Raw genomic sequence first — 72,089 nt, 5'->3', positions numbered from 1 at the left:
ATAACCGAGAGTATTAATCCCGGTTTGTTCTCCCTAGAAACTACAATGAAGTGTTTTGTTATTGGCTACGAAGGAATGTTTTAGGGTTTTTGTATTAAGAGACAAGAAATGTAAATAACAAAAAGAAATAAGCTAACAACTAAGAAAGCTCTTGGCAAGGGATGAGAACTAGAAGTCCTATCTTCATTATCATCATCAATTGTGACAAGAATTGTCCATTGCTCCCACTTAGTTAACCTCTAACTATGAAGGAAAGTCAAGTGGATGGAATTAGCTCTTGTCCACAAGTCCTAGTCAAATCATAGTGAAAGACTAGCTTTAGTGGCATTCAAGTCAACTAGCAACTTCCAATTATCAATCAACAAAAGAGTTTGATAACTCAAGAGTCTCCAATTACTCAACTCAAGCCAAGAGGAGAAAAATCTACACTAAAACCCAACCAAGAATTTTATCAAACACTTGGAAGGCATATAAGGAAAGCAAGATAAAATTGCAAGAAATGTAAATCTACAACTACTCAAGCAAGGAAATAACAACAAATCAATAAGAAGAAACATAAAACATAAATTGCATTAAATAAAAATTAAAGGAAACAAAAGTGCATGAACATAAAATGACTAGAATAAGAAATTAACAAAAGAAACTAAAAGAGTAAAGATGTAGTAACAAGAAATTGAAAGGAAAAGTAGATGAAAACAAGAATTAAAATCTAGATCTAAGAAGAGATTTGAATCTGATCTAACCTAATTCTAGAGAGAAGATAGAGCTTCTCTCTCTAGATTTCTAACCTAAAACATGATGAAAACTCAACTATGATTACTTGGTTCATTCTCTCTTCAATCCTTGGGTTCAATAGCATCAGAAATGAGTTGAATTGGGCCCAAAATGAGCTAGAAATTGCTGGCCACGTTTTCCCCTAAAATGGCCCACGCTGATCCTACGACGCGCATGCATAGACGATGCGTGCGCGTTGCCTAACTGTAAGGCAACTGATGAGCGGATATTTTATACGCTTTTTGGGGTTAATTTCATATAGTTTTTAGTATGTTTTAGTTAGTTTTTAGTTTATTTTCATTAGTTTTTAGGAAAAATTCATATTTCTGGACTTTACTATGAGTTGTGTGTCTTTCTGTAATTTTAGGTATTTTTCTGGTTGAAATTGAGGGAGCTGAGCAAAAATCTGATTCAGGCTGAAAAAGGACTGCTGATGCTGTTGGATTCTGACCTCCCTGCACTCAAAGTAGATTTTCTAGAGCTACAGAACTCGAAATGGCGTGCTTCTAATTGCGTTGGAAAGTAGACATCCAGGACTTTCCAGAAATATATAATAGTCCATACTTTGCTCAAGGATAAATGACGTAAACTGGCGTTCAACGCCAGTTCTCTGCCCAATTCTGGCGTCCAACGCCAGAAAAGGATTAAAAGTTGGAGTTCAACGCCAGAAATGGATCCAAACCTGGCGTTGAATGCCCAAAATGGCCTTATGCACGTGAATTGCTTAAGTCTCAGCCCCAGCACACACCAAGTGGGCCCCAGAAGTGGATCTCTATACCATCTGTTATAGTTTACTCAATTTCTGTAAACCTAGGCTACTAGTTGAGTATTTAAACAACTTTTAGAGACTTATTTTGTATCTCATGACATTTTAGATATGAACTTTGTACTCTTTGATGGCATGAGTCTCTAAACTCCATTGTTGGGGGTGAGGAGCTCTGCTGTGTCACGATGAATTAATGCAAGTATTTCTGTTTTCCATTCAAACACGCTTGTTCCTATCTAAGATATTCATTCGCGCTTAACTGTGATGAAGGTGATGATCCGTGACATTCATCACCTTCCTCAAACCATGAACGTGTGCCTGACAACCACCTCCGTTCTATATCTGATTGAATGAGTATCTCTTAGATTCCTTAATCAGAATCTTCGTGGTATAAGCTAGAACTGATGGCGGCATTCATGTGAATCCGGAAAGTCTAAACCTTGTCTGTGGTATTCCGAGTAGGATTCAATGATCGAAAGACTGTGACGAGCTTCAAACTCGCGAGTGCTGGGCGTTAGTGACAGACGCAAAAGGATGAAGAATCCTATTCCAGTATGATCGAGAACCGACAGATGATTAGCCGTGCTGTGACAGAGCATGTGAGCATATTCTTCACTGAGAGGATGGGATGTAGCCATTGACGACGGTGATCCCCTACATACAGCTTGCTATAGGAGGACGTGCGTGCGTGAATTAGAAGACAGAGGAAAGCAGAGATTCAGAAGACAAAGCATCTCCAAAACTCCAACATATTCTCCATTACTGCATAACAAGTAACCTTTAATTTATGCTCTCTTGGTTATTCGCAATTCAACTGATAAACATAATTGACTTCCTGACTAAGATTTACAAGATAACCATAGATTGCTTCAAACCAACAATCTCCGTGGGATTCGACCCTTACTTACGTGAGGTATTACTTGGACGACCCAGTGCACTTGCTGGTTAGTGGTACGAGTTGTGAAAAGTGTGATTCACAATTTGTGCACCAAGTTTTTGGCGCCGTTGCCGGGGATTGTTCGTGTTTGAACAACTGACGGTTCATTTTGTTGCTTAGATTAGGAAAAATTTTTCTTTTTGGTTTAGAGTCTCTTATTATTGTTCTAAACTTAAAATTTTAGAATCCTTATTTTCTTTTTCAAAAAAAAAAATTTTTTTTCGAAAATTATATTTTTTATTTATTGACTTTTCTTGTTTGATCTCTGGTTTTTCTTGTTTTGTGATTCTTCTTGTTTTCTTGTGCCTTTTCAAAACATTAGTTTTAAAAAAAAAATAAAATAAAATACTTCTTCAAAACAAGTGTTACATTCATAACTCATTTGGCTAGAGCGTTAGTCTGTGTTCTTAGTAATTGGGTTAGAATCTTTTATATTCTTTTCAAAATCTTCTTTTTCATAAATAATAATTTCTCTATTAAATTTTGTGCCAAACTTTAAGTTTGGTGTTTTCTTGTTGATTTCCCTTTGGTTTTCGAAAATTTTGGTTTGGTTTTCTAAAAATTTTAAGTTTGGTGCTCTTTCTTCATGTTCTTGTGTTCTTGTGAGTCTTCAAAGTGTTCTTGAGTTTTCCTTGTGTCTTGATCTTAAAATTTTTAAGTTTGGTGTTCCTTGGTGTTTTCCCTCCAAAATTTTCGAAAACAAGGAGTATTAGATCTAAAAATTTTAAGTCTTGTGCTATTTTATTGTTTTCTCTTTCCTCACTAAATTCAAAAATATCTTTTCTCTCTAATTTTAAAACAAATTGTCGAAAATTATTTTTAAAAATTCAGAATTTTTTAAAAAAAAAAATTTTAAAATCTTTTCCAAATCATATCTTTTTCAAAACTTCCTTACCACTTTCTCTCCCTTCATTTTTTTCGAAAATCTTCACCTATTTTTATTTATTTTATTTTAATTTATTTTATTTTCGAAATAAATAAATAAATAAATAAATAAATAAAAATAAAAATATTTTTTTTACATCATCTCCCTTTCTCCATCATGGATCTAAGTGGAAATGAACAGTCCAGGAGGACTCTGGGGTCATATGCTAACCCCTCTACTGCTTCATATGGGAGTAGTATCTGCATACCCTCCATTGGAGTCAGTAGCTTTGAGTTGAATCCTCAGCTCATTATCATGGTGCAGCAAAATTGCCAGTATTCCGGTCTTCCACAAGAAGAACCTACAGAGTTTCTGGCACAGTTTTTACAAATTGCTGACACAATACATGATAAGGAAATAGATCAGGATGTCTACAGACTATTACTATTTCCATTTGCTGTGAAAGATCAAGTTAAGAGGTGGTTAAATAACCAACCTAAGGCCAGCATAAGGACATGAAAACAGCTGACAGAAAAATTCCTGAATCAATACTTTCCTCCAAAACGGATGACACAGCTAAGGCTGGACATCCAAGGCTTTAAACAAGGAGATAATGAATCTCTTTATGATGCCTGGGAGAGATACAGAGAGATGCTACGAAAATGCCCCTCTGAAATGTTTTCAGAGTGGGTTCAGTTAGACATCTTCTATTATGGGCTTGTAGAAGGAGCTCAGATGTCTCTAGATTACTCAGCTGGTGGATCTATCCACATGAGAAAGACAATTGAAGAGGCTCAAGAGCTCATTGATACAGTTGCCAGGAATCAACATCTGTACCTAAGCAGTGACCCTTCCATGAAAGAAGAGGTTAAAACAGTAACTGCTGAACTCAGCCCTGTAGAACAAGCTGCTGAATTCAATCAGCAATTGGACTTTCTAACAAAGCAGTTAGCCGAATTCAAAGATAGATTACAAGAGACAAGGATGGCTAATATACATATGGAAGAACAGTTTAAGCAAACAAAGCAGCAGCTGTCAAGGCAAATAACAGAAGAATGCCAAGCAGTTCAATTAAGAAGTGGGAAAACATTAAATACCCCACCTCAAGGCAGAAAAAAGCTAAGAAATGAGCAAACCACCCAAAATTCACCTGAAGACAGTAAGAGCCCAGGGAAAAGTAATTCTGGAACTAAAACGCCAGAAATTTGGTGGAAGGCTGGCGCTGAACGCCCAGACCATGCTCAGGACTGGCGTTCAACGCCAGAAACAAGGCAGGACTGGCGTTCAACGCCAGAAATAGGCAAAGATCTGGCGTTGAATGCCCAAAATGGGCAAGAGCTGGCGCTGAACGCCCAAAATGGGCACAGTTCTGGCGTTCAGACGCCAGGAACAGACAATGAGCTGGCGTCTCACGTCACTCCAGCTTCTAACTCTGGCACTCAATTGCCAGTGAGGGATCAGACACACACAAGTGCTGATGACAACCCCTCTAAAAAGGCTTCTTCAACCACTTATGTAGGCAATAAACCTACAGCAACTAAGGTTGAGGAATACAAAGCCAAGATACCTTATCCTCAAAAACTCCGGAAAGAGGAGCAGGATAAGCAATTTGCTCGCTTTGCAGACTATCTCAGGACTCTTGAAATAAAGATTCCATTTGCAGAGGCACTTGAGCAAATACTTTCTTATGCTAAGTTCATGAAAGAGATCTTGAGTCATAAAAAAGGAATGGAGAGAAACAGAAAGAGTTCTCCTCACTGAAAAATGCAGTGCAGTCATTCTGAAGAGCTTTCCTGAAAAGCTTAAAGACCCTGGGAGTTTTCTGATACCATGCATATTAGAAGGTAATTGCACCAAGACAGCTTTATGCGATCTTGGGGCAAGCATCAACCTAATACCTGCATCCACTATCAGAAAGCTTGGCTTAACTGAAGAAGTTAAACCAACCCGGATATGTCTCCAACTTGCTGATGGCTCCACTAAATACCCATCAGGCGTGATTGAAGACATGATTGTCAGAGTTGGGCCATTCGCCTTTCCCACTGACTTTGTTGTGCTGGAAATGGAGGAGCACAAGAGTGCCACTCTCATTCTAGGAAGACCCTTCCTAGCAACTGGACGAACCCTCATTGACGTCCAACAGGGGAAAATAACCCTGAGAGTCAATGATGATGAGTTTAAGTTGAATGCTGTCAAAGCCATGCAGCATCCAGACACATCAAAAGACTGCATGAAAGTTGATCTCATTGACTCCTTGGTAGAAGAGATCAACATGGCTGAGAGTCTCGAATCAGAGTTTGAAGACATCTTTAAAGATGTTCAGCCTGATTTGGAGGATTCAGAGGACATGAAAGAACCTCTAAACTTTCTTCTGAAAGAGGAAAAACCTTCTAAACCCGAGCTCAAGCCATTACCACCATCCTTGAAATATGTATTTCTGGGAGAAGGTGACACTTTTCTAGTGATCATAGCTCTGCTTTAAACTCACAGGAAGAGGAAGCACTTATTCAAGTGCTAAGGACACACAAGACAGCTCTTGGGTGGTCCATAGGTGACCTTAAGGGCATAAGCCCAGCTAGATGCATGCACAAAATCTTATTGGAGGATAATGCTAAACCAGTGGTTCAACCACAGAGGCGGCTAAATCCAGCCATGAAAGAAGTGGTGCAGAAAGAGGTCACCAAATTACTAGAGGCTGGGATTATTTATCCTATTTCTGATAGCCCCTGGGTGAGCCCTGTCCAAGTCGTCCCAAAAAAGGGAGGCATGACAGTGATTCATAATGAAAAAAATGAACTGGTTCCTACAAGAACAGTTACAGGGTGGCGCATGTGTATTGACTACAGAAGGCTCAATACAGCCACCAGAAAGGATCATTTTCCTTTACCATTCATAGACCAGATGCTAGAAAGACTAGCAGGTCATGATTATTACTACTTTTTGGATGGTTACTCAGGCTATAACCAGATTGCAGTAGATCCCCAGGATCAAGAGAAAACAGCATTCACATGTCCCTCTGGAGTGTTTGCTTATAGAAGGATGCCATTTGGGCTGTGTAATGCGCCTGCAACCTTCCAGAGATGCATGCTCTCTATTTTCTCTGATATGGTGGAAAAATTTCTGGAAGTCTTCATGGATGACTTCTCAGTATATGGAGACTCATTCAGCTCCTGTCTTGATCACCTGAAACTTGTTCTGAAGAGATGCCAAGAGACCAACCTAGTTTTAATCTGGGAAAAATGTCACTTTATGGTGACTGAAGGGATTGTCCTTGGGCATAAAATCTCAAACAAGGGAATAGAGGTGGATCAAGCAAAAATAGAGGTAATTAAAAAATTACCACCACCTGCTAATGTTAAGGCAATCAGAAGCTTTCTGGGGCATGCAGGATTCTATAGGAGGTTTATAAAGGATTTTTCAAAAATCGCAAAACCTCTAAGCAATCTACTAGCTGCTGACACGCCATTTGTGTTTGGCACAGAGTGTCTGCAGGCGTTTGAAACGCTGAAAGCTAAGCTGGTCACAGCACCAGTTATTTCTGCACCAGACTGGACATTACCATTTGAGCTAATGTGTGATGCCAGTGATCACACCATTGGTGGAGTATTGGGACAGAGGCATGACAAGCTCCTGCACGTCATTTATTATGCTAGTCGCGTTTTAAATGATGCCCAGAAAAATTACACAACCACAGAAAAAGAATTACTTGCAGTTGTTTATGCCATTGACAAGTTCAGATCATACTTAGTAGGATCAAAAGTGATTGTGTATACTGACCATGCTGCTCTTAAATATCTACTCACAAAGCAGGATTCAAAACCCAGGCTCATCAGATGGGTGTTGCTTCTGCAAGAGTTTGATATAGAAATAAGAGACAGAAAAGGGACAGAGAACCAAGTGGCTGATCATCTTTCCCGGATAGAGCCAGTAGAAGGGACGCCCCTCCCCTCTCTTGAGATCTCTGAGACTTTTCCGGATGAGCATTTATTTGCCATTCAGAAAACGCCATGGTTTGCCGATATTGCAAACTATAAAGCTGCAAGGTTCATACCCAAAGAGTACAACAGGCAACAAAAGAAAAAATTAATCACTGATGCAAAGTACTACTTGTGGGATGAACCCTATCTCTTTAAGAGATGTGCAGACGGAATAATCCGTAGGTGTGTTCCTAGAGAGGAAGCACAGAGGATCCTATGGCATTGCCATGGATCTCAATATGGAGGCCATTTCGGAGGTGAGCGAACAGCCACCAAGGTCCTCCAATGTGGCTTCTATTGGCCCACAATCTTCAGAGATTCCCGAGAGTTTGTACGTAACTGTGACAGTTGCCAAAGAGCTGGTAATCTGCCTCATGGTTACGCCATGCCTCAACAAGGAATCTTGGAGATTGAGTTGTTTGACGTATGGGGAATTGACTTCATGGGACCTTTCCCACCATCATTCTCAAACACTTATATTCTGGTGGCAGTTGACTATGTATCAAAATGGGTTGAGGCCATTGCCACACCCACCAATGATACTAAAACAGTGCTGAAGTTCCTCCAGAAATATATCTTTAGCAGGTTTGGTGTCCCTAGAGTACTGATCAGTGATGGGGGCACTCACTTCTGCAACAAACAGCTTAACTCTGCCATGGTTCGGTATGGGATTTGCCACAGGATGGCTACTCCATATCATCCACAAACTAATGGGCAAGCTGAAGTCTCTAACAGAGAATTAAAGAGAATCCTAGAACGGACAGTAAATACCCGTAGAAAGGATTGGGCACGGAGCTTGGATGATGCTCTGTGGGCTTACAGAACAGCATTCAAGACCCCTATAGGGACCTCTCCATACTAACTTGTGTACGGTAAGGCATGTCACCTGCCCGTGGAACTGGAACATAAAGCCTACTAGGCAACCAGATTCCTAAACTTTGATGCCAAATTAGCAGGAGAAAAAAGATTGCTCCAGCTAAATGAGCTAGAAGAATTTAGATTTACTGCTTTCAAAAATGCCAAGCTTTATAAAGAGAAATAAAAAAAGTGGCATGATAAAAAGCTGTCATCTAGAATCTTTGAACCAGGACAGAAGGTTCTGCTGTTTAACTCTAGACTCAGGCTATTCCCCGGGAAACTAAAATCCCGGTGGAGGGGACCATATGTGATTACAAGTGTATCACCATATGGTTATGTGGAGCTTCAAGATATTGATTCTGATAAGAAGTTCATTGTCAATGGACAGAGAATCAAGCACTATCTTGAAGGCAACGTTGAGCAAGAGTGCTCAAGGCTGAAGCTAGATTAAAAGCTCAGCAAGGTCCAGCTAAAGACAATAAAGAAGCGCTTGCTGGGAGGCAACCCAGCCATGGGGCATCAATCCTCTAAGCATTCTGCCCTATTTTTATTTTTATTTGTTTATATAAAGTTCATTGATACTAAGGTAATGAATCAATTGCATAAGTTCACAGGGTTACAGAAGGAATCTGCACACAAAACAGAGAAAAAGAGCTCACTGGCAAGAAAACGCCAGTAAGAGCCTATTTTGGGCGTTCAGCGCCCAAAAGGGGCAACCAGTGGGCGCTGAACGCCAGTAAGGATAGCAATCTGGCGTTCAACGCCAGAAAAGGGCAACAACTGGGCGTTGAACGCCCAGGAGAGCAGCATTTGGGCATTAAACGCCCAAAACAGGCAGCGTTTGGGCGTTCAAACGCCAGGATAGTGGGGAGGAGCTCTCCTTCTACCCATCTCCTTTCCTTTCTTTTGCTTGAGGACAAGCAAACCTCTAAGTTTGGTGTGCTTATCCGTGATCACTATGATCATGGCCCCTAAAGAAAAACAACCCACTCCAAGAGGCAAGAAAGAGAGTATTCCAAAACCACTTTGGAATCAAGGGAAGTTCTTAACCAAGGAACATTCAGACCATTACTACAAAATAATGGGTCTAAGATCAGTGATCCTGGAAGTTAAGTTCGATCTGGAAGAAGATGAATATCCAGAGATCCAAGAGCAAAATCAAAACATCATGCTCTGTAAACTGCTCAGGGAACAAGAGGAGCAAAGGCGTGACTTAAAGGAACTGAAGCGTCAGGAGTTATCTCTTGAAGGACCAAGCACCTCACAGACTAGAGGAACATCCACTTCCAAACCTCAAGGTTGTTGAGTTCTAATCTTAGCCTTAACTCTGTGATAATTGTTCTTATTTTAGTTTTACCTTAGGAGCCATATAGTAGTAATTAGTATCTATTTTGATTTTACCTCCAATTAAATTATAGTATATTTTTCTCATCATCAGCAAACATGAATAAAATAGTAGATCTTTTGAATAAGAGGCAATAAAATTCGAGTTTTTTTTAAGAAAAAATTCTAATTAGTAACATGTGGTGGCAATGCTTTCTGTCTTCTGAATGAATGCTTGAACAGTGCATATGTCTTTTGAATTTGTTGTTTAAGACTGTTAAATATGTTGGCTCTTGAAAGAATGATGAACATGAGACATGTTATTGATAATCTGAAAAATCATAAAAATGATTCTTGAAGCAAGAAAAAGCAGCAAAGAACAAAGCATTCAAAAAAAAAAAAAGAGAAAAAAGAAAAGAGAAAGTAAGCAGAAAAAGCCAATAGCCCTTAAAACCAAAAGGCAAGGGTAATAAAAAGGATCCCAAGGCTTTGAGCATCAGTGGATAGGAGGGTCTAAAGGAATAAAATCCTGGCCTAAGCGGCTAAACCAAGCTGTCCCTAGCCATGTGCTTGTGGCGTGAAGGTGTCAAGTGAAAACTTGAGACTGAGCGGTTAAAGTCAAGGTCCAAAGCAAAAAAATACGAGTGTGCTTAAGAACTCTGGACACCTCTAATTGGGGACTTTAGCAAAGCTGAGTCACAATCCAAAGGGTTCACCCAATTATGTGTCTGTGGCATTTATGTATCCGGTGGTAATACTGGAAAACAAAGTGCTTAGGGCCACGGCCAAGACTCATGAAATAGCTGTGTTCAAGAATCATCGTACTAAAATAGGAGAATCAATAACACTATCTGAATTTTAAGTTCTTATAGATGCCAATCACTCTGAGCTTCAATGGATAAAGTGAGATGCCAAAACTGTTCAGAAGCAAAAAGCTACTAGTCCCGCTCATCTTATTAGAATCTGAGCTTCACTCAAAAACTCTGAGATATTATTGCTTCTCAACCCATTAGTCTTCTATTTTATTTGTCTAGTTGCTTGAGGACAAGCAACAGTTTAAGTTTGGTGTTGTGATGAGCGGATATTTTATACACTTTTTGGGGTTAATTTCATATAGTTTTTAGTATGTTTTAGTAAGTTTTTAGTTTATTTTCATTAGTTTTTAGGAAAAATTCATATTTCTGGACTTTACTATGAGTTGTGTGTCTTTCTGTAATTTCAGGTATTTTTCTGGCTGAAATTGAGGGAGCTGAGCAAAAATCTGATTCAGGCTGAAAAAGGACTGCTGATGCTGTTGGATTCTGACCTCCCTGCACTCAAAGTAGATTTTCTGGAGCTACAGAACTCGAAATGGCGTGCTTCCAATTGCGTTGGAAAGTAGACATCCAGGGCTTTCCATCAATATATAATAGTCTATACTTTGCTCAAGGATAAATGACGTAAACTGGCGTTCAACGCCAGTTCTCTGCCCAATTCTGGCGTCCAGCGCCAGAAAAGGATTAAAAGTTGGAGTTCAACGCCAGAAATGGATCCAAACCTGGCATTGAACGCCCAAAATGGCCTTATGCACGTGAATTGCTTAAGTCTCAGCCCCAACACACACCAAGTGGGCCCCAGAAGTGGATCTCTATACCATCTGTTATAGTTTACTCAATTTCTGTAAACCTAGGCTACTAGTTGAGTATTTAAACAACTTTTAGAGACTTATTTTGTATCTCATGACATTTTAGATCTGAACTTTGTACTCTTTGATGGCATGAGTCTCTAAACTCCATTGTTGGGGGTGAGGAGCTCTGCTGTGTCACGATGAATTAATGCAAGTATTTCTGTTTTCCATTCAAACACGCTTGTTCCTATCTAAGATATTCATTCGCGCTTAACTGTGATGAAGGTGATGATCCGTGACATTCATCACCTTCCTCAAACCATGAACGTGTGCCTGACAACCACCTCCGTTCTATATCTGATTGAATGAGTATCTCTTAGATTCCTTAATCAGAATCTCCGTGGTATAAGCTAGAACTGATGGCGGCATTCATGTGAATCCGGAAAGTCTAAACCTTGTCTGTGGTATTCCGAGTAGGATTCAATGATCGAAAGACTGTGACGAGCTTCAAACTCGCGAGTGCTGGGCGTTAGTGATAGACGCAAAAGGATGAAGAATCCTATTCCAGTATGATCGAGAACCGACAGATGATTAGCCGTGCTGTGACAGAGCATGTGAGCATATTCTTCACTGAGAGGATGGGATGTAGCCATTGACGACGGTGATCCCCTACATACAGCTTGCTATAGGAGGACGTGCGTGCGTGAATTAGAAGACAGAGGAAAGCAGAGATTCAGAAGACAAAGCATCTCCAAAACTCCAACATATTCTCCATTACTGCATAACAAGTAACCTTTAATTTATGCTCTCTTGGTTATTCGCAATTCAACTGATAAACATAATTGACTTCCTGACTAAGATTTACAAGATAACCATAGATTGCTTCAAACCAACAATCTCCGTGGGATTCGACCCTTACTTACGTGAGGTATTACTTGGACGACCCAGTGCACTTGCTGGTTAGTGGTACGAGTTGTGAAAAGTGTGATTCACAATTTGTGCACCAGCAACTATGGCAAATTTTATATCATTTTGAAACCCCGGATTTTAGCTTTCCAACACAACTAGAACCATTTCATTTTAATCTCTGTAGCTCAAGTTATGATTGATTTAGTACGAAGAGGTCAGGATTGACAGCTTAGCAATTCCTTCATTTCTTTATGAGTTCTCCATTTTTACGTGCTTTTCTCTTCACTTCTTCCATCCAATACTTGCCTTATGAACCTGAAATCACTCAACAAATATATCAAGGCATCGAAGGGAATTTGAGTGAATTAAAATTGGCAAATTTAAGGCCTAAAAAGCATATTTTCACACTTAAGCACAAATTTAAGGAGAATTACAAAACCTTGCTATTTTATTGAATAAATGTGAGGAAAGTTGATAAAATCCCCTAAATTAAGTACAAGATAAACCACAAAATTGGGGTTTATCAAACCTCCCCACACTTAAACCAAGTATGTCCTCATTCTAAGAATAAAGAAGGACAAGAAAATGGGTATGGACATTTATTCAATGCAAAGAGACTATATGCACCTATCTATATGAATGCAACTAAGTGCAAAGTGATTCTACCTACTTGGTTAAAAGTAAATCAATTCTCTAAGAACATCTATGAACATGTAGCGCTAAGGTCATATGACGACTCACAAACTCTACCAATTCAAATATCAAAATGAAGTTCAAATAGTCTTGCAAGAAGAAAGCTCATGAAAGCCAGGAACAAGGAATTGAGCATCGAACCCTCACCAGACGTTTATCCGCTCTATTCGCTCAAGTGTATAGGGTTGATTCACTCAATTCTCTTCTAATCATGCTTTCTAAGATTTGTTTTTCATCTAAAAATTAACAATTATTCAATGCATGCATACATATATCATGAGGTCTTATTCATAGGTTGTAATCGGGCTAGGGTACAGGTAAGGATGCATATGGTCAAGTGAGCTTGAAATTTGAATCTTCGATTAACCTAAACTCTCACCAAACACATATAACAACCTATACAATTCTAAACAAACCTAACTACCCATGATTCCCATTTTTTCACATAATCATGCATTCTCTTTAATTTACATTCCATATGCATTGTTATTATTACTTTACTTTGGGGCATTTTTGTCCCCTTTTTATTGCTTTTCTTCTTTTTTTTTTATATTTTTTTCTTTAAAGTATATACAAGCATATCAATGCATATGGTTTTACATATTTAATGCATAAGTATGTACCCAATTTCCAATATTTTCAATAAAAATATAGAAACACTCTTACCTCAATCAATGTCCCAAGTTTCTCCACACTTGAATGATACACACACTCACTAGCCTAAGCTAATAAAAAATCCAAATTAAGGGACATTTATTGTTTTTCACTTAGGGCTAATGATGTGCTAAAATTAAGAACAAAAGGGATTAAATAGGATCAAAATTGGCTAACAATAGTTGATGAAAGGTAGGCTATTCGGGTAAGTGAGCTAAATGAAATGATGGCCTCAATCATATAAATGTATTCATACACGAAATAATGGACATAAAGAATCAAACAAATCAAATATTACAATCATAGAAAGAGAATAATGCACACAAGAATGGGAATAAATGGTTATATGATGTAACCACACAATTGGGCTCAAAACTCACATGCTTGTGTTCTTAGCTCAAAAATCATGTTCCAGAATAAATTCTTCAAGCAAGTTCAACAAAAAAATTTTTCAAATTGGTATGTAGGGTGCCCTAAAATAGTTTTCTTAGAAAAGTCATCACCCTAACCAAGTAGTCCTAACATAAAAAGAAGTGGTAAAATATGTACAAATTCTAACTAACATGCAATCTATCATGCAATGCAATAACTAATCTAACAAAGACAAAAATTGAAAAATTTGTGTTGAAAAAGAAAATTGTTACCCACGGAGATTGGTCAAACGACCTCCCCACACTTGAAGATTGCACCGTCCTCGGTGCATGCAAAGAAGAGCGAAGTGGATGGGTTGCTACAACTGATGAGCTCCTTTAAAGGGTTGTGTGGATGAACTTGTTCGTTGCCCCAATTAAAAGCTTTTTCCTTTCCCTTCTTGGTGGCCAGCCTAAAAGGAGAGAAAAAGAGAGAAAATTAAGCACACAACAAAGATATCAAAGTAAATAGAACATAGGCGGGGGCTAATGCCAGATAAGAGTAGGGTTTTCAACTACATGGTAGCTACAACATGTGAGTGAGAAAACAATACAAGCTAAGGCATATCAACTAACACTTGATGCAAGAGTAAAATCAAAGCATAAAGAGAACAATTAAATGCTATGAAGAGCATGTTGAGCATCAAGTACAAATAGAAAAGAGTGGGTCATGAAAGACATGCAAGTTCATATCAATGCACAAAGAATGCAAGAGTCATAAAAGATTAAGCATTGATATAAAAGTTTCATCACCCAACAATATCAAACAAGTCAAGAAGATCCAAGAAATCCTCAACAATTGAGTAGAAAAATTCAACACCATTATTAAAATAAAGACTTAGAAAAGAAAATAAGAATAAGCTATAAAAACAAAATTAAAATGCAATGAATAAAGGTATGCAAATGCAATAAACAAAAGAAAATGAAAGATGAGAAAAATAAAAAGTGAAAATTTTTTATTATTTATTTATTTATTTTTTTTTGAAGAGAGGGAAAAGAAGGAAGTAAGAAAGGAAGAAGAGAGAAGAAGAAAGGTAGAAAGAAAGAAAAAGGAAAGAAGAAAGAGAGAAGAAGAAAGAAGAAAAATAGGGCGCAAGGCGACGCATAAGCGTGTATTGCAAGAGGGACAAGCGACGCATAAGCGTCTGACAAACCCCAATTTGACGGTTTGTTTTGCATTGAATTCAGAGTATTTTGATAACCTTTTGTCACATTTAGCCTAGGAATTAGCATGATTTTGTTATCTCTCCCATATTCGTGCTTAAGTGTAAAAACATGCTTTCTAAGCCTTATTTTGATGAATTCTAGTTCTTCTTTGATTCCATAAGATGCCTTGAGGTGTTTGCTACTGATTCCAGGATTGAAGTAGGCTAGGCATGGATCAAAGGAAGCAAGGAAGGAAGCATACAAGTGGAGAGAAGCATAAAAAGTCAAAGAAGCAAAGTCAGCCATGCACGCGCACGCGCACAAGGCGCTCACGCGCACATTGCAGAATCGACCAGGGACGCGCACGCGTACCATGCGCGCACGCGCCGATGATGGCACATGACCTCATTAATGCAACACGTGCCTGGCGATTTGAGAGGGTTTCTGAACCCATTTTTGGCGCCAAATTGCTAAGGGAAAGGAATAAAAGGATGAAGGATTAAGGGGAAGGCATAAGAACATCATAAGGGGAATGATAATCATCATTCCCAACGAACTAATCACTTTTAGCTTAGAGTTTTAGAGAGAGAAGCTCTCATTTCTCTCTAGAATTAGGATTAGGATTAGGTTTAGTTCTTAGATCTAGGTTTTAATCTTTTCTTTCTTCCACTTCTATCTCTCAATTCTTTGTTGCTACATTCAATCTCCTTCTATTCCTTTGTTGTAATTTCCTTTATGTTGTTCTTATATTTTGTTGTAGATCTAGTATTGTTCCTTCTACTTTCTTCCAATTCAATAAGAGGTAATTCATAATAATTGTTCTTCTTTGCTTTTCTATTGTTGATCTCTTGTTTTTGTAGTTGTAGATTCCTTTAATTCTTGCATTTAATAATGTTTACTCCTCTTGCACTTTATGTGTTTGTTGAAATGTCTCTTTTAGTTTTAGTGTAGATTTTGTTCCTCTTGGCCTAGGTAGAGTAATTAGTGACACTTGAGTTATCTAATTCCTTTGTTGATTGATAATTGGAGAGATTGCTAATTGGTTTGGAGTGCACTAAAGCTAGTCTTTCCTTGGGAGTTGGCTAGGATTTGTGGCTCAAGTCAATTCATCCACTTGACTTTCCTTTAATTAGTAAGGGTTAACTAAGTGGTAGCAATGAACAATTCTCATCACAATTGAGAAGGATAACTAGGATAGGACTTCTAGTTCTCACACCTTTCCAAGAGCCTTTTATAGTTTTTACTTTATTTTCATTGCCATTTACTTTTCATGCTCCTTATCCAAAACCCCAAAACAAGTCCATAACCAATAACAAGAACACTACCCTGCAAGTCCTTTGAGAGACGACCCGAGGTTTAAATACTTCGGTTTATAGATTTTAGAGGTTTGTACTTGTGACAAACAAATTTTTGTATGAAAGGATTATTGTTTGGTTTAGGAACTATACTTGCAACGAGAATTCATTTGTGAAATTCTAAACCATCAAAAATCCGTTCGTCAAAAATGGCGCCGTTGCCGGGGATTTGCAATGGTGTTATGTTATTGATTATTGTACATATGTGAATAGTGTAAATAGTTTGTCTTTTGCTTGTTTACTAGATTTTGTTAGTTTTATTTTGTTTTTCCATAATGAATTCTCACTTTGGCTATGAGTTTGGCTCTAATTGTGTTGTAGGGAATGTAAACTTCAAAGCTAACATGTACCAAGGATGGAACACTCCAAGATGGGAGGAGCCTCAAGGAATTGATCACTCCTATTGGCATCAACCTTCGGACACTTATAGGTATAATTCTCATCCTAATGCATGTCAATTCAATGGCTATGGTGACTCCCTTTATGACAATCAACCACCACCATATGCCTATGACTCTCACCCTCAACATGAACCTCAACCATTCTCACAAGCCCTCTCATACCAAACACCACCCTATGATCCATATCCATCATATAACCAATCACCCATACCATATTTTTATGGCCATTATGAGCAAGAACCTCTGGAATCACCACAACCATATCAAGATTACTCCCAAGAACCACCTCAATACTCATCATCTCCATACCTTTACCAAGAAGAACCACCTTCCTACCATGAACCCTCCCTCCAAAATAATGAACCTTCCTATTCACCCCAAGCCCCAATAGACGATCCTCTCACTTTGTTACTCCAAGGACAAGAAGCCATGAAGCGGGATACACTTGAGTTTGTGACCAATTTGACCAAGGTGGTGCACACTTTAGCCCACCAATGCTTGAATACTCAAGGTACTTCCGTGACCACATGTGAAAAGTCAAAAGAAGAGCAAAGTATGAAGGTGAAATTGGAAAATTCGGTGGAGGAAGAGGAGTCAAATTTTGTATTGGAGCAACTAGAGGAACCTATAATCATTGAAGAAAAGGAAGAAGTGGTTGAAGATTTAGGAGATGTTGAAAGTCCAAGGGAATGTAGTCTCATGGAGCACTCTTCCAAGGAGCTTGATATTGAAGTTGAAGAAGGTGCGCAACCCCCAAGGCATATCATCGTTGGAGACTTGGAAGAGGCTTATCAAGAGATGGATTCAATCATGGATGAATTTCTCTCTACAATGGAATCCTCTCCCATTGGACATGGAGTTGAAAGTATAAAAGAGTATGCACAACCTCCCATACCCTTGGTGAGCAATGAGAAAGAGAGCTACCAAGAGGAAAACGTTGGCATGGTGTATATCGAAATTGAAGAATATGAAGAGGTTGACCAAGAAATGGATTTATTCATCAATGAATTTCTATCCAAAATTGAACCACCTCCCATTAGGCAAGAAATCAAAGTTCTTGAAGACAACACCAAGCTATGTGATAAAAGGGGAAAGGTTGAAATCAAGGAAGCTCGCAAAGAGGTGGAAATACACAAAGAAGAGCACAAGGAAGTAGACCTTGCATTGTCTAAGTGTGGGGAGGTCTCCCTTCCCAAGTTACCATCCAATACAATATTTAAGTGGGTAAAATCTCTATCTCTAGACTTTAATTTTCCACTTGAATATGGTTTGATTGAAAATAATGGACAACTTAGAGCTCTTTGTGGACTTAAGGGAAAAAGAGAATTGTGTAGTGGTTGCAAGTTAGGAATTAGGCTCATTAAGGTCAAAGCTTTAAGGTATAGGAATTATGATGGGATAAGAATTACTTTGTATGGGTCTAGAAGGAAGAATTGGTGGACTAACAAGAATTCTACGTGCCGACCGCCCTCGTGTCACCCACCCGGAAAGAAAAAGTATGAAGATCAAATCAAAGATGGGTGTGAAGACAAGATATGGGATCCCGGTTCGCTATATGAAGACCAACTATGGGGACTCGTATCTTGGGTAGAACTATGCCCGAGCTTGATGAATATGGTTGGAAATTCTGTCAACCAATTGAGAAGCAAGGATCCTTGGAGATTCAAGGATGAGTACAAACATAAGCCACCATGACAATAAGCATCTCAAAATGTCCAACTTAAGGACTTAAACTAAAAGTGCTAGGTGGGAGACACCCCACCATGGTAAACTCTTTCCACTCTTTTAAATTTACTTAATAAGTGATTTGAGTTACCATTGTAGGTAGATGTTTCATACAAATTTGTTTGTACAACTTAATTGTTAGCTTAGTCACATGCATGTTGTGTTTAGTAGTAGATGAATAATATCAAAAATTGCATTTTTGTGAATTGTATGATGGTTGAGTGAATAAGAGTTGTGAACACTAAGGGGAGCACCCAGCAAGTTTTTCTTCTAAAAAAAAAAAAAAAGGGGGGGGGGGGGGGCGTGGACGCGCGCGCACAACGTACGCGTACGCGTCCCGACGCGCATGCACCACGAGCCACATTCCAGAGAGTTGGGCCTCCCTTGGGCAAACATTGTGCCTTGAGCCCAACATTGACCCACGCGGACGCGCACTTGCCGCGTCCGCGCCGATTCTCTGCTGCAAAAGATTGAGCCAAGCCCCAGAGAGTTAAGCCATCTCTGGGCTAGCTTTAGGCCCCAGGCCCAACCCGATATGCGCGAGCGCATGCATCGCGCCAGCGCGCCATTTCATAATTCGTCAATATACGCGGACGCGCACTTGCCGCGCGCGCGTCCTTGCGTGGTGCCACCAAACTAGGCCACGGACCAGAGAGTTGGGCGTGCCTCAAGCCCATTCTAAGCCTCAGGCCCAATCTCATGTACGCGTGCGCACAAGGTACGCGCACGCGCCCCGGCCTATTCTGCCATTCCATGCTAGAGCGCACTGCACGCTCACGCGTGGATCTCCATTCCCCTCAATGCACGCGGATGCGTACTTGCCGCGTGCGCGCAAATCTAGTGGCGCGACTCCCAGGCCATTCTCCAGAGAGTTAGGCCTGAGTTGGGCCAACTCTAAGCCCCTAGCCCGACTCCATGCACGCGTGCGCGCACGGTACGCGCACGCGCCCTTCCCTATTTTGCTCACCCCCGCTTAAGCGCGTTGTATGCGCACGCGTAGGACCCACGTTTTTTTCAATGGACGCGGACGCGCAAGGTGCGCGCGCGCGCCGATTCAAAAATAGGGATTAACCTAGCTCGCGAAGCACACTGCGCAGTCGCGCACCCCATTTCCCCAACCTCCATCTTCTGCTTCTTCTCTCCCCCAACTGCCGTCGCAGCCGCAGTAACGGCCGCCGACCACCACCGTTCACCATAAATCCTCTCTCTCTCATCCATTCACTTCCTTTTCCCTTCTCACCACCACCCACCCGTCCTCTCTCTCCCTCTAACCTCCTCTCCCTCTCACCCCCCTCACCGTCCCTCTTCCCCTCAGTTTCTCACCGTCACCGCACCACCATCTCCGCCGCCGCGCCATCATCACCGCCGGCAACTCGGCCTCAACCTCTCTCTCTCTCTCACCCACCCATTCCATCTCCGCCGCCGCAGCAACTCTCGCCGCCGCCCCTCTCTGCCTCTGTGCCAACCGCCGCGACCACCATCGCCGCCGGTGCAACCCCACAGCCGCGCTGCTCCGGCCAGTTCTCCCACCGCCTCACTTCATTTTTCTTCCCTCCTTTTCCTCGGTTCAATCTCTGCACCTAGGTTCCTCCTCTCCTCTGTTTTACTTTGTTTCGCTGTTTTTTTTTTGTTAATTCCGTTAGTGTAGTTAGAATTAGATTAGTTAGTTAGCTTAGTTTGATTTAGGTGGTTAGCGAATCTGGGCTGAGTAGTGGATTTAGGCATTGTTTGACTCTATGTTGCTATATGAAACTGCTCTATTCTGCTGCGTATGCCATTTGTGTTGCTGGGTTGTATTTCACTGCTGCTGTGCTCAATTGATATTGTCTTCTTACTGCTCATGCTATGTTGCTATCCGGGAACGTCCAATTTTAAGCCGGAATGCTGCCCGATTTTCAAGGAAATTAGTCTCATCTTGATCTTTATTTCAGTTTTGGGCAAATTTCCGTCTCCTTTTTGATTTTCCGGATTTGCACATTCATGGTGAACATAAACCACAACTTTTCTTTTCATTACGCATAAATATCCTCATATCACTCACCTACTTTTCTAACTTACTAACTTCTTTAACCATTCCACTTCCACTTACCTTTAACCATCTTTAACAAATTCCTTCAACTATATGATGATATTATTGCCTAGTGAATATGAGTTGTTGACTTTAATGAAGCTTGCATTTTTTTTGGTTTACTTGTTCACTTTTGCATATTCATTGCAACATCATGATTGTTCTTTGTCATTTATGACCTGACCATGTTTTTTTTTGTTACATGCTAAATGTTTTATATATTCTATCACATTTTTCAGGATGTCGGATAAAGGCAAAGCCATAGCCACCGCCTCTAAGAAGAGAAAACACTCTACCCCCTCCATTCCTTCCATCTACCAGAACTATGCTAAGAATCCATTGCATGAAGAGGATAAAGAGAATCAGCAGTTGCCTTCCACCAATCCAGCCAAATTCCCCAATCTCTACTGTGAGCTTCGGTTCTCTAGATATCGAACCACGAAGCTAAATATTGAGAAGAAGTTGCTCCTACCTAATGATGTGAGACGGCGCATTACCGGTCGGATCCTTGAGTTAGGTATTGAATTTGTTGACCGGGATTTGGGTGACATAAATATATCTTGGGTGAAGGAATTCTACTGCAACTTCTTCCGTCCGACTTTGGACTCAGTTCAGGTGCGGGGTAGAGAGATTATGGTCACCGAGACCGCCATTGGGGAGGCATTACATTGCCGACACATTCCGCATGACCTGTGTGCCCATCATCAGGCTGAGATAGCCATCCATACCATGACTTTTGATTATGAGGCGCTTCGGCGCGTGATTGGGGTACCGGATGCTTCATGGGTTATGGATGCGGGCAACACCAAGCCAAAGGGGATGTTATTCACTCATTTGACTAGGGAGGCCAGGACTTGGCAGATGATCTTCGCCCACTACGTCCTGCCTACCACCCACTTTTCTGAGGTCCCCATGGAGATGCTTCTGCTGATCGGGTGTGTTATGGAGGGGAAGGATGTCTCCTTCCCTAGACTTATCCGACAGTGCATGTGGCGGGCGCATATTCGTGGCCTACTTCCATTTCCTACATTGGTCACGAGTATGGCAGCCTTCGCTGATGTCCCGTGGTCAGATGATGATGTGCGACCACCACCAGCTGATGCAGATGACAGGGAGGTTACTATCCTCTGGGGTGTTTGGGTACACGAGAAGCCACCTGCTAGACGCCGCTCTCGGGCTAGAGCTGTCATAGGGACACCTTCACCACCAGCCCCTACAGCTGGCCCATCATCTTCTACACCCGTAGCTCCTTCACCATCTACAGGCCCTCCAGCAGCACCTGAGCCTACCTATCTCCTGGTCCAGCGTCTCTTCCGGTTCTTAGAGCGAGAGCGACACCATGTCAGACGCCGTTTGGATCGGATGGACCAGGCACTTCTCTCTCTGGGCGCTGAGCTACCTCCGCTTCCCGATTCTCCGACCTCCGATGAGCTGGATCATCAGGAGGAGGACGCGGAGGCGCCGGTTCAGTAGGATGCCCCTGACACTACCGAGCCACCTCAGACACAGGAGACTCAGCCGGTCCCACAGCCACAGTCAGAGCCAGAGCCTATCGTTGTACCTCCCACTGATCCTCCGGTTTAGCATCGAGGACGATGCTTGGTTTTAAGTGTGGGGAGGGCACCGGTAGCATTATTTGGGAACCGGTGAACTTTTCAGCCTAGTTATCCTATTTTGCACATCTTTGTATATATTTTGATGCATTCCTAGTTTGCTTTGGATACTTTTATTGCTTATTTTGGGATTTTAGATATTTTGATGCTTTTGGATATTTTTAGATGTTTTGGATGATAGATTCCGTACTTTTAGTTGGATTCTTCTTTATACATTTTGTTTATCTTGTTTTTAGTTTGTGGTTGTGATTAGAAATCATGTTTTAAGTGAAACTTAGCCACCCTTTTTGTATAAGAAATTGGTTCTAAGTGGAAAAGAAAAGGGTGAACTAAGAAAATTTTTGAACTTTTCAATCACAACAATGCTTAGTCAAACATTGAGGTTTTTCAAGGAGTTTAAATATAGGGCATTAACCCAATTGATTGAAAAAGAATTTTTGAAACTTGCTTGAATTTCATACCTTGTGAAGCATGTATTGAATTGAGAACACAAGCTTGTGAGACTTGAGCCTATTGATGTGGCTACATTTTATAACCATTTATTTTCCATTCTTGTGTGAAATTGTTCTCTTTCCATGATTGCGATCCTTGATTTGCTTGATTCTATATATCCATTTATTTCTTGTGTTTGTGCATTTATATGATTGAGGCCATTCTTTCATTAGCCACTTACCCAAATAGCCAATCTTTTACTCTCCATTGTTAGCCAATTTTGAGCCTATGCTTAACCAACTCATTCTTATTTTAGCTCATTACAAGCCCAAGGCGGAAAACCAATGAAAAGTCCTTGTTTGGATCTTTGATTAGCCTAGGCTAGTGAGAGTGTGTATTATTCAAGTTGGTGAGGCTTGGGAACATTGGATGGGATAAAAAGGGGCAATACACTTTTAGGTTTAGGAATTGGGCACATATTCATGTATTGATCAAATGTAGAGACCTTATGCATTGATGTTCTTGTATTTAGTTTGAAAGAAGAAAAAAGGAAAAAATATATATAAAGGAAAGAAAAAAAAATGATGAAAAGAAAAATAAAATGAAAGAAAAAAAAAAGAGAGAAGAAAAAAATAAAAAAAGGGGACAAAATGCTCCAAAGTGAAGTCAATAAAAAGGAATCAATGCATAAGTGTTGAGAAATGAAAAGAAAATGCATGAGTATGTAAGAAAAAGTGAAGAATGGGTAGTTAGAATAGCTCGCATTTGTATAGGTCATTAAATAGGTTAGGTGGGAAAGCCTATGCTAATCAAAGATTCAAATCCTAGTCCACTTGACCATAAATGATCCTACCTTGACCCTAACCCCATTACAACCTAAATGAAAGACCTCATGATGAATGTATGCATGCATTGAATGAATGTTGATTGTTAGAAGAAAATCAAATTTTGGAAAACATGATTAGAAGAGAATTGAGTGAATTAACCCTTAAACACTTGAGCGAATAGAGCGGATACACATCCGGTGAGGGTTCAAAAGTTCAATTACATGTATTCACCCATATTATCTACAATCTTGCAAGTTTGAACTCTTTTGACAATTCAATACAATTGTGGTTTGGACTTAGTCCTTATTACCTAGCTCTTGTGCTTACACATGCTCTCTTGGGAATTGATTTGTTTGAACTAAGCATTTCCAATTGCTTTAGATAGTTGCATTTAGATAGGACTCATATAGTTTAGTTGCATTCAATAAATGTCATAACCCTTAGTTCCTTCTTATTTTAGCATGAGGACATGCTAAGGCTTAAGTGTGGGGAGGTTGACAAACCCCAATTTGACGGTTTGTTTTACATTGAATTCAGAGTATTTTGATAACCTTTTGTCACATTTAGCCTAGGAATTAGCATGATTTTGTTATCTCTCCCATATTCGTGCTTAAGTGTAAAAACATGCTTTCTAAGCCTTATTTTGATGAATTCTAGTTCTTCTTTGATTCCATAAGATGCCTTGAGGTGTTTGCTACTGATTCCAGGATTGAAGTAGGCTAGGCATGGATCAAAGGAAGCAAGGAAGGAAGCATACAAGTGGAGAGAAGCATAAAAAGTCAAAGAAGCAAAGTCAGCCATGCACGCGCACGCGCACAAGGCGCTCACGCGCACATTGCAGAATCGACCAGGGACGCGCACGCGTACCATGTGCGCACGCGCCGATGATGGCACATGACCTCATTAATGCAACACGTGCCTGGCGATTTGAGAGGGTTTCTGAACCCATTTTTGGCGCCAAATTGCTAAGGAAAAGGAATAAAAGGATGAAGGATTAAGGGGAAGGCATAAGAACATCATAAGGGGAATGATAATCATCATTCCCAACGAACTAATCACTTTTAGCTTAGAGTTTTAGAGAGAGAAGCTCTCACTTCTCTCTAGAATTAGGATTAGGATTAGGTTTAGTTCTTAGATCTAGGTTTTAATCTTTGCTTTCTTCCACTTCTATCTCTCAATTCTTTGTTGCTACATTCAATCTCCTTCTATTCCTTTGTTGTAATTTCTTTTATGTTGTTCTTATATTTCGTTGTAGATCTAGTATTGTTCCTTCTACTTTCTTCCAATTCAATAAGAGGTAATTCATAATAATTGTTCTTCTTTGCTTTTCTATTGTTGATCTCTTGTTTTTGTAGTTGTAGATTCCTTTAATTCTTGCATTTAATAATGTTTACTCCTCTTGCACTTTATGTGTTTGTTGAAATGTCTCTTTTAGTTTTAGTGTAGATTTTGTTCCTCTTGGCCTAGGTAGAGTAATTAGTGACACTTGAGTTATCTAATTCCTTTGTTGATTGATAATTGGAGAGATTGCTAATTGGTTTGGAGTGCACTAAAGCTAGTCTTTCCTTGGGAGTTGGCTAGGATTTGTGGCTCAAGTCAATTCATCCACTTGACTTTCCTTTAATTAGTAAGGGTTAACTAAGTGGTAGCAATGAACAATTCTCATCACAATTGAGAAGGATAACTAGGATAGGACTTCTAGTTCTCACACCTTTCCAAGAGCCTTTTATAGTTTTTAGTTTATTTTCATTGCCATTTACTTTTCATGCTCCTTATCCAAAACCCCAAAACAAGTCCATAACCAATAACAAGAACACTACCCTGCAAGTCCTTTGAGAGACGACCCGAGGTTTAAATACTTCGGTTTATAGATTTTAGGGGTTTGTACTTGTGACAAACAAATTTTTGTATGAAAGGATTATTGTTTGGTTTAGGAACTATACTTGCAACGAGAATTCATTTGTGAAATTCTAAACCATCAAAAATCCGTTCGTCAGCGTCACCCATGCTTACGCGTGGATTGTGCTTTTTGCACAAAACCAGCACAATTTCCATACAACTCTCTGATTTTTGTACCAGGAGTCCCAAAATACAAAACAACGCTTAAGCATCGCCCACACTTAAGCGTGGGTTGACACCTTTTGTTTTTTAAAGAAGCCTAAAACATAATTTAACACTCTCCTAACCTATAAACACTCTAAAGTAACCAAAATTCAAATTTAACAAAAATCTTTTAGTTTTTAAAAAATTTTCAAAGACAAAAAAAACAAAACTTGCACTTCAAGCAAAATGCAATTCAAAAACAACTATTCTAATCAAAACATGAATCTAACAAGTAACCTAGCAATCAAAGCAAAATATGCTAAAGTATGAAAATAAGGAAACTACCTAACAATGGCAACTCAATTCATTCATTGATTATATATACAAGATAATGGAAAGAGTTTACCATGGTGGGGTGTCTCCCACCTAGCACTTCTATTTAAAGTCCTTAAGTTGGACATTTGGTGGGGGCTTTGCTATGGTGGCTTATGCTTAAATCCTTCCTTGAATTCCCACCAATTCTTGCATTTTCAATAGCCTCCGGGATCCTAAATTAGGCGCACAAGGCCTTTAAGGAAGCTTAAGCAAATGACAAGGCCCCAAAGTTGATGATTGTCTATGTATATTTTGGGGTCCCATACTTTGTTTGTTAACCCCCTTTCTTCTTGATCTTCATGCTTCCATTTGGATGACTTGGGTGACAAACTTCTTGAATTCTCCTTAGAACTCCTAATCATCATCCTAAATCCCTTGAATTGAGCTTCACTCCAACCATGAATCCTAAAACTTGAGCTTCCTTCTACTATGCACCTTGATTTTTGTTGCCAACCAACACCCAACTCTTTTCTACTTTCTAACCCACACATAGCTCTAAGTTGACCATCCGTTTCTAACAATACATATTGATATGGGCCAAGGAAATTAAAGGATGCGATGGTTACCTATTCAACTTGTAATTTGGATGGTGACTTAGCAAGGAAGGTATCCAATGGTCTTGACATTGTAGGCTCCACTTTCTTTGACTCCTCCTTGATGACATCCATCTTTTGACAACCTTCTTCAATTTTCTCTTGTTTGCTAACTTCTTCCAACTCTTTCTCATTAATCAAAATGTGTGTTGGAGGGTGTATACATTCCTCCTCAATATCGGTTTCACATTCAATGGAAGAAGTTTCAACAAGATCACCATTGTCACGTGATGTAGAGTTGTCTTCAATGATGGAGCTTCCTTCTTGTTCAACCTCCCCTAATCCTTCAACTATTCCTTCATCTTCAAGGGTCTCTACTACCTCCACCTTTTGGGCCTCCTCTTAATTCTCTTGAAGTATGGATGCGTGAATCCAATCCATTAAGTCCCTAAGATGATCCCTTCTCTCTTGTTCTATGTCAATCATATAATTTGGATCATGTTGCTCATGGATTGATGGATACGGATGTTCTTTCATGGAGGGTGGTGGTGGGATGGAGAGATCATTATGTTGTTGGAAAAGAGGTTCATCAAAGCTTGAACGTTGGAAGGTGTTTTGGTTGTTGGTAGAAGATAGAGGTATACAGGATATAAGCTATTGGAAGGTGGAGGTGAAACCGGCAAGTGCGGTTTGGAACTCTTCTTGCTCTTGAGAAATGATACCAAGTGTATCATCCATAGAGGCTTGATTGGAGAAAAAAGAAGGATTGTGAGAGTAGTGATGTTGAAGTGGTGGTGGTTCCATGGGTGCTTGTTCATAATGGTTATAAAGTGTGTGCATATGGAGGATATGGATTAGGATTGTGTGGAGGTGATTGATGGAAATAGGATGTGGATTGGGAGTATGGTGCTTGGAATGATGGTGTTTGAGGATTATGTTGAGAGTATGGTGCATGGAATGATGGTGGTTGAGTGGCATAATCATGATAAGAACCATCATATCCATTGGAATGATATACATTATAGGAAGGATTACAATCATAGTAGCTTGGTTGAGGAGGTTGCCATGGTGATTGCTCATATGGATATGGCTCCCTTCTCAAGAATTCATCTCTCCCATAATGTCAGCCATCATTCAAGTTTCCATTACCTACAACATAGTCATGACCATATCCAAAACCACAAGAATGAGAATTCATATGGACAAGAGGAAATCAAAACAAAAATATCAAAAAGACAAAGAAAAAGTAGACTACTAATTACTAACAAGACCTAAAAATAACCAAAAAGTAAGATATTCACAATATTAACATATTCACAATAGCCAATAATGTAACACCATTGCAAATTCCCGACAACGGCGCCATTTTGATGAGAGAAAATTTGTCGGTATAGAACTTCACAATGAATTCTCGTTGCAAGTATAGTTCTAAACCAACAATGAATTCTCACATCAAATTTAATATGGTTGTCACTAGTTCAACCCCAATAAAAGTAACTGAGAGTATTAATCCCGGGTCATTCTCCCTAGGAATTACAATGAAGTATTTTGTTATTGGCTACGAAGGAATGTTTTAGGGTTTCTGTATTAAGAGACAAGAAATGTAAATAGCAAAAAGAAATAAGCTAACAACTAAGAAAGTTCTTGGCAAGGGATGAGAACTAGAAGTCCTATCCTCATTATCATCATCAATTGTGACAAGAATTGTCCATTGCTCCCACTTAGTTAACCTCTAACTATGAAAGAAAGTCAAGTGGATGGAATTGGCTATTGTCCACAAGTCCTAGTCAACTCACAGTGAAAGACTAGCTTTAGTGGCATTCAAGTCAACTAGCAACTTTCAATTATCAATCAACAAAAGAGTTTGATAACTCAAGAGTCTCCAATTACTCAACTCAAGCCAAGAGGGGAAAAATCTACACTAAAACCCAACCAAACATTTTATCAAACACTTGGAAGGCATAAAAGGAAAGCAAGATAAAATTGTAAGAAATGTAAAAATACAACTACTCAAGCAAGGAAATAACAACAAATCAATTAAACAAGAAGAAACATAAAATATAAATTGCATTAAATGGAAATTAAAGGAAACAAAAGTGCATGAACATAAAAATGACTAGAATAAGAAATTAACAAAAGGAACTAAAAGAGTAAAGATGTAGCAACAAGAAATTGAAAGGAAAAGTGAATGAAAACAAGAATTAAAATCTAGATCTAAGAAGAGATTTGAATCTGATCTAACCTAATTCTAGAGAGAAGATAGAGCTTCTCTCTCTAGAATTCTAACCTATGATGAAAACTCAACTATGATTACTTGGTTCATTCTCCCTTCAAACCTTGGGTTCAATAGCATCAGAAATGAGTTGAATTGGGCCCAAAATGAGCTAGAAATCGCTGGCCACGTTTTTCCCTAAAATGGCCCACACTGATCCTGCGACGCGCACGCATGGGCGACGCGTGTGCGTCACCTAACTGCAAGGCAACTATGGCAAATTTTATATCATTTTAAACCCCCGGATGTTAGCTTTCCAACACAACTAGAACCGCTTCATTTGGACCTCTGTAGCTCAAGTTATGATCGATTTAGTACAAAGAGGTCAGGATTGACAACTTAGCAATTCCTTCATTTCTTCATGAGTTCTCCATTTTTATGTGCTTTTCTCTTCACTTCTTCCATTCAATACTTGCCTTACAAAGCTGAAATCACTCAACAAACATATCAAGGCATCGAATGGAATTGGAGTGAATTAAAATTGGCAAATTTAAGGCCTAAAAAGCATGTTTTCACACTTAAACACAAATTTAAGGAGAATTACAAAATCATGCTATTTCATTGGATAAATGTGAGAAAAGTTGATAAAATTCCCTAAATTAAGCACAAGATAAACCACAAAATTGGGGTTTATCACTATGTTTGTCATCTGTTATTAATTACTTCTCCACATTTTTCCTCTTCTTTGTTTTTTTCAAAATTTTCTGATTTGACATTAAGAAATTAATGACTAGGCTTGTTGGGCTAATTAAACTCATTTTAAAAACAGAACAAGTTGAAACCCATAAATAGAAGCTCTTTTACGGTAGCACTAGCACTAATAGTTGATATCTAACAGCAATATCATATTTGACATTTCTATGTCCCCTATTAAACATGCATTATTGCGTGATTCATCATAAACAAAGCTCTTCCATTCATATGAAGATTGTAAAAATATTTTGGATGATAAAATATCTTAATTTTTCCCTTATTTACTTTTTGTTTCATTTTTAATATATTAGAATATTTATATATTATTGAAAATGTATATGATCATTTTAATATTTGTAAACTTCTTTACTTAGAATATTTATTTCCTTTTGCTATTAGGGAAGCTTTGTTTGGAAAAGTGTGAGGAGCCTGATCTTAAAAGAGCAGGCGATTGTTTTTATCTAGCTAGATGTTGTGAAATGGCAGCTCAAGTGTATTCTAAAGGCAAGTTTGGAGAAAATTTGACTTCTTAGTAACTTTGTAGGGACACTGTCCCATTATTTATTAGATTCTTCATGATTTTCTTTCTTTTGTTTTTTGGCTATGTTGGTTTAAATTTTATCTACTTCATTCATATACATCACATCCCTATTATTAGAGAGATTAGCTTGTGTTTTGGAGCTTCTGCCTAACAAACATAAATAAAAATCATAGAAATAAAATTAAATAAATTCAAAATACATATATAATAATGTTACTCTCACTCTCATCTCATGCAGTGTGCTAAGCTATGATTGCAAGTGTTCTCATTATCAGTGGGTGAAATGGGAACTGTGATTACCCTTGGTGCAAGGGAGTCTTGTGAATTCTTGCATGATCGTATGAAGGGAAAAAAGTACTTCTATGCTATACTTTTCTGAATTCTAATCATTATAAAATGTGAATTTGTAATTGGATTAACATATTATATATGTCACTAATTACTGTTTGATTTGTCTTGTGATAAAATTACATACTATATTTATAGTGGTAATAAAAAAGGACTAAATTTATATTTTGCAGTGACGAAGGTAAAGTCAGAAAAATTTTGAAGGTGGAGCATAACTTTTACTCTTTGAGATCAAGACAACGAAGAGGCCCCATGCATGCATACATGATATGATCACTGAACACAAATTCAGGTGCATTGGAAAAAAGTATAAAATGGCCATACATGTCCTATATATATGCTTGAGTAAAGACAAGCGAAAGAAAAGCAAATATATCACTGAAGATGTAGCAAGAGCACACAGTGGATGGTATCAACTATTCACCTAACTTCTCATCATTCTTAAGCTTTATAGTTTATATATACACTCTAATTTGCAGAAGTATTATTGTTCATCTTTCCTTTACTTTATTTTGGAGTAGTGTGTAAAAATATAACTCAACTATATGTTACGTACAAGAAATATGGTCATTAATGTATAGTGAGAATTTTGTCATCTTTTGTATTTGTTAATTGACACACAAGCTAAGCATGGGGCAACAGTACATCACCAATTAGTTGGTTAGTAGTTCATAATTGTTATATGTAATTATATATGTCTCTTTTTATATGTATTTATGATTAAAATGCTTAAAATTTAATTCATGTTGCTGCAAAAGAAAAATTTTAATATAAAGAAATAAAAAGAAAATTGCTTACTTTTAAAATTCAGCCACGCTATTGGCACGCTTTGTAAGTGTACCCATATCTCGTTGTCATCAAAGCCACGCTTAATAAGAATAGTCATATGTTACCCTATTGGTACGCTTTAAAAGCGTAGCCATATCTAACCCTACAGGCACACTTTAGAAGCGTAGCCAAAATAAACAATCTGGGCATGCTTCAAAAGCGTGGCAATATGTACACTTTTCGGTACGCTTTTAAAGCGTGGCAAGAGATGAAAGCATGCTGATAGATTCATAAAAGCGTGGCGATAGAGCAACTAGCACACTTGCAGATGTAACCCTTTTAAAAGTGTGCCGATAGCTCAAAAAGCGTGGCGAAAAGCTATCGGCACGCTTTTTTGTACTTTTCAGCACGCTTTAAAAGTGTGGCAAAAAGCTTATTTTCTTGTAGTGTGTGAGATGAGATTTAAATGAAATTAAATATAAGAGTTGAAAGAAAAAGAGATAATTGAAGAATATGGTTACAAAATTGTAATTTCGAAGAATGATGAGGTAAGTATTAAGTACCTTTAGTTATATCCTAAGTTGAACTTGAGGATTATGAAAGTTTGATTTGTTTACCCTTAAAGTTAAGAATTAATCAATGATGTGATAAGATTGAATGAAAAATAGATGGTGTTTGGGCTAGGTTGAGGTTAGTTATAGACAATAATGTCGTATCTGAATTAATTTGCAACCTTGACCTTGAGTATAGAGGTATTGTATTAGATGCCTCATACCCGTAAGCTGTATGTAACGGCCTAAGCCTAACCTGACAGATATTGAAGTATGCGGAGTAGAAAGTAGAGTTGTGATATTGTTTATGAGATTAATAATAGAAATGAGATTTGATTAGAGGCTTATAAATGAAAAGTGAGATTGATATGAGATTTATGATGAGAACTTTGACTAAGTTGAGATATATGTGAGAGATTATGGTTGAGGATGATGATTATCTTATTGATGACATGATTAGTGATTTTGATGGATAAGTCTTTCTGGCAAGTTTGTAACCCCTTAGTAACCTCTGTACGATGTCTAAGAACCATTCTAAGGATTTGAAATGTGCCGGAGATGGATTTACTAAGTCTAATTGAAATAATTCTCCTATAAAACTTATTAAACAAAATAAGAGCGTTGTGGGGATGGTGGTTTCGTCCTACCCATGGTGAAGATAGTGGCATAGTCCCGTTCATGGATTGATAATGATGCTAAATGTCTTAGTGATAGAGGGGGTTATGATGAATTATAACTTATGAAATTGGTTAAGATAGTGATTATGATTGATGATGATGATTATGTGGGATGATGATTTTGGTTGATGACGATTATGATGAATGATGACCACCGATTGGCAAGGATGTGAGTTTTGTCCCGCCTGCATGATTATGAGATATGACTATTGATTGGCAAGGATGTGAGTTTTGTCCCGCTTGAGTGATCATGAGATATGACTATTGATTGGCAATGACGGAGGTTTTATCTCGTTTGCATGATTTTGACTGAGATATGACTATTGATTTGGCAAGGACGAGGGTTTTATCCTGCTTGTTTAGTGCTGCAGTGGAGATGTGGGGATGGTGGTTTTGTCCTGTCCATATTCTTTCTATTCATAAGTGAGGCCAGGCACACAATTTCTGAATTAGCTAGCCTCTAAGAGAAGGTGATAAGGCACTCTCCCTCTAAGGCCAACTTGTGATAAGCTTGGGATGTTCTTATTGGGGATAAACGACAGAAAGACTATATCCGAGATTAGCTACTGGATGTGTTGGGTTTGACAACGTAACCGACACGTGAGCTCATGGTCCGTAGGACAGGCATGTATCATATTTGTTTGAATTGTTTAGCGTGCATTTTATTGTTGTGTTGTACTTATGTGATTTATTTGATTATGTGCTATTCGTTATGTGCTTTATATGTGTTTGCTTTTGTGTGATTGAATTATTTGATTTGATTGTTTTTCCTAGTATACCAAGGTGATGGAGGTTGAGGCAGATTGACTTCGGATTGCCATTAGACTAGTTTATGTGTTTAATGTATAAGAAAGAGAGATGATAGTTTATTGGATAAAAAACCCTTATGGGATATGTGATTGGGAAAATTATAGAGTATTCCCAAGAATGTTAAATGGTATTCCCATGTTTTGTTCAAAGTTTGAAAAATTATTCCCAGGTAAGTTTAATTTTAGGGAATAGAAATACCACCAATTTAATTCCTACCTTCCATCTGGTTATCTTTAATTCCAATGAGAATGGAATCTATATAACAAAAGAAAAAGACTAAATTACCCTTTCTAATCTAACCCTAATCCTCTCTTTTGCTTTTCTCTCTTCCAAATTTCAAATTCAAGCTAAACCCTAATAGAGACACTTTCTCTGCATCTTCTCCAAATTCATGGAGGTTTCACTGGCGTCGGCGCCGCTTCACCATCGATTTGAGTTTGCACGACTACCGCGCACCTTATTCTAGAGGGAAGATTCACTTCAATCTCTTTTTCATTTGCGGTCATGTTCCATCATCTCGGTTCTCACCGCCATTGCATGCTCGCTGCCATCACGCCTCTGGTCGGATCCTCCTAGTCGTGTGCTCGTGTCTGGACTCTCTCCTCCATCTGAGATCGGCTGCTCACATGTTTCTCGCCTCTGCGTCTGCTCGTGTCGTCGCTGCGCCTCCCTCGCCTCTCTCCCTCCTCGCGTCTTAGCAATAACCACCAAAGAGAGTTTAATTTGTCTTTTGCAACTTTGTTCATCTTTTTCAAACACAAGATCTTCTTTTTCAAGAAAGGATTTTAAACTGTTAATACTGTAATTGGCTTTCTGCTAGAACTTATGGTTTAACATTGTTTATGTTTGGATTTTTATTTTTTATTTGTTATTTATTTATTTGCTGAACTTTTGTATTGTGATTTATTGGCATGAGGGTTTGTGCTAGGTTTGAAAATTTTTTTCAAATAGTTATCACATAAACTTTGTTGTTAGTGTTTTATTTGAATTGGATAGTTCAATATAAATCTCATGTGGAACACAATGCAAGAATGTTGTAAGTGGCTAATTAATTTTTAGGAGTTGATTCATTGATGTTATTGTTGTTAATTTTATTATTAAGAGTATTTTAGTAAATTTAAAAAAAATTAGAACCGATAATAATTTTAATTAAATATATTTGTTAATTAAGGATATTTTAGTAAATTTAAAAAAATTAGAATCGATAATTGTAAGAATCAGAATAAAAGCTTTAATAAAATAATAATTTAACTGCCTGAAATATGTTCGAAAATATAGAAATAATATTTTGAAAACAAAAAGGTAAAATTTTAATTCAACGAATTTTTCTAAGTGGGAAAATATATCTTTTACGGAGAATTTTTGTATAAATGCGTATCGGCACTTAAGCCGGCAGTACCGACTCTAGTCTGATCGGAATCGCATATTGAAAAAAGTAAGATTTTAAAAATCGAATTTATTATTTTGAAAGGACAAAAATAATTTAGAATCGAAAACCGGGTACTAATCTTAAAGGTTTTGGCCCAAAGTGGGCCAAACGGGCTAAAAACGCTAACGGGTTGGACCAGGCCCAAGCCCAACATATATATTCATATTTAACTGGCCAACCTAGCCACTTTCAGCACAAACAAGAGAGGGGAGGCACTGGTAAGGAGAGGGGAGGCACTGGTAAGGGAAGAGAGGACAAGAGAGATTGCTACTATTCATGTCCTCCTTCTTTTGGCCATATCTTGAGTTACGGAGCTCCAATTGACAAGCCGCTTGTGGTCACGCGAAGCTCTTGCCAAGTCCATCATTTCTAACTAAGTTTTGTTGGTAAAAAACTTTTTTTCTAGCTCTAGTTTTCTGCCCTAGCCCAAAACTCGAAAATGGCTTTGGATTTTTGAGTTTCTTTGTGTTTTTGTTGTTTAGGTGTAATCTAGCTTGGGTGAGTAGTGAGTTTTACTCCCAAAAATCATTAGACAAGGTAAGATATTACTAAACTCTTGTGTTTAGTTATATGTCATAAACCCTAGCTTTGATTTTTGTTGTTCTTCATGTTATAGAGTGTTCTTTGTGTTGTTTGGTGTTGAGTGGAGGCTTGGAAAGCTTGTGGTGAAGTAGTTTTGTGCTTGGAGGATTATCGGCCAAGGTATGGTTTCGGTTTCTTTTATGTAATATGTAATATTTCTGGACACTTAGGCTAGTGGCCTTTAAGATAGGTTTGAATAATGTGGTTGTATGATTAATTGTTTATAAATGCTATGTTTGATTGTGGTTTAGATGGAGGTTGTATGAGTTTGAATATGATGATAAGTATATATATGTTGGTAGATGGTGATTATTGATGAGTTATAATGTTGGGTGTTGATATTAAAGATGATTGTTGATGACGATATGGATTATTGGTTGTTGTGGTTCTTGTTGAGAATGGATGATTGAAGAATTTTGGTGTGAATTTAGGAGGAATTGAAGTTGAAGGAAGGGAGTATTGAGAGGTTTTGATAGTTAGGTGATTGATAAATATTTGGGAGTGTCTATAATGATTTTGGGGTTGTTTTGAGTATGTTTGAGTTGGTTGGTTTGGAAGTTTTGAAACATTTGAGAATTGTCTCCTTTGGTAAAATCCTATTTTTGATGAACTTTGGCGGATTATAACTTGAGCCTCAGTTTTTGAAATTGGTTAAAAATTATTTTAAATAAAAGATGATTTAAAGAGCTTTAAATTGATATAAATTTTGAGGAAAATGAATTTTTGTAGAGAAAGTTATGAATATTTAAAATTTGCGGTCTAAAACTGAAATTTCTGTAACTTTAACTTTTCTGGATGATGATATACATGCGTACGCGGCCCAGGTATCTGTACCCAAAATGGCCCAATTTTCTTGTATGCATACACGGATGTACTATATGCATACGCGGACGTACCTTTTTCAATGTGTGCGTACGCACGATAGGGGTGTACGTACGCACAACCCCTGTTTTGCTGAAAAATGTGTTTTTCTTCACTTTTAAGGGTTCTCTAACTTTCCAAACGTCTTTCTTTAAGATTTATGGTCAATAATTAGGCCCTAAGACTAGTATAAATGGGTTAATGTTTGAGTCTAATGGATTTATATACAGGTATTAGAAGACAAAGACTTAGGCTTGGTATGTTAGTTGGGTGGATTTGTCTTGTGAACTAATGGGTAGTCAGATTGATGATGAACTTGAGATATTAATGATGGATGATGAAGGTTGAACTTGAAAAGGAATGTTTTTGGTTAATGGAATGAGTATGAACGGAAGTGTGCTCTGAGCAGTGGTCTCTGAGATGGACTATGTGATTGTGACATTAATTGTTCTCCGTCGTAGGGACTGTGGCAGTATCCCGCATACGTTCGGATGTGAAGGTTGTGACAATCTCCCACTCACGTGACATGTATTATTTTGTTAAGTCGCTATGCGCCTCGAGCAAGGGCTGTGGCAGTCTCCCGCTTGTCGAGGTAGCGGTGCCGGCGTAGGGTCTGTGGCAGTCTCCCGCCTACGTTGAGATGTGAGGATTGAAGCTGGGCTTCCCACTCACATTTTTCTCTGGTTGCAAGGTGGTAGGACACTAACCCACGGAATTATACGGCATCCAGAGGAAGGTGGTAGGTGATGAGCGGATATTTTATACGCTTTTTGACATTATTTTCATATAGTTTTTAGTATGTTTTATTTAGTTTCTATTTAGTTTTTATAGGTTTTAGTGTTAAATTCACATTTTTGGATTATACTATGAGTTTGTGTGTTTTTGTATAATTTCAGGTATTTTCTGGCAGAAATTGAGGAGTTGGAGCAGAAGTTTGATTCAAAGAAAAAGAAAGCACTACAGATGCTGTCTGGATCTGATCTACTTGCATTCGGAAGAGCTTTTCTGGAGCTATAGAAGTCCAAATGGCGCGCTCTCAATGGGAATGGAAATTTGGCTTCAAGAGCTTTCCAGCAATTTATAATAGTTCATACTTCGCTTCGGATTAAAAGGCCCAAAACTGGCATCCAACGCCAGCTTCCTGCCCCATTCAGGCATCCAGCACCCAAAGAGCAGAGCCCAGCGTCCAAATGCCTAGAGAGGATCCCCTAGCTGGTGTTCTATACCCCAGAAACCTCATAGCACGTGGATCTCATCAAAGCTCAGCCCAAACACTCACTAAATGGGTCTCAGAAGTGGATTTTAGCACTGGATAGACTGTTTTACCCTTACTAGTCATCTGTTTTGTGTTTAAAGTGTATTTTACATAATCATTCGAACAACAGACTATCATTCATCATATTTTCGAGTTTTACTTTGTGATTTACATCAGTATGAGTTTTTAAACCTCCTAGTTTGAGGGGAGGAGCTTTGCTGAGTCTTATGAATTATTAAAAGTATTACTGTTTCTTCTTCTATCCGTGTTTGATTTATTTCTAAGATGTATATCCGATCTTCATCGTGGTGAACAGGATGATCAGACAACCAACTCTGTTCATCACATTAAGATGAACGTGCCTGACAAACACCCGTGTCTACTTGGGTTTGTGTGAATACGTGGCCGGAAAGAACGAACCAACAGCTATGTTTATATATCTCTCAGACGGCTAAACCATGACTTTGTTGGGGACTTCTCGAGACACCAATTCAACCAATTTCTGGGGAGATTAGGGTCTCTGTGGTATAGGCTAGAATCCATAGAAGCAGCATTCTCTGATCCTGAAGATTCGACCTTGTCTGTGGCGTTTTGAGTAGGATCGCTAAGAGAATGAACTGCTAGAGCTTCACCTTCCATCAGATTAAATGACCACGGGTAATGGCATTTGATCTGGAGCAGAGGAGATCAATGACCACGGACAATGGCTTTGATCACATATAGCCTGCCGTAGAAGAAGATCATTCACAAGCAAAGAAGACAGTAATACCAGAGTTAATTCAGAAAGACAAAGCAACTCCAAGCCTTAACTCTATTCCTATTAGTATTTTCTACCTCTTTTGCTTTATTCCAACCTTCTGATCTGCTTGACTAAGACCTGCAAGATAACCATAGCTTGCTTCAAACCACAATCCTCGTGGGATCGACCCTGAATCGCTCAGGTATTACTTAGACGACCCATTGCACTTGCTGGTATAACAGTACGAAGGTGCGGGGATTCGTGATACCAAGTTTTTGGCGCCGTTGCCGGGGATTGTTGAGTTTAGACAAATTGACGGATTGTCTTGATCCCTAGATCAGGTAATTTATTTTATTTTATTTTGTTTGAGTCTTTTAATTTTTGTTTTCTTCTTCTCAATTTTTCGAAAATAATCAAAAAAATTTTCAAATTTTTTTTTCTTTTCTTTGTTTGATCTTTGATATTGTTTGAGTCTCTTTGTTTGTATTCTTGTTGAGTCCTTTATTTTTATTTTCTTCTTCTCTATTTTTTTGAAAAAATAAAAAAAGCTTTTCAAAAAGATTTTTATTTTCTTTGTTTGATCTTTGTTCTTCGTTTGAGTCTTTGTGATCATGTTCTTGGTGAAAAATTTTTGAAAATTCTATGTCCTTCTTTCAAAAAATTTTCAAAAATAGTTTCTTTGTTTAATTCTTGTGTCAATTCTTTAAGTTTGGTGTTTTCTTGTTTAGTTTCTTTCAATTTTCGAAAATTGTGTTTTGGTTTTCTAAAAATTTTAAGTTTGGTGTCCTTTTTATGTTCTTGTGTTCTTTGAGTCTTTGAGTCTTGTTCTTTATGTTCTTGTTAGTCTTCAAAGTGTTCTTAAGTCTTTTTTGTGTTTTGATCTTAAAATTTTTAAGTTTGGTGTTCTTTTGTGTTTTCCTCCAAAATTTTCAAAAATAAGGTGCACTAGATCTAAAAATTTTAAGTCTCGTGTCTTTTACTTGTTTTTCTCTTTTATCATTAAATTCAAAAATAAAAAATATCTTTTCTATTTTTATTTTAACATTATTTTTGAAAATTTTAAATAAAAATTCAGATTTCAATTTCAAATTTCTATCTTATCTTATCTTAGTTTTCAAAATTTCAAAATCAAATCTTTACAAAATTTAAAAATCTTATCTTTTTTCAAAATCTTATCTTTTTCAAATTTCAAATTTTAAAAATCATATCTTTTTCAAAATCAAATTTTAAAATCTTATCTTTTTAAAATTATTTTCAAATCTTTTTCTAATTTCAAATTTCAATTTCAAATATTTTCTTATCTTATCTCTCATCTTATTTTAAATTCAAATCTTTTCTTATCTTCTATCTTATTTTAAATTTAAATCTTTCTTAATTAATTAACTATCTTCTCTCTCTTCTTTTTCAAAACTACCTAACTAACTCTCATCTCTTCTTAATTTTCGAAAACTTCTTCTTCTCTCTCTCTTCTATTTTCGAAAATTTAACATTTAAATTTTAAAATCTTTTTAAATTAATTAACTTAATTTTTCGAAAATAATTAATAAATAAAATATAAACAAAAATATTTTAATTCTTATTTATTTCTTCTATTTATACTTCTTCTCATCTCTACTCATATCATTCGACTTCCATCCCTCTCTCATCTTTCATCTTCACTTTTATTTCTCTCTTCTTTCTTCACATCTCACTTTAAGGAGGAGCTTCTTACCAATTGGCACAAAGAGCTTTCTTCTTTTCCTTATTTTCTTTTTTCTTGCTTATGACCAGGAACAGGGATAAAGAACCCCTCTTGACTCCTGATCCTGAACCTGAGAAGACTCTAAAGAGGCGTTTACAGCAAGCTAAAGCATAGTACAACGGAAAAGACCTTTCAGAAAGTTTTGAACAAGAACAGGAAGACATGGCCGAACCTCAAGAGGAGCCTAGAAAGGTTCTTGGTGACTTTACCATACCTACCTTTGACTTTTATGGCAGAAGCATCTCTGTACCTTCCATTGGAGCTAACAATTTTGAGCTTATGCCTTAGTTAGTCTCTCTTCTGCAGCAGAATCGCAAATTCCATGGACTTCTAATGGAAGATCCACATCAGTTTTTAGCTGAGTTCTTACAGATATGTGATATTGTAAAGACTAATAGAGTTAATCCTGAAGTTTACAAGCTAATGCTCTTTGCCTTTGCTGTAAGAGACAAAGCTAAGCTATGGTTGGATGCCCAACCAAGAGAGAGCCTTGACTCTTGGAAAAAGATGGTTAATGCTTTTTTGGCTAAATTCTTTCCTCCTCAAAGGATGAACAAGATTAGAGTGGAAGTTCAAACCTTCAGACAAAGAGAAGCTTGGAAAAGATACAAGCAACTGATCAGGAGATGTCTTCCTGACATGCTCTCAAAATGGTCCATCATAGGCGTGTTCTATGATAGCTTGTCTGAGATATCCAAAATTTCATTGGATAGCTCTGCAGGTGGATCACTCCACTTGAAGAAAACACCTGCAGAAGCAAGAAAACTCATTGAAATAGTTGCAAATAACCAATTCATGTACACTTCTGAAAGAAATCCTGTGAACCACAGAATCTCTCAGAAGAAAGGAGTTCATGAAATTGAAACTCTGAATGCCATATTGGCTCAGAATAAGATCTAGACCCAACAGGTCAACATGATCTCCTAGCATCTGACTGGAATACAAACTGCAGCTGGCAGTACTCAGGAAGTGTTCCGAGGGTTACCTAAAACTGTAGGTCGATATCGGATGAGATCTTCGGTTCGGGTCGGAGCTGACGTGTCTGGCTGGTGGATGGCGGCCAGAGCGGCCGTGTCTGACTTGTTGGACTGGCTACGCTGCTGATCCTTTGTCACCGGAGGGTGGTGGTACCTGCAAGGGACTCCGATGCTTAAGTTAGCAAGGGTATTAAGCAGGTATTTTGTAGAATTAGAGTATGAGTTATACCTGGGTGCTCCAGTATATTTATGATGGTATGGAGTGACCTTTCTGGAGATAAGATAGTTATCTTATCTTATCTTATCTTTGAGTGAAGTCATCTTATCTTCAAGGGAACCACCTTTATCTCTATAGGCTTGGACTGCCTTTGGATTTGGGTCGTGTTCCTCTGTTGGGCCTTTTTTGGGCTTTTCCTGGTGATTTGGCCGAGCTCTTTGAGAAGAGGTCCGATAGTCCTAACCTGAAGAGGTCAGTCGACTTGTCGCCAAGCAACCCGGGTCGGACAGCTCGACCTAGGGTATGAACAGTGCCCCTGCTCGAGTACGGTCTTCCTTTTGAGGTCGAGTCCTTTAGTCTTAGGACTTCAATCCTTCTCTGGTAAGGCCAAGCTCGAGCACTTTGGTCGATTCCGCTGAAACTTTTGAATGTGAAGCGTTTTTCCTTTGCTAATTTTTAGTTTAGAAGCGCGCGCTTTTGCATTTACATTCTTGTCTTGGGAATGTGCGAGCTTTTAATAATCTCATTAATTCCCTTAATGCTCCATTTATTTTTGCCTCTTTTATTTTGAATTTCACACACGAAAAATGGTTTTCTCTTCTCCGTTCCTTACTTGCTGTAACTTCCCCCTTTTCTTTCTGTCTTTCTGTTTTGCCTAAGGCTTGTATTTTCGCGTTTCTCTGTGCGATGCTGTTTGGTGGTTTGTTGGTGCTTTCCTCACTTGGATTCTGTCTTCATCTTTCTTCGGAGCTTTCTCTTCTTTTTTTTCAGGTTGGTTCTTCTTTCCGTTACTTTCGTCGTTCCTCCTTTGCTTTGTTCTTATTTCTTGGTAAAAGTTTTGATTTTGCTTGAATGTATGTTGGAAAGCTTGAACCTTTTCGTATTCTTGTGTTTTGCTTTTCACTGTAATGTATTTTTCGGGCTTTTCTCTTGATGATTAAGGCTTCTTCTAGGGCTTTGCATGTTTGTTGCCTTTTTATTTGATTTTGTAGTTTTTTGGGATAATGGCTTTGTTTGTTTCTGGAAAAAGGTTGCGTCTTTGATGACTTCCGCTTGGTATGTTTTGTTGCTTGGTAGTTCCTCTGCTTGTAGACTGAAACTGTAGTTGAGAGGTGGCTTTATGTTGGGTTTTTTCTTCTCGGAGAGTTGATTGGAAGAGGGTTTTTTCTTTGTTGGGATAGCTTTGTAGAGAACGATGGTCTTCTGATAATCTTGCTCTGATTTGCGTCTTTCTTCTTGAAGCGTTGCTTAGAGTCTTTTGCTAGAATGTTTTAGCCTCTGTAGGCTTTTATGAGTCTTTTACTCTGCGTCACTTCCTCCAAAGGATGCCCCTGGACCTTGGTGTGTGTCTCGGGGCTTTCCTTTTACTGTTTGTATTGCTCTGGGTCATATTGTCCAAGTTGTTTTGATATCGCCCGAGCTGTTTTTGGTTAGTAATCCATTTTCTTTTCTTGTTTGTAGGACTAGTTAGCCATGTCTTCTCGCAAAAATATTGTCGAGGCGTCTTCTAAGGTTCCTGAGGGATGTCCGACTGGTTGGACTCTCTTGTGTTGCTGTGTGTTTCTCTAGCTAATTCGGAATTCTGTGTGGAGCTTAGGAAACATCATCGAATCTGTAGTAGTAGGGATCAAGAGAACAACTATGAATTGGTAGCACCTGATTCTGATGAAAGGTGTTCCGTGGGTTACCTGAAACTGTAGGTCGATCTCGGACGAGATCTTCTGCACTGATTGGCGATGACGTATCCAGCGTGTGGGTAATGGCTGGAGCAGTCGCGTCTGACTTGTTGGACTGGCAAGGCCGCTGATCCTTTGTCACCGGAGGGTGGTGGTACCTGCAAGGGACTCCGATGCTTAAGTTAGCAAGGGTATTAAGCAGGTTTTTAGTAGAATCAAAGTATGAGTTATACCTGGGTGCTCCAGTGTATTTATAATGGTGTAGAATGACCTTCTTAGATAAGATAAGTTAGTTATCTTTATCTTATCTTATCTTATCTTTGAGTGAGGTCATCTTATCTTCAAGGGAACTGCCGTTATCTCTATAGGCTTAGGCTGCCTTTGGATTTGGGTTGTGTTCCTCCATTTGGGCCCTTTTTGGGCTTTCTTGGTGATTTGGCTGAGCTCTTTGAGAAGAGGTCGGATTGTCCAGACCTGAAGAGGTCGGTCGTCTTGTTAGTAGAACATCCCGGGTCGGACAGCTTGACCCAGGGTATGAACAGTGCCCCTGCTCGAGCTCGGTCTTTCTTTTTGGAGGTCGAGTCTTAGTTTTAGGACTTCGATCATTCTCTGGTAAAGCCGAACTCGAGCATTTTGTCGACTTCTTCTTTGCGGAACATTTTCTTTTGAAATTTATTCTTTTGAAAATGCGCGTCCCCTTGCTTTGGGAATGCGCGAAGGTTTAATAGCCTCATTAATTCTTTTAATGCTCCATTTCTTTGTTCTTTTTGAACTTTTCACAAAAACGGTTTCTCTTCTTTGTTTTACTTGCAACTTCCCCTTTTTCTTTCTCACTTTCTATTTTTGCCTGAGATTTTGCATTTTCGCGTTTCTTCCAGTGACGCCGGTTGGTGCTTTCTTTGCTCTGAAAAGGCGATTCTGGATTCTATCTCTCCATCTCCAATTTCTTTGAAGCTTTCTCCTTTTTCCAGGTTAGTTCTACTTCCTACTTCTTTACTTCTTTCGTTGCTTTGCATTCGGTTCTTGGTAAAGTTTTGATTTTTTGCTTGAATATGTGTTGGAAAGCTTTGAACCTTTTTGCGTCGTTATGCTCGATTGTTGCTGTGATACATGTTTTTCTGGCCTGTATGCTCTTGAGTGGGTTTTAGTTGATAGTGCTCCTCTGCATGCTGTTACTAAGGCTTTTATAAACCTATTTGCATTTCCCAAAAGATTACTCATTTGATGACTTTTGCCATGCTGGTATTTTTATTGATGAATTTTGTAGAAAACGACAATGTTTCTGGTGGCTTGTTTTAATTTTCTTCGTGTTGTTGCTTGTTTGGGGGGGGGAATTTATTTTTTTGAAAAAGGTTGCGTCTTTGATGACTTCTTCTTGATACGCTTTGTTGCTTGGTAGTTCCGTTTGTTAACAAATTGAGACTGTGAGTTTGGGAGGTAGTTATTTTGATGGCTTTATTTGATTTGTAGCTCGTGGCTTTCTTCTCAGAGTGTCGCTTTAGTTGAAAAAGGGTTATTATCTTCCTGTTAGGACGTATAGAGATGTAGGCTTGTAGATTTTTCCTGAGCCCCTGTTCCATGATTGCCTCCAAAGGATGCCCCTGGATCTTTGGTGTGGGTCCTGGGGTGTCCTTTTTGCTGTTTGTGTTGCTCTTAGTCATTTTTGTCCGAGTTGTTTTCTTCGTTATGGTCGAGTTGTTTATTTAGTAATTCCTCTCTTTTTCTTTGTTGTAGGATTAGTTGACCATGTCTTCCTCTTGCAAAAATATTGTTGAGGTCTCCTCCAAAGTCCCCGAGGGAATGTCCGACTGGCTGGACTCTCTTGTTCTGATGTGTGTTTCACTTGTCGATTTTGAGTATCTCGTGGAACTTAGGAAATGTCATTATATCTGTAACCGTAGAGACCAGGAGAAGGATTATGAGTTGATTGCGCCGGACTCTGAGGAAAGGGTTTACTTTCCTTCTCTGACCCAAGGGGAGCGTCCCTTCTTTTATGCATACGACTACTTCTTTAGCCAGCTGAAAATTACGTTTCCTTTTACTTCTTTTGAGACTGATTTGTTATGGTCGTGCAATATGTCCCCATCCCAACTTCATTCGAATTCATGAGGTTTTGTTAAAATTTTCCAGTTGTTGTGTCAGGAGCTAGATATTAAGCCTTCACAAACTCTCTTCCTCTATCTTTTTGTTTTGACTAAACCCGGAATTTCTACCAAAAAGAAAGCCTCCTGGGTTTCCTTTCGATCCGCTCAAGGAAAGAAAGTTTTTTCGATGTATGATGAGTCTTTCCGAGATTTCAAAAATTATTTCTTTAAGGTCCGAGCTGTCGAAGGAGCTCGCCCCTTTTTTCTGGATGAAAACAATAAGCCTACTTTTTCTTTAGAGTGGCAAAAGAATGTCGTGGTGTCGAGGTACTTGTGGGATATGTTGAGTGAGGTCGAACAGGCCTTTGTGAACGTGTTGGAGGAGAATTGGGTGCAGCCTCCTTACCTTGATACTAAAAAGTTTTTAGGGGATCCCTTGCTTCTCCGAGATGAGTTGGGTAGTGCCCGACTTCCCTCCTGTTATCTTTGTTTTGTTGGTTTCTTTATCATGTTGTAACTTGGTTTTTGCTGTCTTTTTTCAGAGATGGTTAAAAACAATGATTCAATGAGGGCCTTTAAGAAGGCGAGAAAAGCTACCGCGGTCCAAAATATCTCGGCCAAGATGGCCGGGGAGGGGTCTTCTCAGGTTCAGTCAAAGCCATCCATACCGAGCTCCCCTGGGCCGAGGAGGATGATCCCTACTCCCCGGGTTTGGTTGGTTGACCCTCCGCAAGCTTCTGTTGCTACCTCTGGCGCTCCTCCTCCTAAAAAACAAAAGACAGCTGAGCCTTTTAACCTTGATGCCCCTGACTTCGATGCTGTTGAGTTTGTCGACCAGCAGATCAGTCCTTATGGTACCATCCCTACTGATGATGTTTCTCTTCTTCGCCATCTGGATTTTATTACTCGAAGCAGCATCAAGATGGCACACATGGGGGCGGCTTTATATCGGACTGCCCAAGATAAAGGCCTTTATGGAGGAGGCCAAGTTGGAGTTCGACCGGATGAAGGGTTTGAAGGAGGAGCTAGAGGTGAAAGTGACTAAGCTGGAGAAGGAGTTGGAGGGGGAGAAGACTCGAGCTATTGGTCTGGCGGCCTCTGTGAAATTAGCTGAGGATACAGTGTCGAAATATAAGGAGAGCTATGTTACCACTTATAGAGAGATGATGGATCTCAGGAACAGCTTGGAATCTGTCCGGGATGATTATGCCGAACTCCAAGGTCACCTTGTAGGCAGTGTTAATGCTGCTTATGAGAATCTGAAGGAGCAAGTTCGAGTTCTTGCGCCGGAGCTTGACCTTTTCCTTTTTAGTCTGGACAACATTGTTAGGGATGGTAAGATTGTTCCTGATGATCCTGATGATGATGATGATGTCGGCCCTCCTGTTGTTTCTTCTGCTAAAACCTCTAATATTTCGCCCTCCTCTACTTCGGCTGAAGTCTCTCAACCGAAGTCTGATCCCGATGTTCAAATGTTCAACCGAGATGATGGAACAGTAGATGCGGTGTCTCTTCAGACTCGCCCTACTTCACCCCGTATTGATGCTACAAAGAAGTCTTCGGATCCTCAATGATTATTCTGGACGTTTGTGTAGATAGCCCGGCTTATGGGCTTTGAACTTTTTGTAATTGGTAGTTCTGACTTTTTGATACTCTCTTAGTTTCTTGTTTAGCAACTTTATTTTGAAAAATAAAGTGGTTTCTTCAAGCTCTTGGGGCTGACTTTTGGTAGCCTCTTGAGTTTGTTATTATTATAACTTGTGCTTTTTCATAACATGTTTATCTGCATCTGTCTGGTACCTTTTAAGGTTTTTTGGGAGTGTTGGAGCCTGGTGCACGAAATCGTGATCGTTCATTCCTTGGTAACGGCGCTAAAAACTTTGTACGCATGTTCATAATCTTAGTTCTTTGTCACAACTTCGCACAACTAACCAGCAAGTGCACTGGGTCATCCAAGTAATAAACCTTACGTGAGTAAGGGTCGATCCCACGGAGATTGTCGGTTTGAAGCAAGCTATGGTCATCTTGCGAATCTCAGTCAGGCGGATTCAAATGGTTATAGAGTTTTAATAATTAAAAGATAAATAAAACGTAAAATAAAGATAGAGATACTTATGTAATTCATTGGTGAGAATTTCAGATAAGCTTATAGAGATGCTTAGTTCCTTCTGAATCTCTGCTTTCCTACTGCTTTCATCCAATCCTTCATACTCCTTTCCATGGCAAGCTTGATGTTGGGCATCAACATTGTCAATGGTTACATCCCATCCTCTCAGTGAAAATGGTCCAAAATGCGCTGTCACCGCACGGCTAATCATCTGTCGGTTCTCGATCCCGCTGGAATAGGATTCAGTAATCCTTTTGCGTCTGTCACTACGCCCAGCACTCGCGAGTTTGAAGCTCGTCACAGCCATCCCTTCCCAGATCCTACTCGGAATACCACAGACAAGGTTTAGACTTTCCGGATCTCAAGAATGGCCGCCAATAATTCTAGCCTATAGCACGAAGACTCTGATCGTGAATCAGGAGGCTAAGAGATACACATTCAAGCTTGTTTGCATGTAGAACGGAAGTGGTTGTCAGGCACGCATTCATAGATGAGAATGGTGATGAGCGTCACATAATCATCACATTCATCATATTCTTGTGTGCGAATGAATATCTTAGAGAAGAAATAGGCTTGAGTTGAATAGAAAAACAATAGTACTTTGCATTAATTCATGAGGAACAGCAGAGCTCCACACCTTAATCTATGGTGTGTAGAAACTCTACCGTTGAAAATACATAAGTGATGAAGGTCCAGGCATGGCCGAATGGCCGGCCTCCATAAAAGTCTAAGATAGCATAAAACTGATCAAAGATCTGATCCGAAGATGTAAATACAATAGTAAAAAGTCCTATTTATACTAAACTAGTTACTAGGGTTTACAGAAATAAGTAAATGATGCAGAAATCCACTTCTGGGGCCCACTTGGTGTGTGCTTGGGCTGAGCATTGAAGCTTTCACGTGTAGAGGTCTTTTTTGGAGTTGAACGCCAGTTTATAACTTGTTTCTGGCGTTTAACTCTGCTTTGCAACCTGTTTCTGGCGTTTAACTCCAGAATAGGGCAGAAAGCTGGCGTTGAACGCCTGTTTGCGTTGTCTAAACTCGGACAAAGTATGGACTATTATATATTGCTGGAAAGCCCTGGATGTCTACTTTTCAACACAATTGAGAGCGCGCCATTTAAACTTCTCTAGCTCCAGAAAATCCACTTTGAGGGCAGGGAGGTCAGAATCCAACAGCATCTGCAGTCCTTCTTCAGCCTCGGAATCAGATTTTTGCTCAAGTCCCTCAATTTCAGCCAGAAATTACTTGAAATCATAGAAAAACATACAAACTCATAGTAAAGTCCAAATATGTGATTTTTAATTAAAAACTAATAAAAATATAATAAAAACTAACTAAATTATACTAAAAACTACTTAAAAATAATACCAAAAAGCGTATAAATTATCTGCTCATCACAACATCAAACTTAAATTGTTGCTTGTCCCCAAGCAACTGAAAATCAAATAGGATAAAAAGAAGAGAATATATTATAAATTCCAAAATATCAATGAAACTTAGCTCCAATCAGATGAGCGGGACTAGTAGCTTTTTGCCTCTTGAATAGTTTTGGCATCTCACTTTATCCTTTGAAGTTCAGAATGATTGGCATCTATAGGAACTTAGAATTTAGATAGTGTTATTGATTCTCCTAGTTCAGTATGTTGATTCTTGAACACAGCTACTTTATGAGTCTTGGCCGTGGCCCTAAGCACTCTGTTTTCCAGTATTACCACCGGATACATACATGCCACAGACACATAACTGGGTGAACCTATTCAAATTGTGACTCAGCTTTGCTAAGGTCCCCAATTAGAGGTGTCCAGAGTTCTTAAGCACACTCTTTTTTTTGCTTTGGACCTTGACTTTAACCGCTCAGTCTCAAGTTTTCACTTGACACCTTCACGCCACAAGCACATGGTTAGGGACAGCTTGGTTTAGCCGCTTAGGCCAGGATTTTATTCCTTTAGGCCCTCCTATCCACTGATGCTCAAAGCCTTGGATCCTTTTTACCCTTGCCTTTTGGTTTTAAGAGCTATTGGCTTTTTGCTCTTGCCTTTTGGTTTAAAGAGCTTTTGGCTTTTTCTGCTTGCTTTTTCTTTTTCTTTCTCTTTTTTTTCGCCATTTTTCTTTTCTTTTTTTTTTCGCAAGCCTTGTTTTTTTTCTATGCTTTTTCTTGCTTCAAGAATCAATTTTATGATTTTTCAGATCATCAATAACATTTCTCATTTTTCATCATTCTTCAAGAGCCAACAATTTTAACATTCATAAACAACAAATTCAAAAGATATATGCACTGTTCAAGTATTCATTCAGAAAACAAAAAGTATTGTCACCACATCAAAATAATTAAACTAGTTTCAAGAATGAATTCAAAATTATGTACTTCTTGTTCTTTTGTGATTAAAAGCATTTTTCATTTAAGAAAGGTGATGAATTCATAGGACATTCATAGCTTTAAGGCATAGACACTAGCCACTAATGATCATATAGTAAAGACACAAACATAAAGCATAGTAAATGAAAAATAGAAAATAAAGAGCAAGGAGATTAAAGAACGGGTCCACCTTAGTGATGGCGGCTAGTTCTTCCTCTTGAAGATCTTATGGAGTGCTTGAGCTCCTCAATGTCTCTTCCTTGCCTTTGTTGCTCCTCCTTCATAGCTCTTTGATATTCTCTAATCTCATGGAGAATGATGGAGTGCTCTTGGTGCTCCACCCATAGTTGTCCCATGTTGGAACTTAATTCTTCTAGGGAGGTGTTAATTTGCTCCCACTAGTTTTGTGGAGGAAAGTGCATCCCTTGAGGCATCTCAGGCATTTCTTGTTCTTGGCCACAACTTCATAGAAGTGGTCTTGATGGACCTTTGAGATGAATCTCTCCATCTTCCATGACTCAGAGGTGGAAGTAATTGCCTTCCCTTTCCTCTTTCTTGAGGTTTCTCTGGCCTTAGGTGCCATAAATGGTTATGAAAAAACAAAAACCAATGCTTTTACCACACCAAACTTATAAGGTTTGCTCGTCCCCGAGCAAAAAAAGAAAGGAAGTGGTAGAAGAAGAAGAAAATGGAGGAGATGGAGGGAGAAGATGTATTCGGCCAAGGGGGAGAAGTGGTGGTTGTAATGTGTGAGAATGGAGTAGTGTTGAGGGGTTTATATAGGGGTGGGGGTGGGTGGTAGGTTTCGGCCATTAGGGTAGGGTTTGGGAGGCAAAAGAATTTGAATTTTGGAGGTAGGTGGGGTTTATGGGAAATAGTGGATGGATGTGAGTGGTTAAGGGCATTTGGGGAAGAGGTATGGAAGTGATTGGTGAAGGGTATTTGGGGAAGAGGTTTATGAAAAGGTGTGAAGAGGAGAGAAGAAGAGGTAGGGTAGGTGGGGATCCTGTGGGGTCCACAGATCCAGTGGGGTCAAGAATTTAGCATCCCTGCTCCAATTAGGCGTACAAAACACCCTCTGTATGCAATACTGGCGTTTAACGCCGGACTGCTACCTGTTTTTGGCGTTAAATGCCGAAATGTAGCTTGTTTCTGGCGTTTAACGCCAGGTTGATGCTTGTTTCTGGCGTTAAACGCCAGCTTGGTGCTTGTTTCTAGCGTTAAACGCCAGACAGATGCTTGTTTCTGGCGTTTAAACGCCAGAGTGCTCTTCCTCCAGGGTGTGCTATTTTTATTGCTATTTTTCATTCTGTTTTTGATTTTTCGGTAGTTTTTGTGACTCCACATGATCATCAACCTAAAAAAAACATAAAATAACAATAGAAAATAAATAGATATAATAAATAACATTGGATTGCCTCCCAACAAGCGCTTCTTTAAAGTCAATAGCTTGACAGTGAGCTCTCATAGAGCCTCACAGATGTTCAGAGCATTGTTAGGACCTCCCAACACCAAACTTAGAGTTTGACTGTGGGGGCTTTGGTTGACTCTGCAGTGAGAGAAGCTTTTCATGCTTTCTCTCCATGGTTACAGAAGGAGATCCTTGAGTTTTAAACACAAGGCTGTCCTCATTCAGTTGAAGGACCAACTCTCCTCTGTCCACATCAATCACAGCTTTTGCTGTGGCTAGGAAGGGTCTTCCAAGGATGATGGATTCCTTCCCAATGTCTAGGATTATGAAATCAGCAGGGATGTAAAGGCCTTCAACCTTTACTAACACGTCCTCTACTAGTCCATAAGCCTGTTTCATGGATTTCTTTGCCATCTCTAATGAGAACTTGGCATCCTGTACCTGAAAGATTCCTAGTTTCTCTATTACAGAGAGTGACATTAAGTTTATTCTTGACCCCAGGTCACACAGAGCCTTCTCAAAGGTCATGGTGCCTATGTTACAGGGAATTAGGAATTTACCAGGATCCTGTTTCTTTTTAGGTAGAGTTTGCTGAACCAAGGCATTTAGTTACTTGATGAGCAATGGAGGTTCATCCTCCCAAGTCTCATTACCAAATAATTTGGCATTCAGCTTTATGATTGCTCCTAAATATTGAGTAACTTGCTCTTCAGCAATGTCTTCATCTTCTTCAGAAGATGAATAGTCATCAGAGCTCATGAATAGTAAAAGGAGGTTCAATGGAATCTCTATGGTCTCTAGATGAGCCTCAGATTCCTTTGGTTCCTCAAAGGGAAACTCCTTATTGGTCAGTGAACGTCCCAGGAGGTCTTCCTCACTAGGATTCACATCCTCTTCCTCCTCTTTGGGTTCGGCCACACCAAGGAAGGTAATGGCCTTGCACTCTCTTTTTGAATTCTCTTCTGTATTGCTTGGGAGAGTACTAGGAGGGATTTCAGTGACTCTTTTACTCAGTTGGCCCACTTGTGCCTCCAAATTTCTAATGGAGGACCTTGTTTCATTCATGAAACTTAAAGTGGCCTTAGATAGATCAGAGACTATATTTGCTAAGCTAGATGGATTCTGCTCAGAATTCTCTGTCTGTTGCTGAGTGGATGATGGAAAAGGCTTGCTATTGCTAAACCTGTTTCTTCTACCATTATTAAAGCCTTGTTGAGGCTTTTGTTGATCCTTCCATGAGAAATTTGGATGATTTCTCCATGAGGGATTATAGGTGTTTCCATAGGGTTCTCCTATGTAATTCACCTCTACTATTGCAGGATTCTCAGGATCATAAGCTTCTTCTTCAGAAGATGCCTCTTTAGTACTGTTGGATGTAGCTTGCAATCCATTCAGACTCTGAGAAATCATATTAACTTGTTGAGTCAATATTTTGTTCTGAGCCAATATGGCATTCAGAGCATCAATTTCAAGAACTCCCTTCCTCTGAGGTGTCCCATTACTCACAGGATTCCTTTCAGAAGTGTACATAAACTGGTTATTTACAACCATGTCAATGAGTTCCTGAGCTTCTGCAGGCGTTTTCTTTAGGTGAATGGATCCACCTACAGAATGGTCCAATGACATCTTAGATAATTCAGACAGACCATCACAGAATATATCCAGGATGGTCCATTCTGAAAGCATGTCAGAAGGACACTTTTTGGTCAGTTGCTTATATCTCTCCCAAGCTTCATAGAGGGATTCACCTTCTTTCTGTTTGAAGGTTTGAACATCCACTCTAAGCTTGCTAAGCTTTTGAGGAGGAAAGAACTTGGCTAAGAAAGTCGTGACCAGCTTATCCCAAGAGTTCAGGCTATCTTTAGGTTGAGAGTCCAACCATATTCTAGCTTTGTCTCTTACAGCAAACGGGAAAAGCATAAGCCTTTAGACCTCGGGATCAACCCCATTGGTCTTAACAATATCACAGATCTGCAAGAATTCAGTTAAGAACTGAAAAGGATCTTCTGATGGAAGTCCATGAAACTTGCAATTCTGTTGCATCAGAGAAACTAATTGAGGCTTTAGCTCAAAATTGTTTGTTCCAATGGCAGGGATTGAGATGCTTCTTCCATGTAAGTTGGAATTTGGTGCAGTAAAGTCACCAAGCATCTTCCTTGCATTGTTATTATTTTTGGCCATGTCTCCTTCTTTTTCGAAAATTTCTGTTAGATTTTCTCCAGAGAGTTGTGCTTTAGCTTCCCTTAGCTTCCTCTTCAGAGTCCTTTCAGGTTCAGGATCAGCTTCAACAAGAATGTTCTTATCCTTGTTCCTGCTCATGTGAAAAAGAAGAGAACACAAAAGAAAATATGGAATCCTCTATGTCACAGTATAGAGATTCCTTAGGTAAGTATAAGAAAAGAAGAATAAAAGGAAGAGAAGAGAAGAACTCAAACGCAGGGAAGAAGATGGGGTTCGAATTATGCGTAGAAGAGAAGTGTTAGTAGATAAATAAATAATTAGTAGGAGATGAGAGATGGAAGAATTCGAAAACAAAAATAAAAATTAAAGTTAAAATTCAAAAATTTTAAGAAGAAAAATGAAATTAAGTTAAATTAAAATTTAAAACAATTAGTTAATGAAAAGAAATTTTGAAAAAGAGGTTAGTGATTTTCGAAAATTAGAGAGAGAAAATTAGTTAAGTAGTTTTGAAAAAGATAAGAATCAAACAAAAAAGATAAGATTAATTGAAAACAATTTGAAAATCAATTTTGAAAAGATAAGAAGTTAGAAAAGATTTTGAAATTGATTTTGAAAAAGATGTGATTGAAATTTATTTTGAAAAAGATTTGAAAAAGAAATTTAAAAAGATTTGATTTTGAAAATTAAAGTTGATTACTTGACTAACAAGAAACAAAAAGATATGATTTTAAAATTTAAAGATTGAACCTTTCTTACTAGGCAAGTAACAAACTTAAAATTTTTTTTGAATCAATCACATTAATTGTTAGCATTAATTTCGAAAATATGAAATAGAAATAGGAAAAAAGATTTTGAAACTAAAGTTTGAAAATTTCGAAATTATGAAAAAAAATGAAAAAGATTTGATTTTTTTTGAAAAAAATTTGAAAAAGATAGAAATTTTAAATTGAAAATTTGATTTGACTCATAAGAAACAACTAGATTTTAAAAATTTTTGAAAAAGTCAACTCAAATTTTCGAAAATTTATGATATAAAAAGGGAAAGATATTTTTTTTTTATTTTTGAATTTTTTTTATGATGAAAGAGAAAAACAATGGAAAGACTCAAAACATGAAAATTATGAATCAAAACACACAATGCATGCAAGAACACTTTGAATGTCAAGATGAACACCAAGAACACTTTGAAGATCAAGATGAACATCAAGAACTTATTTTTGAAAATTTTTAAGAAAAGAAACACATACAAGACACCAAACTTAGAAATTTTCAATATTTAGGCTCTAATAATTCTAAAATGCATATGAAAAATAAGAAAAGACACAAAACAAGAAAAATTAAAGATCAAACAAGAGGACTTATCAAGAACAACTTGAAGATCATGAAGAACACCATGCATGAAATTTTTGAAAAAAATTTTTAGAAAATTAAAAAGATGCAATTGACACCAATTTTAAAACTTGACTCTAGACTCAAACAAGAAACACAAAATATTTTTTTAGTTTTATGATTTTATTAATTTTTTTGGATTTTTTTCGAAAATTAATTAGAAAAAGAAAAATAAGGATTTCAAAATTTTTAATGAGAATTCAAGGAATCATGCAATGTTAGTCTAAAGCTCTGGTCCAGGAATTAGACATGGCTCACTAGCCAGCCAAGCTTTCAGTGAAAACTTCGGTCCAAAACACTAGACATGGCCAATGGCCAGCCAAGCTTCAGCATACATAGTTCAAGCATGTGAAGAGGAAGCCTCAGTCCAAAAGAATTTAGACATGGCTTTACAGCCAGCCAGGCTTCAACAGATCATGAAGAAACTCTAGAATTCATTCTTAAAAATTCTGAAGTCATAGAATAATTTATTTTTTTTGAAAAAATAATTTTTTTTTGAAATTTTTTTGAAAATTTTTGAAAATAAAAAGAGTAAATACAAAAACTTAAAATTAAAATAAAATTACCTAATCTGAGCAACAAGATGAACCGTCAGTTGTCCAAACTCGAACAATCCCCGGCAACGGCGCCAGAAACTTGGTGCATGAAATCGTGATTGTTCATTCCTTGGTAACGGCGCTAAAAACTTTGTACGCATGTTCATAATCTTAGTTCTTTGTCACAACTTCGCACAACTAACCAGCAAGTGCACTGGATCGTCCAAGTAATAAACCTTACGTGAGTAAGGGTCGATCCCACGGAGATTGTCGGCTTGAAGCAAGCTATGGTCATCTTGCAAATCTCAGTCAGGCGGATTCAAATGGTTATAGAGTTTTAATAATTAAAAGATAAATAAAACGTAAAATAAAGATAGAGATACTTATGTAATTCATTGGTGAGAATTTCAGATAAGCGTATAGAGATGCTTAGTTCCTTCTAAATCTCCGCTTTCCTACTGCTTTCATCCAATCCTTCATACTCCTTTCCATGGCAAGCTTGATGTTGGGCATCAACATTGTCAATGGTTACATCCCATCCTCTCAGTGAAAATGGTCCAAAATGCGCTGTCACCGCACGGCTAATCATCTGTCGGTTCTCGATCCTGCTGGAATAGGATTCAGTAATCCTTTTGCGTCTGTCACTACGCCCAGCACTCGCGAGTTTGAAGCTCGTCACAGCCATCCCTTCCCAGATCCTACTCGGAATACCACAGACAAGGTTTAGACTTTCCGGATCTCAAGAATGGCCGCCAATAATTCTAGCCTATACCACGAAGACTCTGATCGTGAATCAGGAGGCTAAGAGATACACATTCAAGCTTGTTTGCATGTAGAACGGAAGTGGTTGTCAGGCACGCATTCATAGATGAGAATGGTGATGAGCGTCACATAATCATCACATTCATCATATTCTTGTGTGCGAATGAATATCTTAGAGAAGAAATAGGCTTGAGTTGAATAGAAAAACAATAGTACTTTGCATTAATTCATGAGGAACAGCAGAGCTCCACACCTTAATCTATGGTGTGTAGAAACTCTACCGTTGAAAATACATAAGTGATGAAGGTCCAGGCATGGCCGAATGGCCAGCCTCCATAAAAGTCTAAGATAGCATAAAACTAATCAAAGATCTGATCCGAAGATGTAAATACAATAGTAAAAAGTCCTATTTATACTAAACTAGTTACCAGGGTTTACAGAAATAAGTAAATGATGCAGAAATCCACTTCTGGGGCCTACATGGTGTGTGCTTGGGCTGAGCATTGAAGCTTTCACGTGTAGAGGTCTTCCTTGGAGTTGAACGCCAGTTTGTAACTTGTTCTGGCGTTTTACTCTGCTTTGCAACCTATTTTTGGCGTTTAACTCCAGAATAGGGCAGAAAGCTGGCGTTGAATGCCAGTTTGAGTAATCTAAACTCGGGCAAAGCATGGACTATTATATATTGCTGGAAAGCCCTGGATGTCTACTTTCCAACACAATTGAGAGCGCGCCATTTGGACTCTTCTAGATCCAGAAAATCCACTTTGAGTGAAGAGAGGTCAGAATCCAACAGCATCTGCAGTCCTTCTTCAGCCTCTGAATCAGATTTTTGCTCAAGTCCCTCAATTTCAGCCAGAAATTACCTGAAATCACAAAAAAAATACACAAATTCATAGCAAAGTCTAGAAATGTGATTTTTAATTAAAAACTAATAAAAATATAATAAAAACTAACTAAATTATACTAAAAACTACTTAAAAACAATGCCAAAAAGTGTATAAATTATCCGCTCATGAGAGCCTTATTGTCCGACCTCTTTGGATTGCCTTTGTATTTTCATACTTGTGACTTGATTCTTTTGAGGTTGTGGATGTTTGGGTCCAACTTGTATGTCGACTTCCTCACTTCGGCCTGAAGTTGCTTTTAGTAATCCGTTTTGGACCTTTGTTAGGTCTCTTTATAACGTTTTGGTTTTTTGGACCGACCTCATCATGTCGGTATCTTCAAAGTTATTTCTGGTAATCCTCTTTTTGGACCTTTGTCAGGTCTCTTTTAGAGATTACTTTTTATAACTTGTTTGTGGGAGGCCGACTTCATTATGTCGGTCTCTTCTAAGTTATTTATAGTAATCCTCTTTTTGGACCTTTGTCAGGTCTCTTTTAGGGATTACTTTTTATAACTTGTTTGTGGGAGGCCGACTTCACCATGTCGGTCTCTTCTAAGTTATTTATAGTAATCCTCTTTTTGGACCTTTGTCAGGTCTCTTTTAGGGATTACTTTTTATAACTTGTTTGTGGGAGGCCGACTTCATCATGTCGGTCTCTTCTAAGTTATTTTTAGTAATCTTTTTTTTAGGGCTGGTCAGGCCTCTTTCCAGGGATTAACTTTTTATAACTTTGGTTATTGTGGTCGACTGGTCCGACTTCTTTATGTCGGCCTGTCTTTTAAGTTATTTTTAGTAACCCATTTTATTAAGACCCCGTCAGGTCCTTTCTATGGATTATTTTCGATAACTTCTTGCATTATTCCGTTTTTGTCGCTTTTTCATATTTGCCGATTTTGTCGAAGTTAGGTTTGATCCTTGTTTGGTTGACCTTTTGATGAATTTGGTTTTCATCTTTTTTGGTCTTATTGTGGTCAGACAGTGAATTTGATCTTCACTTTCTTCCGATCTAGTAGCTTTATAATCGGGCGATGAATTTTTTAGCGTTTAGACTAATGCGTCTTGAGGATTTGTAGAAAATCTAAAAAACTTTATTCAAAAGAAAATGCAGATATATACATATGGGAGTTTTATCCCTCTAAGTCGGGCAATTTGTAGATATTGGCTAGGCACCTCGTTAAAAAACCTTTTCAGGAAAAAGAGTGCACCTTATCCTAAGATCTTTATTACTTTTAACTATAGTACCTTCTTAGGTTGCAGGCGTACCATGACCTAGGAAGCTCTCGCCCTTCGAGTTTGGACAGTCTGTAGTAGCCCTTTCCAAGTACTTCTATGACTCGGTAGGGTCCTTTCCAGTTTGCTGCCAGCTTTCCTTCTCCAGGTGGAGTTGTTCCGATATCATTTCGGATCAGGATGAGGTCGTTCTTGGCAAAACCTCGTGGCACTACCTTTTGATTGTATTTTGAAGCCATTCGTCGTTTCAATGCCTCTTCCCTGATCCGAGCTTTTTCTCGGATTTTCGAAAGTAAGTCGAGTTCTTCCCTTTGAAGTTGGGAGTTGGCTTCTTCATTATAGTGAATCACTCTGGGTGACCCTTCTTCGACCTCCACTGGGATCATTGCCTCCGTTCCATAGGCTAGTCGGAAAGGTGATTCCTTTGTGGTGGAATGTGGCATTATTCGATATGCCCATAGGACTTGTGGGAGCTCGTCAGCCCAAGCTCCCTTTGCCTCCTGTAATCTCCGTTTTAGCCCAGCCAATATGACTTTGTTGGCAGCTTTGGCTTGTCCATTGGCCTGGGGATGTTCTACGAAAGTGAATTGGTGTTTTATGTTCAGATCGGCCACCAAATTTCTGAAGCCTGCATCTGTGAATTGGGTGCCATTGTCTGTGGTGATGGAGTATGGAACCCCAAATCTTGTGACAATGTTTCTATATAGGAATTTTTGACTTCTTTGAGCAGTGGCGTTAGCTAAGGGTTCTGCCTCGATCCACTTTGTGAAATAGTCTACCCCTACTATGAGGAATTTGACTTGTCTTGATCCCTGGGGAAAGGTCCGAGAAGGTCGAGTCCCCATTTTGCGAATGGCCAAGGTGAGGTTATGCTGATGAGTTCCTCTGGCGGAGCGATATGAAAGTTGGCATGTTCCTGACATGGTGGACATGTCTTTACGAACTCTGTGGCTTCCTTTTATAGAGTTGGCCAATAAAATCCTGCCCGGAGTACTTTTTTGGTGAGTGCTTGTACTCCGAGATGATTGTCACAGATGCCACTGTGTACTTCTTCTAAAACTTTCTTTGTGTTGGAAGTCGGCACACATTTTAACAATGGTATTGAGATCCCTCTTTTGTATAGGGTATTGTTTATGATAGTGTAGTATTGTGCCTCCCGTTTTAACCTCTTTGCCTCCTTTTCATCTGTGGAGAGTGTTTCTGCTTTGAGGTAGTTAATTATGGGAGTCATCCATCCTTGATCCTGACCTGTTATGGCTAGGACTTTTTCTTCTTCCGAGATTGACGGGTTCTGCAGCATTTCTTGGATGAGGCTTCTATTGTTGCCCCCTGGTTTAGTGCTGGCTAGTTTTGATAATGCGTCATCTCAGACATTCTGTTCTCGGGGTATGTGGTGGACCTCATATTCCCAAAGTTGTCTGAGCTGTTCCCTGGTTTTGTCCAGGTACTTTTTCATGGTGGGATCTTTGGCTTGGTAGCTCCCTGCTATTTGTGAAGTGACTACTTGTGAGTCGCTGAAGATGATAAGCTTTTGAGCTCCAACCTCCCTAGCCAGCTTCAAACTAGCTAGTAGCGCCTCATATTCAGCTTGGTTATTTGAGGCAGGGAACCCGAATTTGAGAGAAAGTTCGATTTGGGTTCCCTGGTCGCTTTCAATTATTGCACTTGCGCCGCTTCCAGTTTTGTTTGAGGAACCGTCTACATAGAGATTCCATTCTATAGGATTTCTGGGGTGTCTGTAAATTCTGCAATGAAGTCGGCCAGATATTACGATTTGATTGCTGTCTGAGCTTCATATTGAAGGTCGAATTCGGACAACTCGACTGCCCATTGCAAGATTCTGTCTGCTAAGTCTATTTTCTGCAAAATTCCTTTTATGGGTTGGTTGGTCCGAACCCTGATGGTGTGAGCTTGGAAATATGGACGAAGTCGTCGAGATGTTAGTATGAGAGCATAGGCGAATTTCTCTATTTTTTGGTAGTTCAGCTCGGATCCTTGTAATGCTTTGCTGATGAAGTATACGGGTTGTTGCCCACTGTCGTCTTCTCGGACTAGTGCTGAGGCTACTGCCCGACTTCCTACTGCGAGGTATAATATAAGTGGTTCTCCTTCCCGTGGCCAAGTTAGGATAGGTGGCTGTCCCAGGATTCTTTTGAAATCTTGGAAGGCCTGCTCACACTCCATTGTGCATTCAAACCTCTTCCCCTTTCTTGGAATGGCGTAGAAGGGGAGAGATCTTATTGCCGGTCCAGCTAAAAATCTGGACAAGGCTGCCAACCTTCCATTGAATTGTTGTACTTTTTTGACACAAGTCGGGCTCTTCATGTCGAGTATAGCTCGGCATTTATCCGGATTTGTCTCGATTCCTCTTTGTGTGAGCATAAAACCCAAGAATTTGCCAGCTTCTACTGCGAAGGTGCATTTTGCGGGATTAAGTCGCATGCCATGCCTTCTTATAGTGTCGAATACTTGGGTGAGGTCAGATAGTAACATCTTTTCACTTTATTTCTTTATTAACATGTCGTCCACATAGACTTCCATGATTTTTCCGATGTGAATCATAAAGACCTTATTCATTAATCTCTGATAAGTAGCTCCCGCATTTTTAAGTCCAAAAGGCATGACAATGTAGCAGTAGTTTGCTTTTGGGGTTAAGAATGAAGTTTTTTCTTGGTCGGGTGGATACATCGGGATTTGATAGTATCTCGAATATGCGTCCATAAACGAGAGGTATTTATATCCGGAGGAGGAATCCACCAGAGCGTCGATACTTGGGAGTGGATAAGGATCTTTTGGTTAGGCTTTGTTGAGATCAGTGTAGTCGGTGCACATCCGCCACTTCCCATTTGATTTTTTCACCAAGACGACGTTAGCTAGCCATAGTGGGTACTTGACTTCTCTTATGAATCCTGCCTCCAGTAGAGCTTGTACTGGCTCTTCCACAGCTTGGGATCATTCTGGTCCGAGTTTTCTACGTCTCTGTTGTACTGGCCGAGATCCTGGGTAGACTACTAGCTTGTGGCACATTAACTTGGGGTCTATGCCTGGCATGTCTGCAGCCTTCCATGCAAAGAGTTCAACATTATCTCGTAAGAACTATACGAGTGATTCTTTTATGTCTCCTTTTAGAATTGTACCGATATTAGTTGTTTTGTTCGGGGTATCTCCGATCTAGACTTTTTCTACTTCACCTTCGGGCTGTGGGCGGAGTTCTTCTCGCCTCTGAACTCCATCGAGTTCAATTGTGTGGAATTCTTCTCCTCTGTCTCTGAGGTTTAGACTTTCATTGTAATAGTGGCGCGCCGTCTTCTGGTTTTATTGTAGCAATCCCTTCTGCGGTTGGGAACTTCATGTATAGATGTGGAGTCGAGACTACTGCGCTTAGCTAATTCAATGTTGTCCGACCTATTAAGGCATTGTAGGCTGAACTCACGTTGACCACGATGTAGTCTATCTTGAGTGTTCTTGATTAATTTCCTTTTCCAAAGGTCGTGTGTAGTGAGATGTATCCAAGTGGTTGAACTGGGGTGTTTCCCAGTCCGAACAGGCTGTTCGGATATGCTCTGAGTTCTTTTTTTTAGGCCGAGTTTGTCGAAGGCAGTTTTGAACAAGATGTTGGCGGAGCTTCCTTGGTCTATCAATGTGCGGTGGAGATTTGCGTTTGCCAATATAATAGTGATGACCATAGGATCGTCGTGTCCTGAGATGATGCCGGATGCGTCCTCTTTGGTAAAAGTAATTGTGGGGATGTCAGATGTTTTCTCTCTTCCCTCGACATGGTATACTTCTTTAAGATATCTTTTGCGAGATGATTTGGAGATCCCTCCTCCCACAAATCCTCCGTTTATCATGTGGACATGTCTCTCGGGCCGTACAGGGTGGTTGATCAGCCCGTCCGACATCTTCATTCCTTCTTCTTTTTCTGGCATCGTCTGCTTAGCTCGCCAAATACCGATCTAAGTTTCCTTCTCTTACCAGTTTTTTATGATATTTTTTAGGTCGAAACATTCGTTGGTGGAATGTCTATAGATTCGATGATATTTACAATATTCAGCCCGATTTCCTCCTCCTTTTTTGCTTTTGAGTGGTCGAGCTGGAGGTATCTTTTTAGTATGGCATACTTCTCTGTAGACATCCACAAGGGATACCCGAAGAGAGGTATAATTGTGGTATTTTTTGATCTTTTTCCCATGTTGATCTTCTTTTTTCTTGGATTCTTTGTCCTTATCTCGGTAGGAGTAGGAGAACCCGGATTTTGAGGTTTCTCCTAGTCGAGAGTTTTCCTCCATGTCGATATACTTCTCTGCTCGTTCTTGTACCTCATTTAGAGATGTGGGATGCTTTTTTGATATGGAGTGGCTAAAAGGCCCTTCTCGTAAGCTATTGATGAGGCCCATGATGGCCGCTTCTGTGGGCAGATTTTGTATGTCTAAACATGCCTTGTTGAATCTTTCCATGTAGCTGCGGAGACTTTCCCGATCTCCTTATTTGATTCTTAACAGACTTGGGGCATGCTTGGATTTGTCTTTCTAGATAGAGAATCTGGCCAGAAACTTTTTGGCTAGGTCGTCGAAGCTTGAGATGGACCTGGGGGGTAGATTGTCGAACCACTTAATCGCCATTTTTGTTAAGGTAGTCGGGAAGACTTTGCAGCGGATTGCGTCTGAGGCGTCAGTGAGGTACATTTGACTCCTGAAATTACTGAGGTGATGGCTGGAATCTGTGGTGCCATCATATAAATTCATATCCAGGAGTTTGAAGTCTTTTGGAATTTTGGTCTTCATGATCTCCTTGGTGAATGGATCTTGGTCCTTGCGGGAGCTATCCTCGTGAGTGGATCGAGTAGCTTTGGCTTTGAGATTGGCTATGAGTTTTAGGAGTTTGTCCTCCAATTCCCGGCGTCGCCTTATCTCCCTTTGTAGGTCTTTCCCAGCTTCTCGCTGATATTGGGCTTCTTTCTCAAGTTGTTTTAAACGATCTTGAAGCGTCTCAAGGGCTCTCGGGTTTAGTGAATTCTTGTCTCCATTAGGTTGCGGGATATCTTTTGGTGTAGTGTCCGCATTTTTGTGTGGCGTTCTATCTTCTAGATCCGAGTCGTGGTCGTTGTCATGGTCGTCCGCCATGGTGGTGGGATGACATCCAGATTCCCCGGCAACGGCGCCAATGTTCTGAGGGTTACCTGAAACTGTAGGTCGATCTCGGATGAGATCTTCTGCACTGATCGGCGATGACGTATCCGGCGTGTGGGTGATGGCCGGAGCAGTCGCGTGCAACTTGTTGGACTGGCAAGGCTGCTGATCCTTTTCCACCGGAGGGTGGTGGTACCTGCAAGGGACTCTGATGCTGAAGTTAGCAAGGGTATTAAGCAGGTTTTTAGTAGAATCAGAGTATGAGTTATACCTGGGTGCTCCAATGTATTTATAATGGTGTAGAGTGACCTTCTTAGATAAGATAAGTTAGTTATCTTTATCTTATCTTATCTTATCTTTGAGTGAGGTCATCTTATCTTTAAGGGAACCGCCCTTATCTCTATAGGCTTAGGCTGCCTTTGGATTTGGGTCGTGTTCCTCCATTTGGGCCCTTTCTGGGCTTTCCTGGTGATTTGGCCAAGCTCTTTGAGAAGAGGTCGGATTGTTCTGACCTGAAGAGGTCGGTCATCTTTTTAGTAGAACATCCCGAGTCGGATAGCTCGACCCAGGGTATGAACAAAAGGGTTTGCTTCCATGTTCCAACCCAGGGGGAGCGTCCATTTTTTTATGCATACGACTTCTTTTTTAGCCAGATGAACATCACCCTTCCCTTCACTTCTTTTGAGACTGACCTGTTATGGTCGTGTAATGTGGCCCCATCTCAGCTTCATCCGAATTCTTGGGGTTTTATCAAGATTTTTCAGCTGGTTTGTCAAGAATTTGATGTTACACCTTCTCAAACTCTCTTTCTGTACCTTTTTGTGTTGACCAAGCCTGGGACTACAAAAAAGAAGGCTTCTTGGATTTCTTTTAGGTCTGCCTAGGGACACAAAATTTTTTTCATGTATGATGAGTCTTTCAGGGATTTTAAGAATTACTTCTTTAAGATCCGAGCTGTTGAAGGAGCTCGTTCTTTCTTTTTGGATGAGAATAGCGAGCCCCGCTTTCCCTTAGAATGGTAGAAGAATGTAGTGGTATCTAGGTATACTTGGGAGATGTTGGATGAGACCGAGCAGGATTTCGTAAATGTCTTGGAGGATATTTGGGGGGAACCTCCCCATCTTGATATCAAGAAATTTTTGGGGAATCCATCCCTTGTTCGAACTGTGATGGGTATTCATTATATTTTGCTCTATTTTTACTTTGCTTCTTTCTTTTCCCAATTTGTAACCCGCTTCTATGGTTTCTTTTGTTTTTCAGAGATGGTCAAGAATAACGACTCTATGAAGGCCTTTAAATAGGCAAGGAAGGCTACCGCGGCCCAAAACATATCGGCCAAGTTGGTTGGGGAAGGATCTTCCTGGGTTCTTGCTAAACAGTCTGTGCTGAGCTCTCCTGGACCGAGGAGGATGATCCCCACCCCTCGGGTCCACGTTATTGATCCTCCCTAGGCTTCTGCTGCTATCTCTTCTCCTATGGTTGTTCCTCCTTCAAAAAGACCTCGGACCGTTGAGACCTTCAATCTGGATGCCCCTGATTTTGACGCTATTGGGTTTGTCGACCAGCAGATTGGTCCCTATGGTGCCCTTCCTATAGATGATGTTTCTCTTCTTCGTCATTTGGATTTCATAACTCGGAGTAGCATCAAGATGGCACATATGGGGGCAGCTCTGTACCGAACTGCCCAAGATCTTCTTATTCATGCGACGAAGGCCTTTATGGAGGAGGCCAAATCAGAGTTTGACCGGATTAAGGGTTTGAAGGAAGAGCTCGAGGTGAAGGTGACCAGGTTGGAGAAGGAATTGGAAGGAGAGAAGACTCGGGCTATTGCTTTGGCGGCTTCTGCCAAGTTGTCTGAAGACATGGCGCTGAAGCACAAGGAGAGTTATGTCACGACTTACAGGGAGATGATGGGTCTTAAGGAGGATTTGGAGTCTGCCCGAGCTAATTACGCCGAGCTCCAGGGTCACCACTAAGAAAAGGATGGAGCAAACTAGATAGCATACACAAGAACCTGTGTAGCCGCCTCAGTATGAGATCCCTGAGATGCCTCAAGGGATGTACTCTCCTCCCCAAAGCTATTGGGATCAATGGCAAACTTCTCTTGGAGAATTGAGTACTAACATGGAGCAATTGAGGATGGAGCATCTAGGGCATGCTACCACCCTCAATGAAATAAGAGATGATCAAAGAGCCATAAGGGAAGACCAAAGGTCTCTGAGGGAAGAAGAACAAAGACAATGGGATGACATAGAAGAGATCAAGCAACACATTGGATCCTCAAGGAGGAGCACTAGACGCCACCATTAAAGGTGGACTTGTTCTCTTTTACTTTCTTCCCTTTTCTGTTTTTCTGTTATGTTTTGTCTGTTCTATTGTTCTAGTTGCATGATCATTTGTATTGATGTCTTAAAGTTGTAAAATGTTCTATATATCTCTCACCATACTTAAAAGAAAATTTTTATTTGAAAAGAATTGAGAGATGCATGAATTTCAAGTTTAAAATAAGAGTAGTTCAATTATTTTGATGTGGTGACATTGCTTTTGTTTTTTGAATGTATGATTAAACAATACATATTTGAAGTTGAAATTTTAGAATGTTGGCTCTTGAAAGAATAAGGAAAAAGGAAAAGTATTATTGGTAATTTGAAAAATCAATAAAATTGATTCTTGAAGCAAGAAAAAGCAGCAAAAAGAAAAAGAAAAAGCATGTTGCAAAAAAAAAAATATATGCATGCAAAAAAGAAAGAAAAAATGGCAAAAAAAGAAAAAAAAAGCAGAAAAATCCATTACTTCCCAAAAATGCAGGAAAAGGAGGGCAGATTGAAAAAGCCAGTAACCCTTTAAACCAAAAGGCAAGGGTAAAAGGACCCAAGGCTTTGAGCATTAATGGATAGGAGGGCCCAAAGGAATAAAATCCTGGCCTAAGCGGCTAAACCAAGCTGTCCCTAACCATGTGCTTGTGGCGTGAAGGTGTCAATTGAAAAGCTTGAGACTGAGCGGTTAAAGTTGTGGTCCAAAGCAAAAAGAGTGTGCTTAAGAACTCTGGACACCTCTATCTGGGGACTCTAGCAAAGCTGAGTCACGATCTGAAAAGGTTCACCCAATTAAAGTGTCTGTGGCATTGTTGTATCTGGTGGTAATACTGGAAAACAAGGTGCTTAGGGTCACGACCAAGACTCTGAAAGCTGTGTTCAAGAAAAAAAAAAGAACTAAACTAGGAGAGTCAATAATATCATCTGGATTCTAAGTTCCTAAAGATGCCAACCATTCTAAGTTTCAATGGATAGTGAGATACCAAAACTATTCAGAAGCAAAAAGCTACTAAGTTCCGCTCATCTGATTGTAACTAAGCTTCATTTGAAACTTAGAGATTTATTGTATCTTAATTTTCTTTTTATCCTACTGTGTTTTTAGTTGCTTGGGGACAAGCAACGGTTTAAGTTTGGTGTTGTGATGAGCGGATATTTTATATGCTTTTTGGCATCATTTTCATATAGTTTTTAGTATGTTTTATTTAGTTTTTATTTAGTTTTGATAGGTTTTATTGTTAAATTCACATTTTTGGATTCTACTATGAGTTTTTGTGTTTTTGTACAATTTCAGGTATTTTCTGGCTGAAATTGAGGAGCTGGAGTAGAAGTCTGATTCAGAGACAGAAAAAGCACTGCAGATGCTGTCCGGATCTGACCTCGTTGCCTTCGGAAGAGCATTTCTAGAGCTACAGAAGTCCAAATGGCGCGCTCTCAACGGATATGAAAATCTGACTTCCAGATCTTTCCAGCAATTTATAATAGTTTATACTTTGCTTTGGATTAAAAGGCCCAAAACTGGCATCCAACGCCATTGCTCTCAAAGTATTACTGTTTCTTCTTCGAATGGCCACGGGCAATGGCGTTGGATGCCAGTTTTGGGCCTTTTAATCCAAAGCAAAGTATGAACTATTATAAATTGCTGGAAAGATCTGGAAGTCAGATTTTCATATCCGTTGAGAGCGTGCCATTTGGACTTCTGTAGCTCTAGAAATGCTCTTTCGAAGGCAATGAGGTCAGATCCGGACAGCATCTGCAGTGCTTTTCCTGTCTCTGAACCAGACTTCTGCTCCAGCTCCACAATTTCAGCCAGAAAATACCTGAAATTGTACAAAAATATAAAAACTCATAGTAGAATCCAAAAATGTGAATTTAACACTAAAACCTATCAAAACTAAATAAAAACTAAATAAAACATACTAAAAACTATATGAAAATAATGCCAAAAAGCGTATAAAATATCCGCTCATCACAACACCAAACTTAAACCGTTGCTTGTCCCCAAGCAAATAAAAACACAGTAGGAAAAAAAGAAAATTAAGATACAATAAATCTCTAAGTTTCAAATGAAGCTTAGTTACAATCAGATGAGCGGGACTTAGTAGCTTTTTGCTTCTGAATAGTTTTGGGATCTCACTATCCATTGAAACATAGAATGGTTGGCATCTTTAGGAACTTAGAATCTAGATTATATTATTGACTCTCCTAGTTTAGTTCTTTTTTATTCTTGAACACAGCTTTCAGAGTCTTGGCCGTGACCCTAAGCACCTTGTTTCCCAGTATTACCACCAGATACAACAATGCCACAGACACTTTAATTGGGTGAACCTTTTTAGATCGTGACTCAGCTTTGCTAGAGTCCCCAATTAGAGGTGTCCAGGATTCTTAAGCACACTCTTTTTGCTTTGGATCTCGACTTTAACCGCTCAGTCTCAAGCTTTTCACTTGACACCTTCACGCCACAAGCACATGGTTAGGGACAGCTTGGGTTAGCCGCTTAGGCCAGGATTTTATTCCTTTAGGCCCTCCTATCCACTGATGCTCAAAGTCTTGGATCCTTTTTACCCTTGCCTTTTGGTTTAAAGGGTTATTGGCTTTTTGCTCTTGCCTTTTGGTTTTAAGAGCTTTTGGTTTTTTCTTCTTTTTCTTTCTCTCTTTTTTTTTTTCTCTTTTTTTTTTCCGCAAGCTTTGTTTTCACTGCTTTTTCTTGCTTCAAGAATCAATTTTATGATTTTTCAGATTATCAATAACATTTCTCCTTTTTCCTTATTCTTTCAAGAGCCAACATATTTAACATTCATAAACAACAAATTCAAAAATATGCACTGTTCAAGCATTCATTCAGAAAAACAAAAAGTATTGCCACCACATCAAAATGATTAAGCTAATTTCAAAGATGAATTCAAAATCCATGTACTTCTTGTTCTTTTGTTTTTAGAACATTTTTCATTTAAGAAAGGTGATGGATTCATAGGACATTCATAGCCTTAAGGCATAGACACTAGACACTAATGATCATGTAATAAGACACAAACATAAACATAAAGCATAGAGAATGAAAACAGAAAAAATAAATGGACAAGGAGATTAAGGAACGGGTCCACCTTAGTGAGGGTGGCGCCTTCTTCCTCTTGAAGAACCAATGGTGTTCTTGAGCTCCTCTATGTCTCTTCCTTGCCTTTGTTGCTACTCCCTCATAGCTCTTTGATCTTCTCTAATTTCATGGTGAATGATGGAGTGCTCTTGGTGCTCCATCCTTAGTTGTCCCATGTTAGAACTTAATTCTCCTAGGGAGGTGTTAATTTGCTCCCGATAGTTTTCTGGAGGAAAGTGCATCCCTTGAGGCATCTCAGGGGTTTTATGATGAGGAATTTCCTCATGCTCTTGTTGAGGTCCATGAGTGGGCTCTCTTGTTTGCTCCATCCTTTTCTTAGTGATGGGCTTGTCCTCATCAATGAAGATATCTCCATCTATGTCAATTCCAGCCGAATTGCAGAGGTGGCAAATGAGGTGAGGAAAGGCTAACCTTGCCAAAGTGGATGACTTGTCAGCCACTGATAAACCACTATTTTATAGTTTATCTTGTGCTCAATTGAGTGGTTTTTATCAACTCTTTACCCATTTATTCATATTATTTGCATGAGTTTACATTTTCCTTCTTGATTTTGTGCTATGATTGAAAACATGTTTCTTTGGTCTTAATTTAGCTAATTTTAATCATCTCTTATTACCATTTGATGCCGTGATATGTGTGTTAAGTGTTTTCAGATATTACAGGGCATGAATGACTCAGAGAATGGAAAGGAAGCATGCAAAAGTGGAAGGAATACAAGAAGTTGAAGAAATTGCTAAGCTGTCCAACCTGACCTCTTTGCACTAAAACAGTCATAACTTGAGCTACAAGGGTCCAAATGAGATGGTTCCAGTTGCGTTGGAAAGCTGACGTCCGGGGCTTCACAACGATATATAATTTTTCATAGCTGCGCCGAAGCCAGGTGACGTGAACACGTGGATTACGCGGATGCGTGACCTGGCAAAAACGCAGTCTACGCTAACGCGTGGACGACGCTTCCGCGTCACTTTCCCGCGACCTATACGTACCAGAAAACACTGAGGGCAATTTCTGGGCTGTTTCTGACCCAGTTTTTGGCCTAGAAAGCACATATTAGAGGCTATAAAGTGGGGGAATCTATTCATTCAACAGGAGGCCTTCGATTATTCACTTTTGATAGTTTAGATGTAGTTTTTAGAAGGAGAGGTTTTCTCCTCTCCTTAGGTTTTAGGATTAGGATTTCTTATTATTTCAATTCCCTATCAGGTTCAATATTCCTTTTATTTTATATTTCAATTTTGCTTTCAGATATTTTAATGCTATCATTTAATTACTTATGTTGCCAGATTGATTTATGAACTTTTATTGTTTAGATTGATTTTCTCTTATTAATGCAATTGAGGTATTTCAGTTTATAATTCTTATTTAGCTTTTCATATCCTTGGCTTCAATTGATTAACTAGAAACCCTTGAGTTATTGAACTTATCGTGATTGATGGTTATGTCTGCTAATTGACTTGAATTCCACTAACTCTAGTCTTTCCTTAGGAGTTGGCTAGAACTTGGGAAATATAAAAAATTAGTTAACTTGACTTTCCTTGATTTAGTAAAGGTTAACTAAGTAGAATTGACTCTAAATCTCATAGGAGTAACTAGGATAGAACTTCCGAGTTTTCATACTTTGCCAAGAGTTTATTTATAGTTATTTATTTATTTTATTTGTCATTTAAATTATTTGTTCTTTACTTTCAAAACCCCTGATTTATAAACTCATAACCAATAATAAGAACATACCTCCCTGCAGTTCCTTGAGAAGACGACCCGAGGTTTAAATACTTCGGTTATCAATTTATTTAGGGGTTTGTTACTTGTGACAACCAAAACGTTTGCATGAAGGGATTTCTGTTGGTTTAGAAACTGTATCTACAACGCGACTATTTTTATAAAATTCTTTACTAGCAAAAATCCTAACGTCAAAATGGCACCGTTGCCGGGGAACTGCAAACGTGTGCCTTATTATTGGTTATTGTAAATATTTTTCTTTTTCTTTTATTTGTTTATTTGTTTTTGTTTTCTCCTTTTAGTTCCATTAGCTACCATGAATTCTCACCCCTCTCGCTTTGAGTTTGGTTCTAACTTTGTTGAAGGGAATAGAAGTTATAGCAGGAATATGCATCAAGGTCTAAGCAATCAAAGATGGATGGAGCCAAGAGGATCTGATCAACCCTTTAGGCGACAAAACCCTCCAAGATATCATGGGCAAGGACCGCTCTACAATGCATTCCAAGCTGACAGACGTGGTGGACCCCATTGTAATCACCAACAAGCCCCACCCTGTGCCTATAGACCATCCTCTCAACATAACTTCGAACTACTACACTCACAAGTTCCTTTTCACCACTCACCACCGTATGATCCTTATTTACCCCAATTCCAATCTAATTACTCCCAAACACCACCACTTCCCAATGTACCATGTCTATATCCATCACCTCGAGAATCACAGGCTCGCCTCAAGGAAATAGTAGATCAACTTCATACAACCCTTCATCAGCTGGAGGAAGCAATACAGTAATTATCTTCCAGGCGTTTAGACACTCAAGGAACTCCAATAGCTTTATGTGGAGAATCTAATGACAAACGCAGCATGAAGGAGACACTACAAATCCCAGTGGGCAGTAATGAGCATAACTTTGTTCTAGAACAATTAGAGGAAGCTCAAATTATCCAAGAAGAAGATGTACTGGTTGAAGATCTAGGAGATGCTGAACCTCCATGGGAATCCAGAGTTGTGAAAAATTCCGTCAAGGATGTTACAATTGATGCTAAGGAGGATAGTGCACAACCACCAAAGCAGGTATTTTGTGAAGAACTAGACGGAATAACCTAAGACACAAGTTTCCTTGATGATGATAGTCACAAGTCAAGTTCTCCTAGTAATGAACTTGCATCCGCAAGCGAATTCTCCGAGATGGAAGAATCTTCCCCAAGTGAATACGAAGATGATGCGGAGGAAGATTTCTCTCAACCTCCAGCTTATGACTTGAGTGATGAGGAAGACATAGAAGATTTTGATCAGGACACAGTTGCAGTTGAAGCATTTTGCAAAGAAGTGGAGGAATCCACAGAAGAATACATGGGAGTAGAACTTACAGAACCACTGGAAACACCTATCCCAAGGCCATTACCACCTAATACAAGCTTCAAGTGGGTACAATCCTTAACCTTTATCTTTACTTTTCCACTTGAATATGGTTTGCTTGAAATAGATGGCCAGCTTAGAGCTCTTTGCGGCTTTAAGAGTAAGAGGGAAATGGCTCGTACTCAGAGCTGGTGTACAAGATTCAATAAAGTTCCACGCTTCAATTCAAAGTGCAAGGATTGGTGTCAAGTTCAATTGAATGGGTCACGGAAGACATTTGGTCATCTTGGTGAGAATACAATTTCTAAACCGTCCGGATGGAAAAATATAGATCAAGCCAAAGGCGGATTTAAAAGCAAAGTTTGGGATCCTGGAATCTATTCTGACATTCATCACCCCGGGAGCCTGAGAACCTGTTTGAAGCTGCTCAAAAGCTTCACATGCCTAGTTTGGGACCCCGGAGGCTACTGGCATTCCAAATATTGGTGGAGATTTCTAGATGAATTTAAGCATAAGCCACCATAACAAGAAGCTCATCCAATGTCCAACTTAAGGACTTTAACTAAAAGTGCTAGGTGGGAGACAACCCACCATGGTATGATCGTCCCTTTTTCAATTTTAATTTTAGTCTATTTTGTTTGTTTTTGAGTTTTGATTGAACCTGGAATCATGCATAATATTCATATTAGCATTGCATTCTGCATTTTGAATATTAAAAAAAAAATATTGCACGCGACGCGACAGCGTCGCCGACGCGTCCGCGTCACCAATGCGTTGGGAAGAAAATAAGATTGAACAGAGAGTCACGCGAAAGTATGGCTGGAGGCGTGCCTTTGGCACAATTTGACCCACGCAACCACGTCGCTGACGCGTCCGCGTCATGTGGGAAAAATGCCTCCCACGCGTCTGCGTCACCCACGCGAACGCGTGGCCCTGTGAAATCGACGTAAATGGGTGTATGGCAGTAAGTTATGATGGAGCTGGGCTGGACTCGTGCTAGAAGCACTTTCCCTCCCATGCGAACGCGTGCCCCATGCGTTCGCGTCGTTTTTCAAAAATGGCATTTCACGCGATCGCGTCAC

At 39.2% G+C, this 72,089-nt stretch overlaps 1 non-coding gene across 1 annotated transcript; it reads left to right on the top strand.

The window, feature by feature from the left end:
• The first annotated feature begins 52,068 nt into the window (after positions 1-52,068).
• LOC112745295 (small nucleolar RNA R71) lies at positions 52,069-52,176 on the top strand. The gene has a single exon (XR_003173232.1). It is a non-coding gene; the product is annotated as a small nucleolar RNA R71 (small nucleolar RNA).
• Positions 52,177-72,089: the final 19,913 nt, after the last annotated feature.

Source organism: Arachis hypogaea, chromosome 14 (genome assembly GCF_003086295.3).
Source record: "Arachis hypogaea cultivar Tifrunner chromosome 14, arahy.Tifrunner.gnm2.J5K5, whole genome shotgun sequence".
Taxonomy (NCBI): domain Eukaryota; kingdom Viridiplantae; phylum Streptophyta; class Magnoliopsida; order Fabales; family Fabaceae; genus Arachis; species Arachis hypogaea.
The sequence above is the reverse complement of the archived record's forward strand: the minus strand, read 5'-3'. Positions and strand labels throughout refer to the sequence as shown.